This window comes from Pecten maximus, chromosome 1, assembly GCF_902652985.1.
Source record: "Pecten maximus chromosome 1, xPecMax1.1, whole genome shotgun sequence".
Taxonomy (NCBI): domain Eukaryota; kingdom Metazoa; phylum Mollusca; class Bivalvia; order Pectinida; family Pectinidae; genus Pecten; species Pecten maximus.
The window spans coordinates 17,828,197-17,889,144 of NC_047015.1; the positions used below are offsets into that span (position 1 = coordinate 17,828,197).

The window sequence follows — 60,948 nt, forward strand, 5'->3', positions numbered from 1 at the left end:
TTTTGAATTATAAAGAATAAAAACCCCAAAAAATTGGACATTAAAAAAAAATCTGGATATTTAAAATAAAAGGAATTTTTGCTACTTTTAAAATATACTAAAAAACCCCCAAATTGGGGCTAAAATTAAAAACGGTTTTTGAAACCCCCCTTTAAAAACCCTTTATATACCCTTAAATGAAAAATTTTCTTTTTAAAAAAAAATTTTTAAAATTTGGTTTTTTTAAACTCCACTTTAAATTTTACAGCCAAATTTTTTCCATTGTACAAAACACATTTTAAAAAACCTTCTTTGAATCACTTTAAAACTTTATGGTCCCCTTATTTTTAACCTGGTAATTGATTAATAAAATTTTGTTATATTGTAACTAATTTATTTTAAAATCACTATTGAATCAAAAAAACCATTGTCTAACTTTTTAAATTGGTATAAACCAATTAATTCACAGGACTAAATCAAATTAAAAATTAATTTATTTTGAAATTAAGATAAATTTATATTTTAAATCCCCAAGAAACCCGGTACTTTGTAACCCCTATAAATTTTTTACGTAAAAAAATTTATAATTTCCCTTTTTAATCACATAAAAAATTTATTTTAAACAATAAAATTAGCAATTTTAATAATATAAAAACCATTAATCCCCTATAAATTATTTTTAACCCCTTATTTTAAACCCGGGGTAAAAAAGAAAACAAAAATTTTTTAAATAGACAAGAAACCCAAAATTTTTAAAAATTATTAAATTGGACAGTTCAAAAATAAAAACTTAATATTTAAATCCAAAATTTTTCACAGAAACTAAATTATTAAATTTTAAAAGGTAATCAATATAAATTATAACTAAAAGTAATAAACCATTAAAATTTAAATTATTCCCAGTAATCACAAAATTAAATTTATATTTAAACCAGAAAAATTCCAGTAATAATTTATAAATCTTCCCTTTTTAATCACAAAAAACTTTATTTTTAATCAATTTAATTAAAAAATCGGGTACTAAATTAATTTTTATATAAACCTTCCCAGTAACATTTTTAATTAAATTTATATGTAAAAAATAAGGGCCCAGAAAATCAGGGGAAAAATTTTAAATTTTTAAAAAATTATTTTTAACCAGTAATCCCCTTAATTAAATTTTTAAAAACCATTAACCCTTATAAAATTTTTAATTTTAAAAATACAATTAATGGGGGTACAAATTTTTTAATATAAATATTATTTTACCCCCAATTTAATCGGGTATTTTTTTAAATAATAAAAATAAAATTTTTAACCGTAAATCGGGTACAAATTAATATTTTAAACCCCTTTTAACTTTTGGTCCTAAATTATTTTATTTTTAAAACCAAATCAGGGGTACAAAATTTAATAATATAATCCGGTAATAGGGTAACTAAATTATAAAATTATCCCCAGAAAACCATTTTTAAAAATTAAAATTTTGTAAATCCAAAATTAATTAAATTATTTTAAATCCAAATTAAATTTAATTAACCAAGAAAAACACAGAAACAAATTATATAAAAAGGTACAGAAACTAAATTATAAAAATTTTGGGCCCAGTAAAAACAAAAAAATTTCTATTTTTCTAATTAAAAAATTTTAACAAAACTAATTATTTTTAAATTTTAAAACAAGGAAAACCACATTATTAAATTGGAAATTTTTAAATTCCAAAAAGAAAAATCACAGAAACTAAATTTTTAAAATCCGGAAATTTTTGGTAAAAAAATTTTAAAAATTTTGGGTCCCATTAATCACATATAATTATATTTTTAATAAAAATTAAAAAGGGGTTAACTAAATTAATAAAATTTTAAAACCTTTTTAATCCCCAGATAAATTATATATTTAAATCACATAAAAAATTTAATTTTAATACAAATTAAACGTAAAAATTTATCTTATTTTAAACAATTTTTAACCCATAGAAATTATATATTTAACCCAATTAAAATTTACAGAAACTAATTTTTTGATTTTTAAAATAAAAGAAAAAACAAAGAAACTCAATTAAATCTTTTTAACCAAAATTAATCCCCATTTTTTAAATATAAATTTACAAGAATCACAAAAATTTTAAATTTTAATAATTAATTAAACCAGAAACATTTTTACACAATTTTAAAAATTTTTCCCCTTTTTAAATCACAGTAAAAATATATTTAAAAACCCTACATATAAAAAAATTTAAAATAAAAATCTTTACAATTTTTAACAAAAATTAAAAAATTTGGTATATTAATCCATAAAAAAGGTATTTTAAAATTAATATACAATTAAATCATTAACTAAATTATAAAAAATTTTTACAAGAAATCACATTAAAAATTTATATTTAACAATTAAAAAAGGTATTTTAAATTAATTTTAATAAAAACAAGTAACCACAAAAGAAATTTTAATATTAAAAAACTAAAAAATTTTTAAATTTTTTAAACCACAGTTTAAAATTGGGTTTATATTTTAAAAAACCAAAAAACCTGTACATTTTTTCAATATAAACTAATAGTAAAAATTTAAATTATACTTTTAATCCTTTTTGGTTAATAACCCCTTTTAAAAATTTTGGGCTTTGGAAAAACCCTATAAATTTTTTTTAATAATTTATATTAAATTTATATATTTAAAAAATTATATAATCAATTTTAACCCTTTATTTTTAAAATTTTGGGGGTCCCTTTTAACCAATTTTTTAAAAATATTCTTTTAAATTTTAAAAACCAGTGTAACCAATTTTAAAAATTTTTTTAAATTTTTAAAACCCCCAAACCATTTAAATTTTGTTTGAAAACCAAAATTATTTTAGATTTTTAAAAATATAAAACCAAGAAACCCAAATTTTAAATTTTTTATTTTAAAATTCCATTTAATTTTTCCCAAGTAACCAATTTTTAAAGATTTACCTTAACCAATTTTTAAAATTTTTTGGATATTAAATACATAAAAATTTTAAAATTTTGAAAAATTAAAAACCAGAAACCCAAATTTTAAAATTTATTTTGTAATCCTTTAAATTTTAAATTTTATGTTTTAATAAAAATTTTTCCCAGAAACCCAAATTTTAAAAAATTTTTGGGGTTTCCCTAGTAACCAAAAAAAAATTTTTTAAAATAATATACCAAGTAACCAAAAAATTATTTTTAAAATTTTAATGTTAGATATATACCAGTAACCATATTATTATATTTTGATATATACCAGTAACCATATTATTATATTTTAATATATACCAGTAACCGTAGTACTAATGTTTATATATAACTATAGTATTAAATCTGGTACTATTGTAACTCACATATAAATCTGGTACTATTGTAACTCACATTATATTAAATCTGGTACTATTGTAACTCACATTATATTAAATCTGGTACTATTGTAACTCACATTATATTAAATCTGGTACTATTGTAACTCACATTATATTAAATCTGGTACTATTGTAACTCACATTATATTAATCTGGTACTATTGTAACTCACATATAAATCTGGTACTATTGTAACTCACATTATATTAAATCTGGTACTATTGTAACTCACATTATATTAATCTGGTACTATTGTAACTCACATTATATTAAATCTGGTACTATTGTAACTCACATTATATTAAATCTGGTACTATTGTAACTCACATATTAATCTGGTACTATTGTAACTCACATTATATTAAATCTGGTACTGTTGTAACTCACATGATATTAAATCTGGTACTATTGTAACTCACATATTAATCTGGTACTATTGTAACTCACATTATATTAAATCTGGTACTATTGTAACTCACATATTAATCTGGTACTATTGTAACTCACATTATATTAAATCTGGTACTATTGTAACTCACATATTAATCTGGTACTATTGTAACTCACATTATATTAAATCTGGTACTATTGTAACTCACATATTAATCTGGTACTATTGTAACTCACATATAAATCTGGTACTATTATAACTCACATTATATTAAATCTGGTACTATTGTAACTCACATTATATTAAATCTGGTACTATTGTAACTCACATTATATTAAATCTGGTACTATTGTAACTCACATTATATTAAATCTGGTACTATTGTAACTCACATATTAATCTGGTACTATTGTAACTCACATTATATTAAATCTGGTACTATTGTAACTCACAATATATTAAATCTGGTACTATTGTAACTCACATTATATTAAATCTAGTACTATTGTAACTCACATTATATTAAATCTGGTACTATTGTAACTCACATTATATTAATCTGGTACTAGTGTAACTCACATTTTATTAATCTGGTACTATTGTAACTCACATTTTATTAATCTGGTACTATTGTAACTCACATATAAATCTGGTACTATTGTAACTCACATTATATTAAATCTGGTTCTATTGTAACTCACATTTTATTAATCTGGTTCTATTGTAACTCACATATAAATCTGGTACTATTGTAACTCACATATAAATCTAGTTACTATTGTAACTCACATATAAATCTGGTACTATTGTAACTCACATTATATTAAATCTTGTACTATTGTAACTCACATTATATAAATCTGGTACTATTGTAACTCACATATAAATCTGGTACTATTGTAACTCACATTATATAAATCTGGTACTATTGTAACTCACATATTAATCTGGTACTATTGTAACTCACATTATATTAAATCTGGTACTATTGTAACTCACATATAAATCTGGTACTATTGTAACTCACATATTAATCTGGTACTATTGTAACTCACATTATATTAATTCTGGTACTATTGTAACTCACATATTAATCTGGTACTATTGTAACTCACATTATTAAATCTGGTACTATTGTAACTCACATATAAATCTGGTACTAATGTAACTCACATTATATTAAATCTGGTACTATTGTAACTCACATATAAATCTGGTACTATTGTAACTCACATTATATTAAATCTGGTACTATTGTAACTCACATATTAATCTGGTACTATTGTAACTCACATATAAATCTGGTACTATTGTAACTCACATTATATTAATCTGGTACTATTGTAACTCACATATAAATCTGGTACTATTGTAACTCACATTATATAAATCTAGTACTATTGTAACTCACATATAAATCTGGTACTATTGTAACACACATTATATAAATCTGGTACTATTGTAACTCACATTATATTAAATCTAGTACTATTGTAACACACATTATATTAAATCTGGTACTATTGTAACTCACATATAAATCTGGTACTATTGTAACACACATTATATAAATCTAGTACTATTGTAACTCACATATAAATCTGGTACTATTGTAACTCACATTATATAAATCTAGTACTATTGTAACTCACATTATATAAATCTGGTACTATTGTAACTCACATTATATAAATCTGGTACTATTGTAACACACATTATATAAATCTGGTACTATTGTAACTCACATATAAATCTGGTACTATTGTAACTCACATATAAATCTGGTACTATTGTAACACACATATAAATCTGGTACTATTGTAACTCACATTATATTAAATCTAGTACTATTGTAACACACATTATATAAATCTGGTACTATTGTAACTCACATTATATTAAATCTAGTACTATTGTAACACACATTATATTAAATCTGGTACTATTGTAACTCACATTATATAAATCTGGTACTATTGTAACACACATTATATAAATGTAGTACTATTGTAACTCACATTATGTTAAATCTGGTACTATTGTAACTCACATTATATAAATCTGGTACTATTGTAACTCACATTATATTAAATCTGGTACTATTGTAACTCACATATAAATCTGGTACTATTGTAACTCACATTATATTAAATCTGGTACTATTGTAACTCACATATAAATCTGGTACTATTGTAACTCACATATAAATCTGGTACTATTGTAACTCACATATAAATCTGGTACTATTGTAACTCACATATAAATCTGGTACTATTGTAACTCACATTATATTAAATCTGGTACTATTGTAACTCACATATTAATCTGGTACTATTGTAACTCACATTATATTAAATCTGGTACTATTGTAACTCACATTATATTAGAATTCAGTTATATATTTACTGGTACATTGTATATATCAAATCATATATATAATTTAGTACAATGATTATACTTAAACTTAAACTGATATGACTATAATCAAAATTAATCACGTGTCTTTATTTAAAAGATACTACTGTGGTTTTATATTTTGAATGCTACTCTAGGTATAATTTTTAAAGATAGCGTTGTAGTTTATTTAAAATTTGGTATTACGACTTTTTTTGTGTGGTCTTTGGTGCTAAGATTTTAATTCCAGCTGATAAAGTTGTAATGACAAGACAAGAGGACAAATAACAATCATTTCAACTTGAAAATGATGACAATTTACGTGATTTATTAGACTACTTTGTTTTGTCTCGTCCTCTGTTATGTAATTAAAATCATTTCTTTGAAAGCATGAAATGTTGCTTCGGTTATACTTAAATTATGAAAAATATTCATGCAGGTCAAGATTAAAATGATGAAATAAATTGTTTATCAAATCTTGCCTGGCTATATTTACCGAGTTGAATTGTCCATAAAATCTTGTCGGGTTATATTTACCGAGTTGAATTGTTCATCAAATCTTTTTCTATTTGACAAATGTATGTATTCTATACGGCGAATGTATGTATTCTTTACGGCGAATGTATGTATTCACTGCGGCGAATGTATGTATTCTATGTGGCGAATGTATGTATTCTATGTGGCGAATGTATGTATTCTATACGGCAATTGTATGTAATCTTTGCGGCGAATGTATGTATTTCATAGGGCGAATGTATGTATTCTTTGCGGCGAATGTATGTATTCTATGTGGCGAATGTGTATATTCTGTATGGCGAATGTATGTATTCTATACGGCGAATGTGTATATTCTATGTTGCGAATGTATGTATTCTATACGGCGAATGTATGTATTTTATAGGGCGAATGTATGTATTCTTGTGGCGAATGTATGTATTTTATAGGGCGAATGTATGTATTCTTTGTGGCGAATGTATGTATTCTATGTGGCGAATGTGTATATTCTGCATGGCGAATGTATGTATTCTATACGGTAAATGTATGTATTCTATGTGAGGAATGTATGTATTCTTTGCGACGAATGTGTATATTCTATGTTGCGAATGTATGTATTCTATATGGCGAATGTATGTATTTTATAGGGCGAATGTATGTATTCTATATGGCGATTGTATGTATTCTATACGGTAAATGCATGTATTCTATGTAAGGAATGTATGTATTCTTGGCGACGAATGTGTATATTCTATGTTGCGAATGTATGTATTCTATATGGCGAATGTATGTATTTTATAGGGCGAATGTATGTATTCTATATGGCGATTGTATGTATTCTATACGGTAAATGTATGTATTCTATACGGTAAATGTATGTATTCTTTGTGAGGAATGTATGTATTCTATACGGCGAATGTATGTATTCTATGTGGCGAATGCATGTATTCTATACGGCGAATGTATGTATTCTATGTGGCGAATGTATTGTGAATACAAAGCAGGATAAAATGATAGTGCCCTTGGTGATAATGTCGCATATATATTTAAATATTATGCCATTGGGGTTTGTGTATTTGATATGCTTTAAAATAACGGGGTTCGGCTCCTTAAAATTCAAAGAATGGACATAGGCCCTTATATAACATATCTAAGCCGCTACTTACCTTTGTCAGCGGTCTCCAGTCTGCCTAGAACGGCCTGTATTCCGTACAATGACAAAAGCCGATAATTTGCGAAAGACGAGATTTTCATATTTACAAGTCATTCCATTGATACATAGGTTAATTTCATTTCTTAAAATCGGCGTAGCCAATATAAGCAGTGTTGCTTGGTGAAGGTTGTGTATTACTAATGGACGAACGGGACAAACAGGGATCCCTTAATTTTATTGGGTTCTTTGGGCAATGTGTGGTGCACACTTGAACCACAGATGCACTGTGTTTGAGGAACAATTGAACATTATATGGATATCAGGAATCGCCGAGCATCTGTAGTCCTCACCCGGCTGGTACACTCACCATCTGTAGCTTTCCCGTACACCAATATTCGACACACCAAAGTCACATACAGGCACAATTTTATAAGGATTCCATTAATTTAACATTAAGCAAAAAAATTAAAATGCAAAACTAGAGTTTGACGTAATTCGTACGCATGTAAGTGGATTTGGGGAAAGTTTATTGGTGTAAGATAAGGAACAGGGCGTAATAAATAAACTATTCTAGGCGACGGCTTGCTGTATACCGACCCTGACGGCCATGTCGTCAATAACGGTAGCAAACGGTAGCCAAACTTGAAGGTCATGTCCTCACTGACGGTAACAAACCCTGACGTCATGTCCTCAGTAACGGTAACAAATCCTGGCGGTCATGTCCTCAGTAACGGTAACAAACCCTGACGGTCATGTCCTCAGTAACGGTAACAAACCCTGGCGGTCATGTCCTCAGTAACGGTAACAAACCCTGGCGGTCATGTCCTCAGTAACGGTAACAAACCCTGACGGTCATGTCCTCAGTAACGGTAACACACCCTGGCGGTCATGTCCTCACTGACGGTAACAAACCCTGGCGGTCATGTCCTCAGTAACGGTAACAAACCCTGACGGTCATGTCCTCAGTAACGGTAACAAACCCTGACGGTCATGTCCTCAGTAACGGTAACAAACCCTGACGGTCATGTCCTCAGTAAAGGTAACAAATCCTGACGGTCATGTCCTCAGTAACGGTAACAAACCCTGACGGTCATATCCTCAGTAACGGTAACAAACCCTGACGGTCATGTCCTCAGTAACGGTAGCAAACCCTGGCGGTCATGTCCTCAGTAACGGTAACAAATCCTGACGGTCATGTCCTCAGTAACGGTAACAAACCCTGACGGTCATGTCCTCAGTAACGGTAACAAACCCTGACGGTCATGTCCTCACTGACGGTAACAAACTCTGAAGGTCATGTCCTCAGTAACGGTAACAAACCCTGACGGTCATGTCCTCACTGCCGGTAACAAACCCTGACGGTCATGTCCTCAGTAACGGTAACAAATCCTGACGGTCATGTCCTCAGTAACGTTAACAAACCCTGGCGGTCATGTCCTCACTGACGGTAACAAACCCTGACGGTCATGTCCTCACTGACGGTAACAAACCCTGGCGGTCATGTCCTCAGTAACGGTAACAAACCCTGGCGGTCATGTCCTCAGTAACGGTAACAAACCCTGACGGTCATGTCCTCACTGACGGTAACAAACCCTGACGGTCATGTCCTCAGTAACGGTAACAAATCCTGACGGTCATGTCCTCACTGACGGTAACAAACCCTGACGGTCATGTCCTCAGTAACGGTAGCAAACCCTGGCGGTCATGTCCTCAGTAACGGTAACAAACCCTGGCGGTCATGTTCTCAGTAACGGTAACAAACTCTGGCGGTCATGTCCTCAGTAACGGTAACAAACCCTGGCGGCCATGTCCTCAGTAACGGTAACAAATCCTGGCGGTCATGTCCTCAGTAACGGTAACAAACCCTGACGGTCATGTCCTCAGTAACGGTAACAAACCCTGACGGTCATGTCCTCACTGCCGGTAACAAACCCTGACGGTCATGTCCTCAGTAACGGTAACAAACCCTGACGGTCATGTCCTCACTGACGGTAACAAACTCTGAAGGTCATGTCCTCAGTAACGGTAACAAACCCTGACGGTCATGTCCTCACTGACGGTAACAAACCCTGACGGTCATGTCCTCACTGACGGTAACAAACCCTGCCGGTAATGTCCTCAGTAACGGTAGCAAACCCTGGCGGTCATGTCCTCAGTAACGGTAGCAAACCCTGGCGGTCATGTCCTCAGTAACGATAACAAACCCTGACGGTCATGTCCTCACTGACGGTAGCAAACAATGGCGGTCATGTCCTCACTGACGGTAACAAATCCCGACGGTCATGTCCTCACTGACGGTAACAAACCTAGACGTCTGTGTCCTCAGTAACGGTAACAAATCCTGGCAATCTAATTACAATGCAGATCATCAGTGTACATGACGTTATGGAAAAGCTCGTCTCTATCTTCTTGATGTTTTAATTGTGTGAGCCTTGAACGTTTAAATTCGTTTCATGAAAATCTCCTGTGAAATGAATACCCATTTGACATGGCGTCAAATTATTGTCTCGTCGGAGAAAAGGGTCCGTTCGAGTTGATAGTCAAAGTTCTCGGAAGAGGTCGTATATATTCTAATGAATATTTGTGTCCGATTTATAAATAGAAATGCTCGTGTACGTGTTATGCTGAATTGATTATAACGAGTTCAATAATTTGATGTGTTTCGAACACCTGTTGGTAGCGAAGTCCGACGACACGATCATATCCCATCATTGTTTATAATCAAGTACGACGCGGACGTCATGTGACAGTATCAATTCAATGCAATTCAGTTTATTTCCGAATGTAGCACAACATATAGGAATTACATGATACATAAACGTACATTACAATACATTAGAACAAGATGGCGGAGAACACAACCGATATAATTATAATTCATTACACCCTCACACACCTATATATAACACTCTACAAAGCAAACAAAATAAAGAAACTTATAAACTTCATTCGCTGTGACAAGTTTGGTTCTGTAGGGCATTACGGCTCGCAACAGCTTATGTCATTTGAAGACTGTGTCTTTGAAAGAGTGATTGACTGAGGTTGGGGAGGAGGACGGGGGGGGGGGGGGGGGGGGGCGTTTTTATAGTGCTACCTCACTGAAATAGCGTACATGAAGGAAATATCACAACTAGTCCCATTATACAGACCAACGCGCGAATCAGCAATTACAATGTACATCCCAATACATTACAACTAGACATCAGAAGATCACTCGCGTACACCGGCTTGTGTGAGAATATAAGAGTACAAGTGCACGTGACAATTGCTGTTGAGACTGGTTGGACGATTTATTCAATGAGAGGTGACATCTTGTTTACGTATGACGTCAAAACAGAGCACGTTTAGACCGATAATCCGCGCGTGCTGTCTGTGATGGTCGGCGCGCCTGTCGTCGTTGATATATCTCGGAATCACTGCTCTGTTGAAAGTTAATGGCATTTGTTGACTATCCACTTTTTGGTTTGATTTACTACTCGTTCGAAATATCGCCTCCACAAAGGGTTATCATGAAAAAATGTATCTAGTTTTTAAAGGAAATAATGTCACTTTTCTCGTCAGTGATCCGTGCGACGTCGATAAAAGCATCAGCCATTAAGCTATATTATTAAGATAACCAATTACATTTTTTGTAGATACTTTTATCACCTTACTATCAATTTCACAGGCTGTAAACTATGGTTAGGGGTCACGTGATTTGTAGTTGAAGGGGAGCTCGGATTTTGAAAATGGCGGTGTCAATTCTCTGTAGCGAAAACTAAGTGATTTAAGGTTAACGTTCCTTATATGTGACTTTGAGCTTTCTAGTCAAAACATGTAATGAGATAAGCCGCGATTGATCAGACAGAAATGATTCCACACTACATCAGGTCACATTGTGTATGTTCTCGATTTAGTAAATTGACCAATTATTTGTCCTTCCCGGTGAGTTTGAGCACCATCATACACACCAGATATCCCACATGTTTACTCCGTGTGTCATATCATTACTGATCTAGCTTGGTCTAAAACTCTGGACGATCTAGCTTGGTCTAAAACTCTGGACGATCTAGCTTGGTCTAAAACTCTGGACGATGGTCTGCCATCGACTTGTCGTGTTTCGTACAGTATGTTTGGGATCTTATAACCGATTATTCAGCCATTGTTTTAACTTTCCAATATGTCGCAGTATATGTTTAATATGGCGGAGAGGTCGGTACAGGTACAGACATATTCCACCACAGAACCTGCTGTACGGGTACTACATTGTCATTATGTCGACATGTGTACTCTATGATAAGAAGGGGTAAACCACGGTATATCGTCGTTACTCGACCTATCGCCATGGAAACCATCTTAATGTATATTAAATTATTAATAGTATACTGATATTAAGAAACTTATAACGCCGAACCCATTCGAGTTCGTCGGGACACAGATAAGCACGTATTATAAGAAGTGTGCCGATAAGTGACCGTGAGAGACAAGAACGTGTGTGAGACTGGTCACAGATTTTATTTATAGACCTATTGAAAGAAGATAGGCTAAACCATGATTTCATCAATGACATTAGAGCTGCTGTGAGATTGGTGTAATAGAGTCAAGTCTCCAAAGCGTTTTCTTATCGTGAGAAACTAGTGACTTTGTCAAGCGTCTGAATGAGACCTACTCCCAAACGATCCAAAGGTTACGACATAGTTCTCAGCCGCATGCGTCACGTTCGCGACTCACCACGTGGTCTGCTTGCATACTTCTGCAGATCACGGCGGGGTTATTTTTAGACAGATTGTAAACAAAAATAATATTTATTCAACAGAAAAAAAAGAGTTATAAATCTCGAGTTAATTTGATTGCAAGCCGGGTGTCGGGTGATGCGAGGGGCTCTCACGGGAAGTTTACGGGAAGTGGGGCCAATATTCAGGGTTAAAACACGCAGTTTGTTAATTTACTTTATCTATCATTCATAAAAAGTGGAACGTGATAATCTATAATTCCAATATTGAACTGTGCTAAAACGGGGCATGATTTCCCACGTGCTGTACAGGCGATATGCGCCGTATCCGTCTATCACAGAGCGTGCAGTGCGCGTGTGAAGTTTTACAGAACCGTGCAGACATTCGGGGACGTACAAACTGGAGTTTGTGATGACTTTTACATTTTCTCTAGTCACGATCTGCTATCCAGGCCGAGAAAGCGCGCGGCGCCATTAGTGTTTATTAAAAGGGAGAGGCGTGTACCTAGAATTGTTAATTCGACATTTCGTCTTCATCAGATAGAGGTTGTGAACGAACACTATACGGCCTGGAATAATCACGCGTTTGTCTTTTCATCAGATACAATCCATTTTATTCTAACATTTATTTCCGGTAGAAATTTTCATAATCTTGTGATATCAAAATTGAGTTATTCTTGGAGTCTTGATTTATTTCTTATGCTTATCTTGTAGACGGGAGCAATGTGGTCAAATGATTAAACCATTTAATACGATTTAATTAAATCAACACATGATGATGACTTCCGTCTGAGATTTTAACAGTAATGGTGTCCTACCAGATCACCACCGGGGTACATATCTCACAGTAATGGTGTCCTACCCCGTCACCACCGGGGTACATATCTCACAGTAATGGTGTCCTACCACGTCACCACCGAGGTACATACCTCACAGTAATGGTGTCCTACCACGTCACCACCGGGGTACATATATCACAGTAATGGTGTCCTACCACGTCACCACCGAGATACATACCTCACAGTAATGGTGTCCTACCACGTCACCACAGGGGTACATATCTCACAGTAATGGTGTCCTACCACGTCACCACCGGGGTACATATCTCACAGTAATGGTGTCCTACCCCGTCACCACCGGGGTACATATCTCACAGTAATGGTGTCCTACCACGTCACCACCGGGGTACATATCTCACAGTAATGGTGTCCTACCCCGTCACCACCGGGGTACATATCTCACAGTAATGGTGTCCTACCCCGTCACCACCGGGGTACATATCTCACAGTAATGGTGTCCTACCACGTCACCACCGGGGTACATATCTCACAGTAATGGTGTCCTACCACGTCACCACCGAGGTGCATATCTCACAGTAATGGTGTCCTACCCTGTCACCACCGGGGTACATATCTCACAGTAATGGTGTCCTACCACGTCACCACCGGGGTACATATCTCACAGCAATGGTGTCCTACCCCGTCACCACCGGGGTACATATCTCACAGTAAAGGTGTCCTACCCCGTCACCACCGGGGTACATATCTCACAGTAATGTTGTCCTACCCCGTCTTCGTAATATCGGGTATATATAACAGTATCGGTACTCACAACACCTCAGTTTCAGTCCGATACCTGACATTGTGTCGGTACTCACAACACCTGACATATTGTCGGTACTCACAACACCTGACATATTGTCGGTACTCACAACACTTCAGTTTCAGTCCGATATTTGACATTGTGTCGGTACTCACAACACCTTAGTTTCAGTCCGATATCTGACATTGTGTCGGTACTCACAACACCTGACATTGTGTCGGTACTCACAACACCTCAGTTTCAGTCCGATACCTGTCAAAGTGTCGGTACTCACAACACCTGACATTGTGTCGGTACTCACAACACCTGGCATTGTGTCGGTACTCACAACACCTGACATATTGTCGGTACTCACAACACTTCAGTTTCAGTCCGATACCTGACATTGTGTCGGTACTCACAACACCTGACATTGTGTCGGTACTCACAACACCTTAGTTTCAGTCCGATACCTGTCAAAGTGTCGGTACTCACAACACCTGACATTGTGTCGGTACTCACAACACCTGACATATTGTCGGTACTCACAACACCTCAGTTTCAGTCCGATACCTGTCAAAGTGTCGGTACTCACAACACCTGACATTGTGTCGGTACTCACAACACCTTAGTTTCAGTCCGATATCTGACATTGTGACGGTACTCAAAACACCTTAGTTTCAGTCCGATATCTGACATTGTGTCGGTACTCAAAACACCTTAGTTTCAGTCCGATACCTGACATTGTGTCGGTACTCACAACACCTTAGTTTCAGTCCGATATCTAACATTGTGTCGGTACTCAAAACACCTTAGTTTCAGTCCGATATCTGACATTGTGTCGGTACTCAAAACACCTTAGTTTCAGTCCGATACCTGACATTGTGTCGGTACTCACAACACCTTAGTTTCAGTCCGATACCTGACATTGTGTCGGTACTCACAACACCTTAGTTTCAGTCCGATACCTGACATTGTGTCGGTACTCACAACACCTTAGTTTCAGTCCGATACCTGACATTGTGTCGGTACTCAAAACACCTTAGTTTCAGTCCGATACCTGACATTGTGTCGGTACTCACAACACCTTAGTTTCAGTCCGATACCTGACATTGTGTCGGTACTCACAACACCTTAGTTTCAGTCCGATATCTGACACTATGTCGGTACTCACAACACCTTAGTTTCAGTCCGATATCTGACATTGTGTCGGTACTCAAAACACCTTAGTTTCAGTCCGATACCTGACATTGTGTCGGTACTCACAACACCTTAGTTTCAGTCCGATACCTGACATTGTGTCGGTACTCACAACACCTTAGTTTCAGTCCGATACCTGACATTGTGTCGGTACTCACAACACCTGACATATTGTCGGTACTCACAACACCTCAGTTTCAGTCCGATACCTGACAAAGTGTCGGTACTCACAACACCTGACATTGTGTCGGTACTCACAACACCTTAGTTTCAGTCCGATACATGACATTGTGTCGGTACTCACAACACCTTAGTTTCAGTCCGATACCTGACATTGTGTCGGTACTCACAACACCTTAGTTTCAGTCCGATATCTGACATTGTGTCGGTACTCACAACACCTCAGTTTCAGTCCGATACCTGACATTGTGTCGATACAACCCCACTTCGCGTGTTTGTACTAAATATATCCGTTTGACGGCTCAAACTGGTGAGTTTTTTTCGTGTGTCTTAAGTTGCAGCAATCGGGGTGTACCATTTCCCGAAATAGCGGTAACCTTTCCCTGGGTCATGAGAGCACTGTATTTACCTGCACTCTTTATTGAAATTTATTGCTTTTTCGTTGGCTTGTGTGTCGTGCCTCGTCAGCCGCCGACTCTCCACTTGCGACCTACATAAAATTAATAGAAATAGATATATTCCTTTTTGCAGAGAGTTAAGTTTCCTGAATAGAGGTAGTAATTTTATGACCATGGCTCGTACACCCCATTGACTCTATACCAACTGTATCTCAACTGTAAACTGATCATTATAATTAACTAAATTGGGGTCGTGAAGCCGGTCTGTGTGACGTCCTAACGCTCATCGTGTACCGTACAAACAAGGGTACTGTACAGGCTAGTCCTACAACGTGTACCGTACAGGTCAGTCCTACACCACGTACCGTACAGGTCAGTCCTACACCACGTACCGTACAGGTCAGTCCTACACCACGTACATGTACCGTACAGGTCAGTCCTACACCACGTACTGTACAGGTCAGTCCTACACCACGTACTGTACAAGTCAGTCCTACACCACGTACCGTACAGGTCAGTCCTACACCACGTACCGTACAGGTCAGTCCTACACCACGTACTGTACAGGTCAGTCCTACACCACGTACCGTACAGGTCAGTCCTACACCACGTACCGTACAGGTCAGTCCTACACCACGTAATGTACAAGTCAGTCCTACACCACGTACTGTACAGGTCAGTCTACACCACGTCCGTACAGGTCAGTCCTACACCACGTACCGTACAGGTCAGTCCTACACCACGTACCGTACAGGTCAGTCCTACACCACATACCGTACAGGTCAGTCCTACCACGTACTGTACAGGTCAGTCCTACACCACGTACTGTACAGGTCAGTCCTACACCACGTACCGTACAGGTCAGTCCTACACCACGTACCGTACAGGTCAGTCCTACACCACGTACCGTACAGGTCAGTCCTACACCACGTACCGTACAGGTCAGTCCTACACCACGTACTGTACAGGTCAGTCCTACACCACGTACCGTACAGGTCAGTCCTACACCACGTACCGTACAGGTCAGTCCTACACCACGTACTGTACAGGTCAGTCCTACACCACGTACCGTACAGGTCAGTCCTACACCACGTACCGTACAGGTCAGTCCTACACCACATACCGTACAGGTCAGTCCTACACCACGTACCGTACAGGTCAGTCCTACACCACGTACCGTACAGGTCAGTCCTACACCACGTACCGTACAGGTCAGTCCTACAATGTATATATCGTACTGGCTACCCCCGCATCGGTACTGTATAAAATGTGCACCTTTCCGTTGACGTCAAACTCTCCCGGTGTCGTTTGTCGTCGCAACTGATTCTGTCTTTTCGTCCAGTTGATGTAGTTAGTTACAGGTGTCTTTCGTCCATTCGTCTGTCCCATTTACGTAGACTATAAAAGGCTTTTCATGTCAAAACGAGATAAATTCAACGCATTAGCATTTTACGCATTAAATGGTATGATTGTGGTTGGCGGCGATTAATTTTCGCGCTTCGGGTCGAAGTGACATTTTCAAAAAATTGTATTGTTAAGGACTTTGGGTTAGCTTCGGACTTTAAGTGTTGTATTACGGTAAAGACTGTATTGTTAAGAACTTTGGGTTAGCTTCGGACTTTAAGTGTTGTATTACGGTAAAGACTGTATTGTTAAGGACTTTGGGTTAGCTTCGGACTTTAAGTGTTGTATTACGGTAAAGACTGTATTGTTAAGGACTTTGGGTTAGCTTCGGACTTTAAGTGTTGTATTACGGTAAAGACTGTATTGTTAAGGACTTTGGGTTAGCTTCGGACTTTAAGTGTTGTATTACGGTAAAGACTGTATTGTTAAGGACTTTGGGTTAGCTTCGGACTTTAAGTGTTGTATTACGGTAAAGACTGTATTGTTAAGGACTTTGGGTTAGCTTCGGACTTTAAGTGTTGTATTACGGTAAAGACTGTATTGTTAAGGACTTTGGGTTAGCTTCGGACTTTAAGTGGTGTATTACGGTAAAGACTGTATTGTTAAGGACTTTGGGTTAGCTTCGGACTTTAAGTGTTGTATTACGGTAAAGACTGTATTGTTAAGGACTTTGGGTTAGCTTCGGACTTTAAGTGTTGTATTACGGTAAAGACTGTATTGTTAAGAACTTTGGGTTAGCTTCGGACTTTAAGTGTTGTATTACGGTAAAGACTGTATTGTTAAGAACTTTGGGTTAGCTTCGGACTTTAAGTGTTGTATTACGGTAAAGACTGTATTGTTAAGGACTTTGGGTTAGCTTCGGACTTTAAGTGTTGTATTACGGTAAAGACTGTATTGTTAAGGACTTTGGGTTAGCTTCGGACTTTAAGTGTTGTATTACGGTAAAGACTGTATTGTTAAGGACTTTGGGTTAGCTTCGGACTTTAAGTGTTGTATTACGGTAAAGACTGTATTGTTAAGGACTTTGGGTTAGCTTCGGACTTTAAGTGTTGTATTACGGTAAAGACTGTATTGTTAAGGACTTTGGGTTAGCTTCGGACTTTAAGTGTTGTATTACGGTAAAGTCTATAACTTTTACTAGCTGAGAAAATTACAAGATTCACGTTTACTTTTGTTTTATAGCATAAACTCATTTCAATGACGGAATTCCCCTTTCAATGCTAACACGTTATTTATCTTGTTTTTGACATGAACGGCCTTTCATAGTAGACTGCCCCGATGTCGTGGGTTACGTAAACCTAGCATTCCAGGGCAGAAGATATGGTCAAACATGACGTTTTGTTTGTGTACAATTCGTCTACCCTTTAGTAGCGGAAGTGTGACTGACGTCAACAATGTAGCACAGATCCATTTTCAAGGGTCCCGTGGTTTGGTGTAAATTTTACTCCGGTACTTACATATGTAATCAAAGAAAGTAGATCTAGTCTATGTTTATTAGAAAGTAGTTCCGGTGCCAATCAGAGCTCTTAAAATTCATGAATGATACTGAAGAGTCCAATCACGCGCAGAAGATCGCCGTACCACCAGGGTCCAGCGCCTGGAGAGTCATCACACAGGAATTCCATGTTACTAATTATAACCCACTCCTAAGGGAAGTATTGAATGCTTGTTAATTACTTACTTACTTCTCACGATGTAAACAGTAAACCACAGATCTGAGTAGGACGACAGACATTTCTGAACAAGTACAGTAAGGTCAAGGTTATGTGACTCAGACGAACAGTTCTCCTCGCCAGGAGGCCATACGGTCACTGTAATATTGAGCATGGTAGCTATAGTAAATTAGTATTAAGTATGTAATAATTAAGCAGTGTAGGTCAAGGAGCTAAATAAAAAGCGGAATAATATAGCTTTCTTGTATCTGTATTTCACTCCACTGTCCCCGTGTTTTGACTTGTGATGCTTCCTTTATAAGAGTAAAAAGTAACTACCTAAGATTGATCGTTTTTGCTCAGATTGAATGAAAAGCAGCCTAAGTTTATCTTTATTGTCAGAAAGACTCCCTGGTGATATCCGCGTTTAAAAAATATGATGTTTACACTCACAGTCCTATAATATTTACAAAAACAAAAACAATTGTGTTTACGTTATGAATAGGTCTCCTAATGTTTACATCATGTTCAGTCGAAAATGTTACAGATGGTTCAAAAAGAGGTGCATTTTGGTTACAAATTGGTTCCAAATAATATGACTGCAATGAAAATTGCTAATTTGTCAGAATTTAGTGGACACTTGAAATTGACAAAATTTCATAAATCATACTGTACGATGTGCGTTGTGCACACGATGTCTGCATTATGTACGATACTAGCCCGAGATTACTCTGACCTGGCTATGGTGTCAGGGCCAGAGGAAACTCGGACTAGCACGACACATATACAAGTATCTACGATCGTATCGAAGAGCAAGTGTACGTCATGTCGCACAGTATCGCCCTACATGACGATTTTTTGCGTTTTTGCTCCAAGTGACCGAGTACTGTGCCATTTTGTTTATATGGTGACCATTGCCAGTCTGTCGTCAAACTTTTGTCAATCTAAATATAGCACTTCCGATTAAGTTCGTTATGAAAACAAAATTTTAATGATATGACTATCTTTAGAGAAATGGTACCCGATAATTTAATACTTTATTTAAAATAATCTCAGTTATTGATTTAAACGTACATTTGCAAATAACCAGGGGAAATATAATTTGATCAGTATATAATTAATACTGAATACAAATCCACCAAGTATAACAGTGTTTATCTGCGGACAACCCGTCACTTTCGTCGCCTGTTTACATGTTTGAAGCAGAAATGGCGGTAAATTGGCACTTCACAATTTTATAATGTTTTTGTTTTTAAATATTATTTTAAGCATGGAATTGGGCTTAACCTTATCTTAGGATGTTCTTTGTCTACAAAATGTTTCAAACATGTTCTTACAGACAAAATTAAGGAAGTTAGATGGGTGTGCGAAATTAACAACAGCTCCCATGCACAAATCAGGTTACAGACTTTTATGTAACGAAGCATTTGTACACCTAACAATTCTTTCCTGATTTGAGATCAATATGCAACATATCTAAATACATACCGAAAGTGTTCTATACGTACAATAATATCTAAATACATACCGAAAGTGTTCTATACGTACAATAATATCTAAATACATACCGAAAGTGTTCTATACGTACAATAATATCTAAATACATACCGAAAGTGTTCTATACGTACAATAATATCTAAATACATACCGAAAGTGTTCTATACGTACAATAATATCTAAATACCGAAAGTGTTCTATACGTACAATAATATCTAAATACATACCGAAAGTGTTCTATACGTACAATAATATCTAAATACATACCGAAAGTGTTCTATACGTACAATAATATCTAAATACATACCGAAAGTGTTCTATACGTACAATAATATCTAAATACATACCGAAAGTGTTCTATACGAACAATAATATCTAATACATACCGAAAGTGTTCTATACGTACAATAATATCTAAATACATACCGAAAGTGTTCTATACGTACAATAATATCTAAATACCGAAAGTGTTCTATACGTACAATAATATCTAAATACATACCGAAAGTGTTCTATACGTACAATAATATCTAAATACCGAAAGTGTTCTATACGTACAATAATATCTAAATACATACCGAAAGTGTTCTATACGTACAATAATATCTAAATACCGAAAGTGTTCTATACGTACAATAATATCTAAATACATACCGAAAGTGTTCTATACGTACAATAATATCTAAATACATACCGAAAGTGTTCTATACGTACAATAATATCTAAATACATACCGAAAGTGTTCTATACGTACAATAATATCTAAATACATACCGAAAGTGTTCTATACGTACAATAATATCTAAATACCGAAAGTGTTCTATACGTACAATAATATCTAAATACATACTGAAAGTGTTCTATACGTTCAATAATATCTAAATACATACCGAAAGTGTTCTATACGTACAATAATATCTAAATACATACCAAAAGTGTTCTATACGTACAATAATATCTAAATACATACCGAAAGTGTTCTATACGTACAATAATATCTAAATACATACCGAAAGTGTTCTATACGTACAATAATATCTAAATACATACTGAAAGTGTTCTATACGTAAAAGCGAACGGGAGAGCCTATAATTACACTGAACTAATATATATTTGACATTTTGTCATTTCTAAATATTATTCTGAACAGAGAAGCACTTTCCATTTCAGTCTTTATTTTGGACCAATCAGTAACAAAAATGCATCACCAATCCGTGACATTTTTGGCTGAATATGCTGCAACTATTGGGAAACAAATCCGTGACATTTTTGGCTGAGCTTGCTGCAAATATTGGGAAACCAAAAAGAATCGTGACGTAAACGAAAGTGTTTTTCTTTGTTTTTGTAAATATTATAGGGCTGTGGGAGTAAACATCATATTGCTTAAAAGCGCATGTCATCAGATAGTCTTTCTGGCAATAAAGATAAACATTAGGATGTTTTGATAATTCAAGATGAGCAAAAACTCACGGTAACTCACGCCTCGAAGCCGAGTTTTACAGTTCGTCTAAAATTGCGAATGATTCACAATTGTTCATGAAATAAACAGCATTCGATGAATAGTGAAATATAAAATTTGACTATTTCCTAGTTCGACTTTTTACATGTCTCAGTCAGATTGTTCTTATAAATAAGTGATTTTGTAGCTAAAGTGCACTCCTGTCTTTTGTGATCACGATGACCCGCAATCTTGAAAAAAACATCCCCTAAATAACGGGTACACGACGAGTATACTTCTTAAGAATTTTAATGAATAGGTCCATATCGCACAATAGGAAAATAGTCACGATTCTTTAGGTTATCAACAAATATTTTATTTCTTTGCATAGTTTTAGAAAAAAAAATCACTTCCATATTTTTTATGTCGGAGTCGTTCTCGCAGTGAAAGATAAAATGTCGTCGTCTTCTTAAGTGTTTAAATGGTATAAAGACGAGCTTGGGGTTGTCGGGTATGAGAACTTTCTTGCTCTATCAGTTTCAGCCTCATTAATATGCAGGGTTCCTATTATCATTTACGCTGTGCTCAAAATTCTGTAACGATAAATACTATTACTCACCACAGTGCTAGACGGAAGATTGCAGTCTCTAAAACAACCAGTTGACTGTTATATATTTTATCTCGTTTAATGGATACTGTACATAAACGTGAGAAATGCATCTGTGCCTGATATGGAGTGAGTGGAGTGTAGAGTTCAGTGGTATAGCTGTAAGAGATCGACTGGGATTCGATTCCCAATTCTCCTGTCCAACATGTGTGTATCCTACGGGTACTGCAGTTTCCATATATATTAAAGGTCCCGAACAAACAAGGCTAACACAGATTGATAAAACTCAATTTGTAAAATACACATAGATATAACCACAGTATATACGTCTCTGATATAACATACCTCACATATTATGATATATAACGAGTCGCTCGTGTATAGTGCCCGTGTCGTGGCTCAGGGGGAACAACTCAATTAGTATCCACTCCTTTGCAGATCTATTTTGGCGTAAGGGAGACAACCCGGATTTTAGCTATCGAGTTCATTTATCATCAGTCTTCAGAATCATTCCTCGAGACTGGTACATCTTTTCATCAGCAATCAGCTTGTAATCTGATAACGCTACTGTCCCTTTACATCCGTACCTACACAGAAAACGTTTCACAACAAATGTGTTGATGCCGAGTGTCATGTACAAAATAAACATGCAGTTGTGTTTTTACCTATTTCATTCAGATACCTGTAATTTAAATACATGTATTTCCATTTCTGATACCTTCAGATCTGCATTTGATCTAACGTCAGTGTACCCAAAATATATATTTATATAGACTCTATATAGTTATATCTTAAATTAGATATCATCTATATTTTAAAATACATATCTCAATTTTCTATAAATATATATCACTGGTTGTAGTGATTAAGAGAATAGATAGAGCTAATAAGTTATGTTGTGAACTTATGGTAAGGTATTTTAACAGTATACGATGTGTGTGTATGTATATATATATATATATGTATGTGTGTGTACGGGATTATACGGGACAAGGGGACCATTCGTACAGGACAGAAATTGTCAGCGATAGACAGGAAATTGATAATGTCCACGCGCAGAGTACCAGCAAAACTTAGAGGTCGGGGTGATTGCTAATGATAGTGTCTTTAGTACCGTATAGGTATAGTAGTTGAGTAGTGATAGAGAATTACAGTTGTTATATAAGTTTGCTTGTAGCTTAGAATTTTGTTTCGGGTCTAGTTTTAAGATGTACACAGATTCAGATAGTTCCCCTTAGAATTTTGTTTCGTGTATAGTTTTAGGATGTACAAAGATTCAGACAGTTCCTCTTAAGAGTTTTGTTTCGTGTATAGTTTTAGGATGTACAAAGATTCAGACAGTTCCTCTTAGAGTTTTGTTTCGGGTCTAGTTTTAGGATGTACAAAGATTCAGACAGTTCCTCTTAGAGTTTTGTTTCGGGTCTAGTTTTAGGATGTACAAAGATTCAGGCAGTTCCTCTTAGAGTTTTGTTTCGGGTCTAGTTTTAGGATGTACAAAGATTCAGACAGTTCCTCTTAGAGTTTTGTTTCGGGTCTAGTTTTAGGATGTTCAAAGATTCAGACAGTTCCTCTTAAGAGTTTTGTTTCGGGTCTATAGTTTTAAGAACGACAGTGGTGACTTGTGGAGTGAAAGACCTTGTACTTTATACACGTTGTGGAGAGGGCGTTACATATCTGTATATGTATTGAAATTAGGGATATATGTTTTAATAATAGAAATAAATTGATATATACGATCATTAATTAAACGGATAGAAACTTAAAAGCTTGCAATATTTCAAATAGATATTTATAGTTCAAATACAGATGCGTGTATCTGAATTGATCATGTAATATGACTGCTTTAGTAGTTAGATACATCTTTCTCCCCTAACCAGTATAAAGAGAAAACTGGTAAAAACAAAAATTGATGGTATTAGAGTCGAGATCAATTTGATCTCGACTCTATTTTCGATTATTATCATCATTCATTAACCTACAAACTCCTGATGATGACGCGCGAGGTGGAGTCATTTTCTAAAGAGGAATATATAAACAAAACGTACATGTTCTGTACTAATTAATACGTGTTGTAAACTTGTGAATTAAATCTAAACTTGAAATCATGCATGATAAAAGTGTTACTGATAATGTATGCAAAAAGGGGTAGGAATGGTTGGAAGGTATGAGTGTTGCCCTATAACGTGTGTCTTTCCGCATTTTCGTTTCGTAGTTTAGTAACGACACAAACATTTAGGTGACCCAGAGTATCCACGCATGCATCGAGTAGGGTCTGTCAGCCTACATCCCCGCCTGTACAGGTCTCTGTCTGTACCGGAAGGACCTAACTGTACCGGGGTGCATTCGATACAACATGTACTGTGACGTCTATACAGGCTTTTGTTACACGTTAAGTGTTATTTAAAGACGAATGGCAATACCACAACTGTTCCTCTCAACATTACATCATTATTATTATTATTATCATAAATACAGGTACTGATCTTGACCGGTACGGTCAGGGATGTAAATTAAAGTTGTAGTATATCATGAATACAGGTACTGATGTTGACCGGTACGGTCAGAGATGTAAATTAAAGTAGTAGTATATAATAAATACAGGTACTAATACTGACCGGTACGGCCGGGGATGTAAATTAAAGCTGTAATATATCTTTAATACAGGTACTAATGGTTACCGGTACGGTCAGGGATGTAAATTAAAGCTTTATTATATCATAAATACAGGTACTAATGGTGACCGGTACAGTCAGGGATGTAAATTAAAGCTGTATATTATCATAAATACAGGTACCAATGTTGACCGATACAGTCAGGGATGTAAATAAAAGCTGTAATATATCTTTAATACATGTACTAATGCTGACCGGTACAGTCAGGGATGTAAATTAAAGTTGTAGTATATCATAAATACAGGTACTAATATTGACCGGTACAGTCAGGGATGTAAATTAAAGCTGTATATTATCATAAATACAGGTACCAATGTTGACCGATACAGTCAGGGATGTAAATACAAGCTGTAATATATCTTTAATACATGTACTAATGCTGACCGGTACAGTCAGGGATGGAAATTAAAGTTGTATTATATCATTAATACAGGTACTAATATTGACCGGTACAGTCAGGGATGTAAATTAAAGTTGTAGTATATCATAAATACAGGTACTAATATTGACCGGTACAGTCAGGGATGTAAATACAAGCTGTAATATATCTTTAATACATGTACTAAGGAACAACCAACCAATTGAAAAAAACTATTTTTGAAACAGCCCCTGTTTATAGAACGTTGAGCCAAGGATAAAATGTCTGGCAGCCACTGATTGGCCAGTATGTTATGAAGTGAGAAAATAGATATGTAGCCTGATAGGTAACTATCAATAAGAAATGTTGATATAAATTTCTTAAGTCCGATTGGTTTTTTTCCCAAAAGTTCACGTAATAATAGTAAACAGGTAAACATTTAAGATTTTTGAGAATTTTTACTGCGAAATTCACCTATTTTCAAAATGGCTACCCTGGAGAAAATTTGAGCTGAAGGACCCAACTTTTTTTTTTGATTAGGTGTTATATCAGGCCCTAAACTTTTGTTATAAACCATATTGTCATATTGAATTCAAGAATTTGAATGAAATACTCCAAAACGTTAACACTAAAGTCTATGGGAAAACAATTGGTTGGTTGGTCTCTATAAAGAAAAGTTTGAGAAACAACGAGGATCGCTGAGAATCGGGCGACGATCTATGGGATTATAGTGCGTATATTAAATGTGCATAAAACATTTTTTAATGATTTCATTGTTTTCACTTACGATATTATGAACACGAAACATCCAATATGTTCTATCACGGACATATATTTGAAGTTTGTATTCAAATAATCTTTTAACATTAATATATCAATTTCAAGAAACAAACTAATATATCAATAGTATTACAACAAGTATGATAATTCAAATGTAACACCGCTGACAACGTATTCAGTACTGGTCACAAAAATGCATCAAATGTATCTCAGTGCCGTACGGTAAAGAAATATATGTTATCAATAGCAGCAAATGGAATAACTGAATAAATAAATATCAGCGTCAAAAAATAATCGCATATACATTTGTATTACAGAATTTCGGGTAAAATGTGGAGACTCTGCGCAACGGAATTTCATCTGAATGCAATCAATTATCTATTCGCATCTTAAATTTAAAAGATATAAAGATAAAGTTTAGCGTTAAGTACAGGTGTTCAAGATATTTAAAGTGTTGCATAAAAACATGAAACAGTCTCTTCTTGTTTTCTAATCATTCATATTTACCTGTATTGGGAGATAAAACATTTTTAAAAAAAATTATGACCTTTTATAACTGTAAGCCGATGGCTGACTTATATACCCCGCTCCCCCTCCATGCTATTTGCAAAGTACAGTTTTGTAGTATTTTGAATACTTACAAATTCATATTTCATTTTGGATAAATATGAAATCGGCCAAACGACTGAGGGGTATAGCTCTTTATAATGACCTATTACCATAGTAACCATAATTCTACACACGACCCTTTATATTTGTGTGAAGTTTCATTGGAATCGGATCACCAGTTAAGAAGCTGTCCGGACAAGGAAAACCTGTTGAAAATGACCGGCCACCTTGCCAACCGAAATTTTGTAATTTTAACAGCTGCATGCAAATCTACATTCGATCCTTTATATGCGTGTGAGGTTTCATTGGAATCGGCCCATCGGTTTAGGATGAGTTGTCCGGACACGATTATGGGACGACAGACAGACCGACAGGGCGATTCCAGTATACCTCCGGGGTACAATAAACTCAATCTTCTGAGACTGTTTTGTGTTAGACTTGGAGGTAAGCGTTGACGTGCGCCTAGCTAAGATGTTTACGATGAAACTGATTAGTAACATGCACGATACTTTCATCATACCTTCACATGAAAAATGACACACGCAAATAGGCTTGAAATAAGTTGTGCCCCCCTTAATCCGGAGAGGTGATGACTTAACCTTATCGGACATATACTAAAGGTTAGCAAGCCAGGTGTCCTGACAGGTAAAACAATCTCCCTGCACTGGCTAATAAGACAGTTTAGAATTGAAAGATAACTTAATTAAATTTCCACTCGAATTTCGGGTCATTAGTTTACTCTTAGCACTTAACATATCGAACAACTAATATTTACTAACGACCAGAAAAGACACACACACACGCACATTCGATGATGCGATAAATATGCAGATACTCTTTTCAGCAACTTTACAATTTTATATATACATCTATACATGAATGCAGAGATAACTTTCTAGGGTAACTTGTGTCCAGTCCTTTTGCATTTATCTGGAAATAAAACTTGTTTTAACTAAAGAGTGTTATCTTGACGGCAGGACAGCCATAGTGTCAATGACTATAATTAACTGTTTGATAAATGAGTATTATCGCCTTGAGTCGACCAGCTGTTTCCACAAACTGATCCGCGTTTGTATACATTTGCTTCGGGAATAGAATTGTGAACAGTAATCTATGATAGACAGTAATGGTCAAGGGATTCGGGAACAAATTTACTGTGCCCTGAGGATTAGATCTACGTTTTGAAGTGTGGTACACCACTATGTGAAGATGTGATTACAGTTTGATAGCTGCATTCTTTGTGATTTGTGTGTTATTGCCATTGAAGTTATTTTTCACATTCTTATACTTCGCATAACAAATGATTTTAATTGGCATGCAAAAATATTTCATAAAGTGTCATCTGGATATTCGGCGGGGGATTTTGAATATCACATTCTACTTTGAGAAAATACTAGCTTTACTTGCACATGTAGTTGGTGCATTATGGACGTTAGCTATAAAGCATGAAAAAGAAATGATTTGGTCCAGAGGAAATGTTTCCCTCATACACAAAGAGATCTATATGCTTTATCAGTATATCAGTATTACTAATACAGAAACAAAGTACATTTTTTCTCGAGTGCGAAGCAAGAGTCATACGAGTGAAACAGATATTACCATTATTTTGCTTGCACTTTTAAAGGAGAAACAATACGACACCTTTTTGAATTGGCCACTTCACGTAGTAATTTACCATTGTATGATGTTAGCTGGTAATAATCGCTAACACAAATTGTAATATATCAAATATTACAGAGAACCCAATATGGACACGCAAAAGATTTTGATGGGAAACCAACTACTTCAACCTTCACTTCGTTCGGGTCCTGACACTAAAATCGGCGAATCTTAAAAGTTATATCATTACAGGGTTTTTCGGCATTGTCGTTTGAGATTGATCATCAATACATACGTATTAAGATCAAATTGTCAACAGTATTTGTTACACAATTATTTATTAACTAATATGGGATACATATTCGTAAACTTAAAAGTCTTTCACAATTAACAGGACGAATGTTACGTCCAAAAATTACCCAATAAATCAACAGTAAATTGACGTGACATCAATCTTAAATATCTAATGGTTGTATATGCCAAATTAGAGGGGTCTAGGATGAATACTTGTGGACACAATATCTTTTTAAATACTTACCTGCATAAGGTGTGTAGACGCTGACGCGGAAAAGAGCATTACCCCTTAGTAAGTAGTGACCAATTATCTAAAAACGGACCCTGCTTATATCATTATAACTCTTTACTTAAGGAATGGACTTTGTTCGCTACTTACCATTTCTACCTTCTATGCGTGTTTTTCAATGCACTTCCAAATGTGCACGTAATTTTGATGCTGCTCTGGGTTTATATTTTGAAACTGGACATAGAGGGCAGTGGATGGATAAATAATCTCCGCTACAGCATTCATTACATCTGGACAATTTTGACTGCAGAGTTCTTAAGGAATCGAATACGTATTGATTCATGCTTTCCCACAGACTTTTGTCAGCAACTGAAATAAACACGTTCTGTAGTTAGTATGTTTGTATTATCAATCATAGGATTAACAGAAAACCATTGAATATTAATAGTATGTATGTAAGATACTGCCATTTTTACTTGCGTATACAGTGATGTAATTTTTCTATCTTTAACCACTTTATGTAAAATATTATGTATGACTACGTATACCAATTCAAACTTTCGACACTGATATCCACTCCATGTACCCGTTTAAAGATGAAACTTATTTTCTCCGATATAACTACAAATCGCAGCCGATAGGTGTACAGGTTTTCCATATAGTGCTGAGATTTCCCCGCAATTCTACAATATGGTACATTAAAAGGCGAACGGCTAGCGCATGGCAACAGATTGAGGTAACCAAACTTTTAGATACTTTGTGAAACTTGCACCACGGGAAACTGACAAAAAGTTGCACTCTCCTCAGAAACAAGACAGATGCAAATATTGATTTACATCCCTGACCATACCGGTCAACATTAGTACCTGTGTCAAAGATATATTACAGCTTTAATTTACATCCCTGACTGTACCGGTCAACATTAGTACCTGTGTCAAAGATATATTACAGCTTTAATTTACATCCCTGACTGTACCGGTCAACATTAGTACCTGTGTCAAAGATATATTACAGCTTTAATTTACATCCCTGACTGTACCGGTCAATATTAGTACCTGTGTCAAAGATATATTACAGCTTTAATTTACATCCCTGACTGTACCGGTCAATATTAGTACCTGTATTAATGATAATATACAACTTTAATTTACATCCCTGACTGTACCGGTCAACATTAGTACCTGTGTCAAAGATATATTACAGCTTTAATTTACATCCCTGACTGTACCGGTCAATATTAGTACCTGTATTAATGATAATATACAACTTTAATTTACATCCCTGACTGTACCGGTCAACATCAGTACCCGTATTAAAGATATATGACAGCTTTAATTTACATCCTTGACCGTACCGGTCTGCATAAGTACATGTATTAAAGATATATTACAGCTTGAATTTACATCCCTGACCGTACATGTCAACATAAGTACCTGTATTCATGATAAAATACAACTTTAATCTACATCCCTGACTGTACCGGTCAACATCAGTACCTGTATTAATGATAAAATACAACTTTAATCTACATCCCTGACTGTACCGGTCAACATCAGTACCTGTATCAATGATAATATACAACTTTAATATACATCCCTGACTGTACCGGTCAACATCAGTACCTGTATTAATGATAATATACAACTTTAATTTACATCCCTGACTGTACCGGTCAACATCAGTACCTGTATTAATGATATAATACAACTTTAATTTGCATCCCTGACTGTGTCGGTCAGCATTAGTACCTGTATTAAAGATATAATACAACTTTGATTAACATCCCTGACCGTACCGGTCAGCATTAGTACCTTTATTAAAGATATATTACAGCTTTAATTTACATCCCTGACCGTACCGGTCAATATTAGTACCTGTATTTATGATATACTACAACTCTGATTTACATCCCTGACTGTACCGGTCAACATAAGTACCTGTATTAATGATAATATACATCTTTAATTTACATCCCTGACCGTACCGGTCGACATACGTAACTGTATTTATGATATAATAAAACTTTAATCTACATCCCTGACTGTACCGGTCAACTTTAGTACCTGTATTTATGATAATATACAACTTTAATATACATCCCTGACTGTACCGGTCAACATAAGTACCTGTATTAATGATAATATACAACTTTAATTTGCATCCCTGACCGTACCGGTCAGCATTAGTACCTGTATTCATGATATACTACAACTTTGATTTACATCCCTGACTGTACCGGTCAACATCAGTACATGTATTAAAGATATATTACAGCTTTTATTTACATCCCTGACTGTACCGGTCAACACTAGTACCTGTATTAATGATAATATATAACTTTAATTTACATCCCTCACTGTACCGGTCAACATCAGTACCTGTATTAAAGATATATTACAGCTTTTATTTACATCCCTGACTGTACCGGTCAACACTAGTACCTGTATTAATGATAATATATAACTTTAATTTACATCCCTGACTGTACCGGTCAATATTAGTACCTGTATTTATGATATACTACAACTTTGATTTACATCCCTGACTGTACCGGTCAACATTAGTACCTGTATTTATGAAATACTATAACTTTGATTGACATCCCTGACCATACTTGTCAACATAAGTACCTGTTATAATAATATCATACAACTTAAATTTACATCCCTGACCGTACCGGTCAACATTAGTACATGTACATGTATTAAAGATATATATTACAGCTTTAATTGACATCCCCGACCGTACCGGTCAATCTTAGTACCTGTATTTATGATATACTACAACTTTAATTTACATCCCTGACTGTAAAGGTCAACATCAGTACTTGTATTGTTGATATAATATAACTTTTATTTACATCCCTGACCGTACCGGTTATGTTTTTCGTAGTGGACATTATACAACGATCGATATCATAACAGGTATGTTATCATTCATTATTTGTACAATTATAGTGCTTGATTACACAAGTCAATCATGATTAGATATTGTCAATGGTTATTCTGAAACTTCCATAACCATTTCTTTATTGAAATCTTGATATTCAAAGTGTTCTTGATGATAGACAGTTTGAACCCTACAGTATCTTTACAAGCATTACAACAGCAACGAACGCGCCGCAGTACAGTTGGGGACTTCCTGTACAGACAGAGACCTGTACAGACGCGGATGTATGCTGACAGGTCCTGATGCATGCATCCTTCCGCTTCCAACAAGGCAGAAGTGGAGCACAAATAAAAACTATTCGTTATAAAATGGATGCAACGGAGGATGTTACTCTTAACTTTGGCGAAGAAGACGAAATTGACAGAAGACGGCACCTGAAGTGTGTTATAGTATTTTATTCACTAATGAGTTGGCACAACATAATATTGTCATGTAATTTTCAATAACCGTTGCCTAGTAGTCTACTGCCACTGTCAATTTTGTTGGTAAGTTTTATAAGGAAAGTTAAAAAGAAAAAAATTGTTAGTTGGCTACAGAGTATTTTTTTCTTGCAGACACCCTGTTGCCGTGTTCTTTCATGTGATGTTCCGGACCGCAGCTGTTCTGGCTTACTTATTCTGCGGCTGGTTCAGCAATAGCTTCATCACCAATTTTGTCCTCATTGTCATTCTGCTATCCATGGACTTCTGGACCGTCAAAAACATCACAGGTGGGCTTACTTTAGACCTGATATTTCTAAATACTTTGTTGTCTAGCTCTCTATTGATAATATCTATTTTTCTCAGAAAATGATTACAATATATTTAAACAATTGCATGTGTATTTCCCATTTTACAGGAAGATTACTGGTTGGCCTAAGATGGTGGAATTATGTTGATGATGACGGTGTTAGCCATTGGGTATATGAATCCCGGAAAGTAGGTTTCTTAAACAAGTTCCACTATAGTATAAAACATTCACTCACAATGTTTGCAATGTAATAACTTGGGGGGGGGGGGGGGGGGGGGGGGGGGAACTCTCACACAATTGTATAGAAAAACAACTTTATAAACTTGTATCAAGCATGGGCAATATGTAACAATTAAACCTGAGAATGCAATGTTTGAATTTGTAGTGAAGTAACTTCCATTGTATTTAAAGTCGGACTAGAATGTAGTCATTATGTTGCACAAGTGAATAGCTCAATCTAAAATGACAAATTTCGTGTTCCAGGGTGTCCACCAGAAGAAGATAACAGCTGCGGAGTCCAGGATATTTTGGCTTTCACTGGTGGCATGTCAAGTCATTTGGATAGTTTTCTTCTTTGGAACATTATTTACTCTTAATTTTAAATGGTTTGTAAGTATTTTTTAATTTAAAATGATTTGTATGTATTCTTTAATTTTAAATGGTTTGTAAACATTCTAAGGCTTGTATGCAGTGTTTTTGAGGTATCCATATGATAATACATTAATAACATTTCAAAATCGATTTTGTAATATGCCAAAATTGTTAAACACTTGGAATATTACAAAATAGTAATGTTACTGATATTTGATCTGTAGTATTTTTTGATGAAGGCCTACCAAGTTTGTTCATTATACTAGTGTGTGTATAAACTCCTGTGACATGTTTACTTGTAGATGGTTGTGTTAGTGGGGACAATAATGAATGGAGCCAATGTGTATGGTTACATTCGATGTAAATATGGATCAAAGAAGAAGCTGACATCTGTTGCCACAGGATTCCTTGGACGCCAGTTATGGAAGTCGGTCAGTACACTAATCGGCTTTTGTCTTTCATAGTCATCTTATTGTCTTCATTGTTCAGTTGTAAGGAGATTTAATATAAAAAAAATACCCTGAAGTTATTATATTAAAGCTTTAAACAAAAATATATCTGAAAAAAATAAGCTCCTGTAATCTCCCACTTGTTATTAAATAGCTTCCTTCATATTTAACTCCTTCAATATCACTAATTTCTCCCTATCACTTATTTCTCCTTAATCACATAAATTTTATGTAGTCTCCTGCATACCACTCTTGAAATCTTAAACTTACTAAATATGCCAATTTTTGACCTGCAGATGACAACACCAGAGTCTGAGGAGCAGAGTAGCCAAAAATAATTAAGAGACAACCTTTATGTGTAAAGTGACTTAATCTACAAATGGATCCATAAGTAGCCTAGCTTCATCATATGTACCAGGGTGTGTATGGTCAACAGGTTAACCACCATGATGTAGATCGATCAGACATGGCAGAGCTGTTTATCCTGGCACCAGAGTACCAATACTTTGGGCTATTCCAGTTAATATGTACCCCATCCCAGGACTCCAGTTTTTGTTTAGGGGTACCACCTATAGAACTTCTTTGGATACTTTCCTTTATTTGTAATAGAAATAATAGGTAGGAAACCCAACCATGGACAGAAACATTCCATTCTGGAGTCCAAGGGTCAGGTAGATGTTTTAATGGAATAGCCCTTAATGGGTTGGTGGAAAGATCTGACATTTGCGGGAACTTTTTATTTATTTGACTATATTATTGAATTCAAATATTAGTGGATACATGTTATAAGTAAATGTATGTTTTAATGTTGATTTTAAGACAGAAATGAAATCATTATTATCTAAGCCAAACATTTATAGAATATAGCAATATTTCTTTAAGCTGTGTGAACATTGGTTGTGAAAGAGTATTTTAGATGTCTGATACATGTGTAATTTGGTGAAGATATTCTTTCTAACTTTACTCCAATGTAGGGACATGTCTTTGTACTAAGTAAACAATTAACTTATTCTTTATTAATTGTATATACATAATGTATGCATATAATATTTCAAGGTGATGCATTATGACTAGTATAACTACTTGTGTAATAGAATGAACCTGAAATTTTATTTTGAACTTGTGTCATTCCATATATTTACCCTAATTTGTGTGTTGAATTGATTGTATGTAACAGATATAATTAATTAAATTTAAATCACTGCTTCTGCTAGTGATCAAACGTTGGACCTCTGGCTTAGTAGTCTTAACCTCAGACCAATCAAGCTAAAGACAAGATCTTTCTAGCAGAGCAGTATATTGCGGCTAGTATTTACCAGGGTTACATATATACTCCCCCTCCAGGAAAGAACTCCTCCTGGAGTTTTGAGGGGTTACAGCAATGCTTTTGCAAAAGTATAATTCCTGTGTGCCTACATGGGCGCCAATGTAACAAGAGTGCGTGATTATTTAAATTTAAATCACTGCCTCCACTAGGAATCAAACCTGGGCCTTCTGATTTACTAGTTTTATGCTCCACAGATTGAGCTAATGAGAAGATCTCTTTGTCCGAGTGGTATATTTCAGCTAGTATTTTACCAGGGTTATATGTATATTAAGACTTACAGTAGTGATTACCTGAATGAAGTTTGTGGAAGTATGTGTGTTGATCTTTGTTTTATACATGTATGTGTGTAATTAGCCTCTCACTTTCTTGGTGAATACCCTTCCAGTATGCTTTAAAAGGGAAATCCCCACCAGCTGAAGCTAGTAAGACACGTTACTCTCAACTTTTAACTGTGTGTGTTAGGCCTTCATGCATGAAATTGTAGTACATGTATATGTGTTACCCAAATGAGATTTGTGGTAGCTGTATGTTACATAAATGAGATTTGTGGTAGGTGTATGTTTGAAACATGAAGGATATTGTTGTAGGTGTATGTGTGTGCTACATGATAAAAGATTTGTGGTAGGTGTATGCATGTATTATCCAATTGAGATTTGTGGTAGGTGTGTGTATTTCCTGAGGTTTGTGGTATGTGTGTGTATTACCCGACTGAGATTTTGTATGTGTATGTGTGTGTATTACCAGACTGAGATTTTCTAGGTGTATGTGTGTTATTCTTTGGTGACTGTTTTGAGAAGGAAATATAATACCAATACAGAATGTACTACAAAACTCACAGTGTTGTGTTTTAATTTCATATAAATATACATGTATTGTTACAAACAAAATTGTATTTCTTTTAATTCAAAGAGACATTTGTCTTCTGACATATCCTGTTAGAGGAAGGTCATAAAGGAATTTTAGAATGGGTTTCCTTCAATGATTACATGTAGGTATAAAACGTGGTTATCATATGAAAAAGCTTTCAACAGACACATTTGTTTAAAAAGTTTAAATTTTGCAGAGTAAAAGTAAACATGTTGTGTTTCCTTTATTGTGATTTAAATAGCCCACCATCTGACTAAACTTTAGGAGAAATGCAGATTGATCATTATACAACTGTATACAAGGTTCACAACACAACCTCGATACTCCAGGGGTTAGTTCACTTTCACTACACCCCTGGAATATTTCTATCCTTGATACTCCAGGGGCTAGTTCACTCTCTACACCCCTGGAATATGTCATGACAAAGTAAATGAAAGGCACACAACCTACTATTTGATTGGTGCTAGGGAAAAAAACTGACGAATCGCTAGGCTGATGCATTTCTTTTGAAGATTAAAGAGGCGCATCAACCAACTTGCATTTCAAAGAAAGTCAATTTAATGGTATGGTGACCTCAAGATTCGTGTGATGCATATTATAAGTATAAAACTAGTCTTTGTTTTATCTACAAAAGGGCAATGACAGAGCCTTAGATTTTACAGCAACATATCCCAGGGATGCAGTCAGTGAAAGTGAACACAACCCCGAGAGTATTGAGGATAGGCCTGAATAAGGACGGAATATTTCCACACTGTAGGGGTTAGAGGATTGACAGGAATATTGTACAGTACACGTATTATCACAGCAGTGATACGGAGCCTGACAGCAGACTACTGCGGGAAGTTCAGTGTATAGGTATTAGGTAACTCTGGGAGGCTGACTGGAGTATTCCAGGTGTGCAGAGAGTGAAAGTAACCAAAGGATTATTAGGATACACAATACCTAAACACTGACTTTAATGCCTGGGGTCAAACTAGAGTAAACAAACATAATACATAAATAAACTAGTGAAATCAGTTGTAAACCAGTTCAATAACAATACCACTTGTCCTTTGTTGTTTTTCACTGTCCAGACACTGGCCTGTCCTTCCTGAATTATGCTGTTGTTGACATAAGCCCATTACTGCTTGTTAAAGTTTTCTTCTTACGGTAGTTTTCCAACTGATGGGGTTTCTTGGCCATTTTAGTTTTAAGCAGCCACTCTTTATAAAACTCATTGAAATCATCCAAGTCTTCTTCCAAAGCTTTTGATTTGTTTGTTCTATTTTTGCGCTGAAATAGATATAATTTACAGGTACTACTAAGATATGAGCAGTGGAAATGAAATAGCATTAAGTTAATGTATGGCAACCACAGTATTTTAGAAAAAAATAAGTATTCACCAAAACATTGTACCTGTCTAATTTTAATGACACTTTAAAAAAAAAATTGAAGTGTGAAACAAATATACAGTATAGGCCATAAGTAAGAAGTTTATAGAAAGTAGTATTCTTTTATCAGGTTAAAAGTCACTTATAACCTGAAAAAATACAACAATGATAATATAATCTGTTATACTGTATGTAAGATCATTTTATATGCAGTGCTTATATATTAACATGCCGAAGATTGTTTATCAAACAACTACCCTCATCATCTTAAGTCCAGGGGTTATGTTCACTCTGAGAACAAAATCTTGACTCACCTTTTCTACTAATATCTGAGTCCTTATATTTTGTAGGTGTCGTTCAATTGTTCCTAAGAAATGCATATCTGGTTTTATATTCAGATTTTCCATTTTTCGAAGCAGTCTCTTTTTATATTGAAAAGCCCCAGGTGCTTTTCCAATCAGTAAACCAAATGTTTTGATGTCTGGAACCAGACCTGCATTCTGTAAACAAACAAAATACAAATATGACACTGAACTGGTAATCAAACTATAACAAGGTATCACTAAGCTAACTAGAACTGTCGCCAGGATGGCTGACTAATACCCCCGCAATCTGCATGAGTCAATGGTGAATTGGAACTGTTAATTAGAGGCTAACTAAGATAACCCATGCATGCCAATATTTGTGAAATTCAGAATGTCTGAAATATGTGTTGTTCACAATAAAGAGAATTCCGTGACCAGTTGCCATAGCAACCATAATTTTGAGAAAAAGAAAGTGGCATGCACATCTACACATGGTCCTCTATATTTGTGTGAAGTTTCATTGAAATCGGCCCTTCGGTTTAGGAGAAGTTGTCCAGACAAACTTAAAGTTATGGCTCTTATCGGAAAACCTGTTTATAGTGACAAGTTGCCATAGCAACCATAATTTTGAGGAAAAGAAAGTGGCATGCACATCTACACTTGATCTATAATATTTGTGTGAAGTTTCATTGGAATCGGTCCATCGGTTTAGGAGGAGTTGTCGGGACAAAATGTGTCTACAGACGGACGGACAGACCACCTGATTCCAGTATACCCCCCCTAACTTCATTGCGGGAGTATAATTACCCTCCACAGTATTATAACAAGGTATCACTGAACTGATTACCCTCCACAGTATTATAACAAGTTATTACTGAACTGATTACCCTCCACTGTATTATAACAAGGTATCACTGAACTGATTACCCTCCACAGTATTATAACAAGGTATCACTGAACTGATTACCCTCCACAGTATTATAACAAGGTATCACTGAACTGATTACCCTCCACAGTATTATAACAAGGTATCACTGAACTGATTACCTTCCACAGTATTATAACAAGGTATCACAGAACTGATTACCCTCCACAGTATTATAACAAGGTATCGCTGAACTGATTACCCTCCACAGTATTATAACAAGGTATCGCTGAACTGATTACCCTCCACAGTATTATAACAAGGTATCGCTGAACTGATTACCCTCCACAGTATTATAACAAGGTATCGCTGAACTGATTACCCTCCACAGTATTATAACAAGGTATCACTGAACTGATTACCATCCACAGTATTATAACAAGGTATCACAGAACTGATTACCCTCCACAGTATTATAACAAGGTATCGCTGAACTGATTACCCTCCACAGTATTATAACAAGGTATCGCTGAACTGATTACCGTCCATAGTATTATAACAAGGTATCACAGAACTGATTACCCTCCATAGTATTATAACAAGGTATCACTGAACTGATTACCCTCCACAGTATTATAACAAGGTATTACTGAACTGATTACTTTCCACAGTATTATAACAAGGTATCAATGAACTGATTACCTTCCACAGTATTATAACAAGGTATCACCAAACTGATTACCCTCCACAGTATTATAACAAGGTATTGCTGAACTGATTACCCTCCACAGTATTATAACAAGGTATCACTGAACTGATTACCATCCACAGTATTATAACAAGGTATTACTGAACTGATTACCCTCCACAGTATTATAACAAGGTATCACTGAACTGATTACCCTCCACAGTATTATAACAAGGTATCACTGAACTGATTACCCTCCACAGTATTATAACAAGGTATCACTGAACTGATTACCCTCCACAGTATTATAACAAGGTATCGCTGAACTGATTACCCTCCACAGTATTATAACAAGGTATCACTGAACTGATTACCCTCCACAGTATTATAACAAGGTATTGCTGAACTGATTACCCTCCACAGTATTATAACAAGGTATCACTGAACTGATTACCCTCCACAGTATTATAACAAGGTATCACTGAACTGATTACCCTCCACAGTATTATAACAAGGTATCACTGAACTGATTACCCTCCACAGTATTATAACAAGGTATCACTAAACTGATTACCTTCCACAGTATTATAACAAGGTATCGCTGAACTGATTACCTTCCACAGTATCATAACAAGGTATCACAGAACTGATTACCCCCCACAGTATTATAACAAGGTATTACTGAACTGATTACCCTCCACAGTATTATAACAAGGTATCACAGAACTGATTACCCTCCACAGTATTATAACAATGTATCACCGAGCTGATTACCCTCCACAGTATTATAACAAGGTATCACTGAACTGATTACCCTCAACAGTATTAAAACAAGGTATTACTGAACTGATTACCCTCCACAGTATTATAACAAGGTATCACTGAACTGATTACCCTCCACAGTATTATAACAAGGTATCACAGAACTGATTACCCTCCACAGTATTATAACAAGGTATCACTGAACTGATTACCCTCCACAGTATTATAACAAGGTATCACAGAACTGATTACCCTCAACAGTATTATAACAAGGTATCGCAGAACTGATTACCCTCCACAGTATTATAACAAGGTATCGCTGAACTGATTACCCTCCACAGTATTATAACAAGGTATCACTGAACTGATTACCCTCCACAGTATTATAACAAGGTATCGCTGAACTGATTACCCTCCACAGTATTATAACAAGGTATCGCTGAACTGATTACGCTCCACAGTATTATAACAAGGTATCACTGAACTGATTACCATCCACAGTATTATAACAAGGTATCACAGAACTGATTACCCTCCACAGTATTATAACAAGGTATCGCTGAACTGATTACCCTCCACAGTATTATAACAAGGTATCGCTGAACTGATTACCCTCCATAGTATTATAACAAGGTATCACAGAACTGATTACCCTCCATAGTATTATAACAAGGTATCACTGAACTGATTACCCTCCACAGTATTATAACAAGGTATTACTGAACTGATTACCTTCCACAGTATTATAACAAGGTATCAATGAACTGATTACCTTCCACAGTATTTTAACAAGGTATCGCTGAACTGATTACCCTCCACAGTATTATAACAAGGTATCACAGAACTGATTACCCTCCACAGTATTATAACAAGGTATTACTGAACTGATTACCCTCCACAGTATTATAACAAGGTATCACAGAACTGATTACCCCCCACAGTATTATAACAAGGTATCACTGAACTGATTACCCTCTACAGTATTATAACAAGGTATTACTGAACTGATTACCCTCCACAGTATTATAACAAGGTATCACTGAACTGATTACCTTCCACAGTATTATAACAAGGTATCGCTGAACTGATTACCTTCCACAGTATTATAACAAGGTATTACCGAACTGATTACCCTCCACAGTATTATAACAAGGTATTACCGAACTGATTACCCTCCACAGTATTATAACAAGGTATTACTGAACTGATTACCCTTCCACAGTATTATAACAAGGTATCACTGAACTGAATAGTAGAAGTACTACCCATAAAGGGTTATCTGTTGATGAAAATGGATAGATCACCAAATTGGCCATGATCGTCTTAAGATGTGACCCAAAAATATTTTTGTTAACATTGTCCTTTCCTGGTATCAGCTAAACCCTTGTGGTGGAATTTGTGAGGAGGCTTAAAATGTAAGTTACTGACAGAAAACTTAATTATTTAAAACATTTCAAAATGTCTGCAATAGCCCCATGTGGAATTTTAAATCAACCAAAGAATGGCAAACCAATTGAAATTGAGAAGATTTTTAAAATGTCAAAAGTGCTTTGACATCTAGACTTTTAACACAGAACAGACAGGCAGATAAAATAATAAGAATAAATACCTCCATGGATTCAAGGATCTCTTTGGCATCCTTTGGATCCCTTGTACAGAATATTAGACTTCCATATGTCTGCTTGTTGGGCACAACATCGTATTTGGAAAACAGCTGTAAAACAGCCTGAAAAGACATTAAAATGTATTCTCCATAAGTTCTACTAACAAATAACCTTGTTCATTTCCATACAATTGTGGATCCTGTGGTTGGGGGTTGGGGTTGTGGGGTGTTGGGATTGGGGGGGGGGGGGGGGGGGGGCACTCTTCACTTTTGTATACACTTACATTTTGTAAAAGCAACTTTCTTTCAAGTGAGATTTACTTTTGTGAATAAAAACAAATTTGTGAAAGTTAATTGCTGTGAACCATATTTTTTTGTATAATATATAGATATATATATAGTAATAATAATAAAAAACACAAACCAGAAATTGGGGGGGGGGGGGGGGGGGGGGGGAGGGCACTCTTCACTTTTGTATACACTTAAAAGCAACTTTCTTTCAAGTGAGATTTACTTTTGTGAATAAAAAAAATTGTGAAAGTTAATTGCTGTGAACCATATTTTTTTGTATAATATATAGATATATATATAGTAATAATAATAAAAAACACAAACCAGAAATTGGGGGGGGGGGGGGGAGGGCACTCTTCACTTTTGTATACACTTAAAAGCAACTTTCTTTCAAGTGAGATTTACTATTGTGAATAAAAAAAATTGTGAAAGTTAATTGCTGTGAACCATATTTTTTTGTATAATATAGATATATATATAGTAATAATAATAAAAAACACAAACCAGAAATTCACACTAGCGCTTTCACATGCTTTGAGAGCAAGCTCTTCAGGTGTGTTATATATATATATATCTCTTGTTTTCATTATCAGTACTTGTTTCCCTAGCCATTGTAGGACTGACATGACTATCTAATGACAACACATACTGATCGTAGACAATACATGTATAGACAATACAGTCTGGTTCTATTGTTTATTTTTCTATTCATTTGTGTTTAAGATATTACCACATTTATAGGTGTTTACCTGTACAACTACGTACATTTATATTGTCATACATGAAACTGTAGTGTAAAGTGAAAATACAACTATACTGGTATTCTGTCTCACAAGTTAATCGCCACAACCTTAAAAACAGAAATCGTAAAAATTTGGTAGCATCTACAGAAAATTGGTTAACAATATCATTTATGACTTTTTACACTAGTTGTAGCCAAGTTGTAAATGAATCCAATTTGTCCTGGATAAACGCCTTATCATAAATGCCCTTTATTATCCTACACATGTACAGGTTCATAAATGCAGAGGGGGAACCCTTAAAGGAATTTAGGACCCAACTTCAATGCTTAAGCACAAACAAAGAAATGAAGACATTGAGTACATATACCTTTGCATCACTGTAAGTCTCCCGATGAGATTTACTTCGTATAAGTGCGTTGAGAAATGTGGAGTCTGCCTTTATGTTTCCTTCTGCAAGTGCTGACAGAATGATCTCTTCATCTTCCTTTCCTCGTATCATTTCTACCAACCATGTCAACACGGTGATGTCTGGACTAACCTTGTCAGCCTTCATCCTATGTAGAAATCCCCTAACACCACCCATTAACATAAGTCTATCTCTACTTTCTGACATGTTACCAAGAGAAACTACTTCAGAGAAAGTCTCCTTTGGATTCAATAAATCTGGAAATGTTGCTACTGTACAAGGCTTTTCATGAGACTGGACCATTGCCACAGAAGGCTGAGGTGCGTGGGACAAAGAAGTATCATCAGAACATTGTCCAGTATGTAGTTCTAATTGTGATTCTCTTCCTTGTTTGTTTCTGAAAAACACAGCAGATTTCACATATATGATTACATATACATTCAAGATTCTAAATTACTCTCCAGGTACACATATATATCTATAGGCAGCCAAGTCTCCCGGTACACATATATATCTATAGGCAGCGAAGTCTCCAGGTACACATATATATCTATAGACAGCCAAGTCTCCCGGTACACATATATATCTATAGGCAGCCAAGTCTCCAGGTACACATATATATCTATAGGCAGCCAAGTCTCCAGGTACACATATATATCTATAGGCAGCCAAGTCTCCAGGTACACATATATATCTATAGACAGCCAAGTCTCCAGGTACACATATATATCTATAGGCAGCCAAGTCTCCCGGTACACATATATATCTATAGGCAGCCAAGTCTCCAGGTACACATATATATCTATAGGCAGCCAAGTCTCCAGGTACACATATATATCTATAGGCAGCGAAGTCTCCAAGTACACATATATATCTATAGGCAGCCAAGTCTCCAGGTACACATATATATCTATAGGCAGCCAAGTCTCCAGGTACACATATATATCTATAGGCAGCCAAGTCTCCAAGTACACATATATATCTATAGGCAGCCAAGTCTCCAGGTACACATGTATATCTATAGGCAGCCAAGTCTCCCGGTACACATATATATCTATAGGCAGCCAAGTCTCCAGGTACACATATATATCTATAGGCAGCCAAGTCTCCAGGTACACATATATATCTATAGGCAGCCAAGTCTCCAGGTACACATATATATCTATAGGCAGCCAAGTCTCCCGGTACACATATATATCTATAGGCAGCCAAATCTCCAGGTACACATATATATCTATAGGCAGCCAAGTCTCCCGGTACACATATATATCTATAGGCAGCCAAGTCTCCAGGTACACATATATATCTATAGGCAGCCAAGTCTCCAAGTACACATATATATCTATAGGCAGCCAAGTCTCCAGGTACACATGTATATCTATAGGCAGCCAAGTCTCCCGGTACACATATATATCTATAGGCAGCGAAGTCTCCAGGTACACATATATATCTATAGGCAGCGAAGTCTCCAGGTACACATATATATCTATAGGCAGCCAAGTCTCCAGGTACACATATATATCTATAGGCAGCCAAGTCTCCAGGTACACATATATATCTATAGGCAGCGGAGTCTCCAAGTACACATATATATCTATAGGCAGCCAAGTCTCCCGGTACACATATATATCTATAGGCAGCGAAGTCTCCAGGTACACATATATATCTATAGGCAGCCAAGTCTCCAGGTACACATATATATCTATAGGCAGCCAAGTCTCCCGGTACACATATATATCTATAGGCAGCGAAGTCTCCAGGTACACATATATATCTATAGGCAGCCAAGTCTCCAGGTACACATATATATCTATAGGCAGCCAAGTCTCCAGGTACACATATATATCTATAGGCAGCCAAGTCTCCCGGTACACATATATATCTATAGGCAGCGAAGTCTCCAGGTACACATATATCTATAGGCAGCGAAGTCTCCAGGTACACATATATATCTATAGGCAGCCAAGTCTCCAAGTACACATATATATCTATAGGCAGCGAAGTCTCCAGGTACACATATATATCTATAGGCAGCCAAGTCTCCAAGTACACATATACATCATGTATATCTATAGGCAGCCAAGTCGCCCGGTACACATATATATCTATAGGCAGCCAAGTCTCCAGGTACACATATATATCTATAGGCAGCCAAGTCTCCAGGTACACATATATATCTATAGGCAGCCAAGTCTCCAGGTACACATATATATCTATAGGCAGCGAAGTCTCCAGGTACACATATATATCTATAGGCAGCCAAGTCTCCCGGTACACATATATATCTATAGGCAGCCAAGTCTCCCGGTACACATTTATATCTATAGGCAGCCAAGTCTCCCGGTACACATATATATCTATAGGCAGCGACGTCTCCAGGTACACATATATATCTATAGGCAGCCAAGTCTCCAGGTACACATATATATCTATAGGCAGCGGAGTCTCCCGGTACACATATATATCTATAGGCAGCCAAGTCTCCAAGTACACATATATATCTATAGGCAGCCAAGTCTCCAGGTACACATATATATCTATAGGCAGCGAAGTCTCCAGGTACACATATATATCTATAGGCAGTGAAGTCTCCCGGTACACATATATATCTATAGGCAGCCAAGTCTCCAAGTACACATATATATCTATAGGCAGCCAAGTCTCCAAGTACACATATATATCTATAGGCAGCCAAGTCTCCAGGTACACATATATATCTATAGGCAGTGAAGTCTCCCGGTACACATATATATCTATAGGCAGTGAAGTCTCCCGGTACACATATATATCTATAGGCAGCGGAGTCTCCAAGTACACATATATATCTATAGGCAGCCAAGTCTCCAGGTACACATATATATCTATAGGCAGCCAAGTCTCCAGGTACACATATATATCTATAGGCAGCGAAGTCTCCCGGTACACATATATATCTATAGGCAGCGAAGTCTCCAGGTACACATATATATCTATAGACAGCCAAGTCTCCAAGTACACATATATATCTATAGGCAGCCAAGTCTCCAGGTACACATAAAGTCTCCAGGTACACATACATATCTATAGGCAGCCAAGTCTCCAGGTACACATATATATCTATAGGCAGCCAAGTCTCCAGGTACACATATATATCTATAGGCAGCCAAGTCTCCAGGTACACATACATATCTATAGGCAGCCAAGTCTCCAGGTACACATATATATCTATAGGCAGCCAAGTCTCCAGGTACACATATATATCTATAGGCAGCGAAGTCTCCAGGTACACATATATATCTATAGGCAGCCAAGTCTCCAGGTACACATATATATCTATAGGCAGCCAAGTCTCCAGGTACACATATATATCTATAGGCAGCGGAGTCTCCAAGTACACATATATATCTATAGGCAGCCAAGTCTCCCGGTACACATATATATCTATAGGCAGCGAAGTCTCCAGGTACACATATATATCTATAGGCAGCAAAGTCTCCAGGTACACATATATATCTATAGGCAGCCAAGTCTCCCGGTACACATATATATCTATAGGCAGCGAAGTCTCCAGGTACACATATATATCTATAGGCAGCCAAGTCTCCAGGTACACATATATATCTATAGGCAGCCAAGTCTCCAGGTACACATATATATCTATAGGCAGCCAAGTCTCCCGGTACACATATATATCTATAGGCAGCGAAGTCTCCAGGTACACATATATATCTATAGGCAGCGAAGTCTCCAGGTACACATATATATCTATAGGCAGCCAAGTCTCCAAGTACACATATATATCTATAGGCAGCGAAGTCTCCAGGTACACATATATATCTATAGGCAGCCAAGTCTCCAAGTACACATATACATCATGTATATCTATAGGCAGCCAAGTCTCCCGGTACACATATATATCTATAGGCAGCCAAGTCTCCAGGTACACATATATATCTATAGGCAGCCAAGTCTCCAGGTACACATATATATCTATAGGCAGCCAAGTCTCCAGGTACACATTTATATCTATAGGCAGCCAAGTCTCCAGGTACACATATATATCCATAGACAGCGAAGTCTCCAAGTACACATATATATCTATAGGCAGCCAAGTCTCCCGGTACACATTTATATCTATAGGCAGCCAAGTCTCCCGGTACACATATATATCTATAGGCAGCGACGTCTCCAGGTACACATATATATCTATAGGCAGCCAAGTCTCCAGGTACACATATATATCTATAGGCAGCGGAGTCTCCCGGTACACATATATATCTATAGGCAGCCAAGTCTCCAAGTACACATATATATCTATAGGCAGCCAAGTCTCCAGGTACACATATATATCTATAGGCAGCGAAGTCTCCAGGTACACATATATATCTATAGGCAGTGAAGTCTCCCGGTACACATATATATCTTTAGGCAGCCAAGTCTCCAAGTACACATATATATCTATAGGCAGCCAAGTCTCCAAGTACACATATATATCTATAGGCAGCCAAGTCTCCAGGTACACATATATATCTATAGGCAGTGAAGTCTCCCGGTACACATATATATCTATAGGCAGTGAAGTCTCCCGGTACACATATATATCTATAGGCAGCGGAGTCTCCAAGTACACATATATATCTATAGGCAGCCAAGTCTCCAGGTACACATATATATCTATAGGCAGCCAAGTCTCCAGGTACACATATATATCTATAGGCAGCGAAGTCTCCCGGTACACATATATATCTATAGGCAGCGAAGTCTCCAGGTACACATATATATCTATAGACAGCCAAGTCTCCAAGTACACATATATATCTATAGGCAGCCAAGTCTCCAGGTACACATAAAGTCTCCAGGTACACATACATATCTATAGGCAGCGAAGTCTCCAGGTACACATATATATCTATAGGCAGCCAAGTCTCCAGGTACACATAAAGTCTCCAGGTACACATACATATCTATAGGCAGCCAAGTCTCCAGGTACACATATATATCTATAGGCAGCCAAGTCTCCAGGTACACATATATATCTATAGGCAGCGAAGTCTCCAAGTACACATATATATCTATAGGCAGCGGAGTCTCCCGGTACACATATATATCTATAGGCAGCGGAGTCTCCCGGTACACATATATATCTATAGGCAGCCAAGTGTCCAGGTACACATATATATCTATAGGCAGCGAAGTCTCCAGGTACACATATATATCTATAGGCAGCGGAGTCTCCCGGTACACATATATATCTATAGGCAGCCAAGTGTCCAGGTACACATATATATCTATAGGCAGCCAAGTCTCCAGGTACACATATATATCTATAGGCAGCAAAGTCTCCAGGTACACATATATATCTATAGGCAGCCAAGTCTCCCGGTACACATATATATCTATAGGCAGCCAAGTCTCCAGGTACACATATATATCTATAGGCAGCCAAGTCTCCAGGTACACATATATATCTATAGGCAGCCAAGTCTCCAGGTACACATATATATCTATAGGCAGCCAAGTCTCCCGGTACACATATATCTATAGGCAGCGAAGTCTCCAGGTACACATATATATCTATAGGCAGCCAAGTCTCCAGGTACACATATATATCTATAGGCAGCCAAGTCTCCAGGTACACATATATATCTATAGGCAGCGGAGTCTCCCGGTACACATATATATCTATAGGCAGCCAAGTCTCCAAGTACACATATATATCTATAGGCAGCCAAGTCTCCAGGTACACATATATATCTATAGGCAGCGAAGTCTCCAGGTACACATATATATCTATAGGCAGTGAAGTCTCCCGGTACACATATATATCTATAGGCAGCCAAGTCTCCAAGTACACATATATATCTATAGGCAGCCAAGTCTCCAGGTACACATATATCTATAGGCAGCGAAGTCTCCAGGTACACATATATATCTATAGGCAGTGAAGTCTCCCGGTACACAATATAATCATAGGCAGCCAAGTCTCCAAGTACACATATATCTATAGGCAGCCAAGTGTCCAGGTACACATATATATCTATAGGCAGCGAAGTCTCCAGGTACACATATATATCTATAGGCAGCGGAGTCTCCCGGTACACATATATATCTATAGGCAGCCAAGTGTCCAGGTACACATATATATCTATAGGCAGCGAAGTCTCCAGGTACACATATATATCTATAGGCAGCAAAGTCTCCAGGTACACATATATATCTATAGGCAGCCAAGTCTCCAAGTACACATATATATCTATAGGCAGCCAAGTCTCCCGGTACACATATATATCTATAGGCAGCCAAGTCTCCAGGTACACATATATATCTATAGGCAGCGGAGTCTCCAAGTACACATATATATCTATAGGCAGCCAAGTCTCCCGGTACACATATATATCTATAGGCAGCCAAGTCTCCAGGTACACATATATATCTATAGGCAGCCAAGTCTCCAGGTACACATATATATCTATAGGCAGCCAAGTCTCCCGGTACACATATATATCTATAGGCAGCGGAGTCTCCCGGTACACATGTATATCTATAGGCAGCCAAGTCTCCCGGTACACATGTATATCTATAGGCAGCCAAGTCTCCAGGTACACATATATATCTATAGGCAGTGAAGTCTCCAGGTACACATATATATCTATAGGCAGTGAAGTCTCCAGGTACACATATATATCTATAGGCAGCCAAGTCTCCCGGTACACATATATATCTATAGGCAGCGAAGTCTCCCGGTACACATATATCTATAGGCAGCGGAGTCTCCCGGTACACATATATATCTATAGGCAGCCAAGTCTCCCGGTACACATGTATATCTATAGGCAGCGAAGTCTCCCGGTACACATATATATCTATAGGCAGCCAAGTCTCCAGGTACACATATATATCTATAGGCAGCCAAGTCTCCAGGTACACATATATATCTATAGGCAGCCAAGTCTCCAGGTACACATATATATCTATAGGCAGCCAAGTCTCCAGGTACACATATATATCTATAGGCAGCGGAGTCTCCCGGTACACATATATATCTATAGGCAGCCAAGTCTCCAAGTACACATATATATCTATAGGCAGCCAAGTCTCCAGGTACACATATATATCTATAGGCAGCGAAGTCTCCAGGTACACATATATATCTATAGGCAGTGAAGTCTCCCGGTACACATATATATCTATAGGCAGCCAAGTCTCCAAGTACACATATATATCTATAGGCAGCCAAGTCTCCAAGTACACATATATATCTATAGGCAGCCAAGTCTCCAGGTACACATATATATCTATAGGCAGCGAAGTCTCCCGGTACACATATATATCTATAGGCAGTGAAGTCTCCCGGTACACATATATATCTATAGGCAGCGGAGTCTCCAAGTACACATATATATCTATAGGCAGCCAAGTCTCCAAGTACACATATATATCTATAGGCAGCCAAGTCTCCAGGTACACATATATATCTATAGGCAGCGAAGTCTCCCGGTACACATATATATCTATAGGCAGCGAAGTCTCCAGGTACACATATATATCTATAGACAGCCAAGTCTCCAAGTACACATATATATCTATAGGCAGCCAAGTCTCCAGGTACACATAAAGTCTCCAGGTACACATACATATCTATAGGCAGCGAAGTCTCCAGGTACACATATATATCTATAGGCAGCCAAGTCTCCAGGTACACATAAAGTCTCCAGGTACACATACATATCTATAGGCAGCCAAGTCTCCAGGTACACATATATATCTATAGGCAGCCAAGTCTCCAGGTACACATATATATCTATAGGCAGCGAAGTCTCCAAGTACACATATATATCTATAGGCAGCGGAGTCTCCCGGTACACATATATATCTATAGGCAGCGGAGTCTCCCGGTACACATATATATCTATAGGCAGCCAAGTGTCCAGGTACACATATATATCTATAGGCAGCGAAGTCTCCAGGTACACATATATATCTATAGGCAGCGGAGTCTCCCGGTACACATATATATCTATAGGCAGCCAAGTGTCCAGGTACACATATATATCTATAGGCAGCGAAGTCTCCAGGTACACATATATATCTATAGGCAGCAAAGTCTCCAGGTACACATATATATCTATAGGCAGCCAAGTCTCCAAGTACACATATATATCTATAGGCAGCCAAGTCTCCCGGTACACATATATATCTATAGGCAGCCAAGTCTCCAGGTACACATATATATCTATAGGCAGCGGAGTCTCCAAGTACACATATATATCTATAGGCAGCCAAGTCTCCCGGTACACATATATATCTATAGGCAGCCAAGTCTCCAGGTACACATATATATCTATAGGCAGCCAAGTCTCCAGGTACACATATATATCTATAGGCAGCCAAGTCTCCCGGTACACATATATATCTATAGGCAGCGGAGTCTCCCGGTACACATGTATATCTATAGGCAGCCAAGTCTCCCGGTACACATGTATATCTATAGGCAGCCAAGTCTCCAGGTACACATATATATCTATAGGCAGTGAAGTCTCCAGGTACACATATATATCTATAGGCAGTGAAGTCTCCAGGTACACATATATATCTATAGGCAGCCAAGTCTCCCGGTACACATATATATCTATAGGCAGCGAAGTCTCCCGGTACACATATATCTATAGGCAGCCAAGTCTCCCGGTACACATATATATCTATAGGCAGCCAAGTCTCCCGGTACACATGTATATCTATAGGCAGCGAAGTCTCCCGGTACACATATATATCTATAGGCAGCCAAGTCTCCAGGTACACATATATATCTATAGGCAGCCAAGTCTCCAGGTACACATATATATCTATAGGCAGCCAAGTCTCCAGGTACACATATATATCTATAGGCAGCCAAGTCTCCAGGTACACATATATATCTATAGGCAGCCAAGTCTCCCGGTACACATATATATCTATAGGCAGCGGAGTCTCCCGGTACACATGTATATCTATAGGCAGCCAAGTCTCCCGGTACACATGTATATCTATAGGCAGCCAAGTCTCCAGGTACACATATATATCTATAGGCAGCCAAGTCTCCCGGTACACATATATATCTATAGGCAGCCAAGTCTCCCGGTACACATGTATATCTATAGGCAGCCAAGTCTCCAGGTACACATATATATCTATAGACAGCCAAGTCTCCAGGTACACATATATATCTATAGGCAGCGAAGTCTCCAGGTACACATATATATCTATAGGCAGCCAAGTCTCCAGGTACACATATATATCTATAGGCAGCCAAGTCTCCAGGTACACATATATATCTATAGGCAGCCAAGTCTCCCGGTACACATATATATCTATAGGCAGCCAAGTCTCCAGGTACACATATATATCTATAGGCAGCGGAGTCTCCCGGTACACATATATATCTATAGGCAGCCAAGTCTCCAGGTACACATATATATCTATAGGCAGCCAAGTCTCCAGGTACACATATATATCTATAGGCAGCGAAGTCTCCCGGTACACATATATATCTATAGGCAGCCAAGTCTCCAGGTACACATATATATCTATAGGCAGCCAAGTCTCCAGGTACACATATATATCTATAGGCAGCCAAGTCTCCAGGTACACATATATATCTATAGGCAGCCAAGTCTCCCGGTACACATATATATCTATAGGCAGCCAAGTCTCCAGGTACACATATATATCTATAGGCAGCCAAGTCTCCAGGTACACATATATATCTATAGGCAGTGAAGTCTCCCGGTACACATATATATCTATAGGCAGCGGAGTCTCCAGGTACACATTTATATCTATAGGCAGCGGAGTCTCCAGGTACACATATATATCTATAGGCAGCGAAGTCTCCAAGTACACATATTTATCTATAGGCAGCGGAGTCTCCAGGTACACATTTATATCTATAGGCAGCGGAGTCTCCAGGTACACATATATATCTATAGACAGCCAAGTCTCCAAGTACACATATATATCTATAGGCAGCCAAGTCTCCAGGTACACATAAAGTCTCCAGGTACACATACATATCTATAGGCAGCCAAGTCTCCAGGTACACATATATATCTATAGGCAGCCAAGTCTCCAGGTACACATATATATCTATAGGCAGCCAAGTCTCCCGGTACACATATATATCTATAGGCAGCCAAGTCTCCAGGTACACATATATATCTATAGGCAGCCAAGTCTCCAGGTACACATATATATCTATAGGCAGCGAAGTCTCCCGGTACACATATATATCTATAGGCAGCCAAGTCTCCAGGTACACATATATATCTATAGGCAGCGAAGTCTCCAAGTACACATATATATCTATAGGCAGCGGAGTCTCCAGGTACACATTTATATCTATAGGCAGCGGAGTCTCCAGGTACACATATATATCTATAGGCAGCGAAGTCTCCAAGTACACATATTTATCTATAGGCAGCGGAGTCTCCAGGTACACATTTATATCTATAGGCAGCGGAGTCTCCAGGTACACATATATATCTATAGGCAGCGGAGTCTCCAGGTACACATATATATGTATAGACAGCGAAGTCTCCAAGTACACATATTTATCTATAGGCAGCGGAGTCTCCAGGTACACATATATATCTATAGGCAGCGAAGTCTCCAAGTACACATATTTATCTATAGGCAGCGGAGTCTCCAGGTACACATATATATCTATAGGCAGCCAAGTCTCCAGGTACACATATATATCTATAGGCAGCCAAGTCTCCAGGTACACATATATATATATATAGGCAGCCAAGTCTCCAGGTACACATATATATCTATAGGCAGCCAAGTCTCCAGGTACACATATATATCTATAGGCAGCCAAGTCTCCAGGTACACATATATATCTATAGGCAGCGGAGTCTCCCGGTACACATATATATCTATAGGCAGCGAAGTCTCCCGGTACACATATATATCTCTAGGCAGCGAAGCAATGACGACAGTGCAAGTTAAAAGGTAAAATTTTAGACAATACACCACTCTGTAAATTCAAATACATGTACATGTATTGTGACAATACAATTTACCTGGTTACTTTACATAAAATCAGAAAATCAGAAAAAAATAGTTTACCTGTTCATCCCTTTCCAAAACAGAAAACTTAAACTAGTATTATAAAATAATAAAGAATATTTATCTCAATATAAGTGTCCTTTACTGTTACCTTAGAGAAGTATCATACCTCTGTATAAAGAACCCCTTACTTTTGTTTGTGTGACATACCTCTATATAAAGAACCTCTTGCTTACCTCTTTTGTTGTGTGACATACCTCTGTATAAAGAGCCCCTTACTTTTGTTTGTTACAAACCTTTGTATAAAGAACCCCTTACTTTTGTTTGAGTGACATACCTCTGTATAAAGAACCCCTTACTTTTGTTTGTGTGACATACCTCTGTATAAAGAACCCCTTACTTTTGTTTGTGTGACATACCTCTGTATAAAGAACCCTTTACTTTTGTTTGAGTGACATACCTCTGTATAAAGAACCCCTTACTTTTGTTTGAGTGACATACCTCTGTATAAAGAACCACTTACTTTTGTTTGAGTGACATACCTCTGTATTAGGAACCCCTTACTTTTGTTTGAGTGACATACCTCTGTATAAAGAACCCCTTACTTTTGTTTGAGTGACATACCTCTGTATAAAGAACCCCTTACTTTTGTTTGTGTGACATACCTCTGTATAAAGAACCCCTTACTTTTGTTTGAGTGACATACCTCTGTATTAGGAACCCCTTACTTTTGTTTGAATGACATACCTCTGTATAAAGAACCCCTTACTTTTGTTTGAGTGACATACCTCTGTATTAGGAACCCCTTACTTTTGTTTGAGTGACATATCTCTGTATAAAGAACCCCATTACTTTTGTTTGAGTGACATACCTCTGTATAAAGAACCCCTTACTTTTGTTTGTGTGACATACCTCTGTATAAAGAACCCCATTACTTTTGTTTGAGTGACATACCTCTGTATAAAGAACCCCATTACTTTTGTTTGAGTGACATACCTCTGTATAAAGAACCCCTTACTTTTGTTTGAGTGGCCTGTGAGACTTCTGAGGCTGTATCTGTTCCAGATCACCGTAATATCTCTTTGGTGGACATTCATGTTGTAAACTTGTCTGTTGATGTGTTGTCATTTCAGATGTTTTAATTCTGTATAATGATAATTTTTATGTACCATGTTTAGCGAGATATTTTCAGATATTCATCTGAAACTATACTTAATTGTGTTTACACAATTTATATAAGTTATATAAAAATATCATTCACATTAGTCCAGATAGAAACATTACACGCATGAGGTCTAATGTGGGAGGAAACCAGAGAAAAATTCACAAGGTCAGAAAGGTCAGCTGTATCTGTTCATATCCAATCAGGAAATACATCCTGATCACATCAGTAAAAAGGCAAGTATATAATCTCAGCCATCTCCCAAAAAACATAACACTGAGCTGTTAGGGAAAAAATTGAGACCAGAGGGGTCTTGGTGTTAATCATCGTAAACATTTGAAAAGTTCTTTGTATCTTTTCTTTCTTTTTCTCTTCATTATCTGTGGTATTGACAGTTGAATCAACAGTAACATTTTGTCAAAACACACTTGTCTGATGTCTTGTTTGCCAACCTTTCCTCCTTGTCATTCTCAAATTAAATATAACAATAAAGAATCAAGGAGTACCTACAAATTAAATTTGAGAAAGTTTCAGTCTGCACTGTCTGAAAAAATTGTAGTTAATAATGTTTCACTATCAAAAACCATGATGGTGATACATTCAACTGTCAGCTAGAGTAAGGTCATGTATCCAACTGTCAGCTAGAGTAAAGTTATGTATTCAACTGTCAGCTAGAGCAGTGTTATGTATTCAACTGTCAGCTAGAGTAGTGTTATGTATTCAACTGTCAGCTAGAGTAAAGTTATGTATTCAACTGTCAGCTAGAGTAAGGTCATGTATTCAACTGTCAGCTAGAGTAAGGTCATGTATTCAACTGTCAGCAAAAGTAAGGTCATGTATTCAACTGTCAGCTAGAGCAGTGTTATGTATTCAACTGTCAGCTAGAGCAGTGTTATGTATTCAACTGTCAGCTAGAGTAAAGTTATGTATTCAACTGTCAGCTAGAGTAAGGTCATGTATTCAACTGTCAGCTAGAGTAGTGTTATGTATTCAACTGTCAGCTAGAGCAGTGTTATGTATTCAACTGTCAGCTAGAGTAAGGTCATGTATTCAACTGTCAGTTAGAGTAAGGTCATGTATTCAACTGTCAGCCAAAGTAAGGTTATGTATTCAACTGTCAGCCAAAGTAAGGTTATGTATTCAACTGTCAGCCAAAGTAAGGTTATGTATTCAACTGTCAGCTAGAGTAAAGTTATGTATTCAACTGTCAGCCAAAGTAAGGTCATGTATTCAACTGTCAGCCAAAATAAGGTTATGTATTCAACTGTCAGCCAAAGTAAGGTCATATATTCAACTGTCAGCCAAAGTAAGGTTATGTATTCAACTGTCAGCTAGAGTAGTGTTATGTATTCAACTGTCAGCTAGAGCAGTGTTATGTATTCAACTGTCAGCTAGAGTAGTGTTATGTATTCAACTGTCAGCTAGAGTAAGGTCATGTATTCAACTGTCAGCTAGAGCAGTGTTATGTATTCAACTGTCAGCTAGAGTAGTGTTATGTATTCAACTGTCAGCTAGAGTAGTGTTATGTATTCAACTGTCAGCTAGAGTAAAGTTATGTATTCAACTGTCAGCTAGAGTAAGGTCATGTATTCAACTGTCAGCTAGAGTAGTGTTATGTATTCAAATGTCAGTTGGATTAAAGTTTTGAGTTTAACTATCAGTGCAACAGTGATCAGAGATTTTATATTGAATCATACCGGTAGTGACTATTAGTCTTATCTTTTGAGACATTTGGGATGGGGCCCGGGTCTCAATTTGGTTATATACATGTATAGAGAAGAACACTGCTACTCACTTCATTTGCTTTGCAATTTCAGATTTCTGAGGCTGCACTTCCTCTCTGTCTGTATCACAACTATGTTTATTTATGGGATGTTCTGTACTATTATACTGTGTTGCTACTTCTGTCATGGCTGCAGTTCTGTATAAATGAAATATTAATTGGGTCATGTATTCAACTATCAGAGTAACCAGCTATAGGTGACAGTAGAACAGTCTGTTTGGAAACTTCAAGACATTCCACTCTTTTTTTATTTATCAAAGTAAACTGTTAAAAAATTCACATCAAAATGTGAAATAGCACTAACAAACTTCATATCTCAAAATCCAAGATGGCTGCATATCTGCCATCTTGGATTCCAATCAGTCACAAAATGTAGCATGCATAACTAGACACTATGATGAACATACCTGTGAAATTTCAGAAAGAAACCTGTTTGACCTTCATTTCTTTGTACAATGTATCTAATGTTTGACTTTGAGCAGTTTGGTAGACAAACAGTTGTGTCATTCTTTTCCTACTTACTGCTTCTGTTTAGCCTGGAGTTTTTTGTGAGACACATAAGGCTGTAGGAGAATTTGTTGCTGCTCCTCACTCCCCAGTTTACAATCTTTTATAGTATGTAACATTAACCTATAGTGGAATACATCTGGTTGAACTCTCATAACCATCATCTTTCGCCATATCTGTAACAATAATGACAGGTATCATACTATGCTATATGAATACTACCCACATAAAATCTGGTATAATTCTACAGGATCACAATATGTCTTCAATAAGTATCAACTACAAATATAGAGAAAAAAATCATGAACAGACACTCACCTCAATGGCAAAGAGAAGGCCCTCCTCCTTGTCACTAATGGCTGCTGACAACAGACTCCCGAAGAAGAAGGCATCTGCTGCCCGCCTATTTGACATGGCTTCGTCCGCTATGAGGAAGGCATTAGGTAGATCTCCTAATCTCCCATACATTTTGATGATAGCATTATAGGTGACTATATTCGGTATTATCTCTGATCGCTGCATGTAATTTCTGAGAGAATTTCCTTTCTTTAGAGCAGTTTTTTTATCAGGACAATTGGAACAAGCATTAAACAGAGCTGTAAATGTTGCATCGTTTGGCCTTAGACCATAATCTCTCATCTGAAAAAAAATTACAGAATACATGTACGTTGGGTATACGTTTTTACGACAAACAAATAAAATATGATATTTGGAAAAACAGATGTTACGTAATGAAACATTGACTGCAACTGATTGAAGACCTAGAGCAGTGACCTCTACATACATAGTGAAACAAACAATTAGCACAGACGTTTCCCCTAATGTGTAACACTCTGAGATATTATATCTTCTTTGAACTCTGATCAATATATCTTACCATCCCTGTAGTCTCACTGACCTTTTTGAAGTACTTGAAAGCCAGACTTGCATTTCCAGTTCGCCCAATGATACCTATGACTGCTGTGAATATATCTTCATTAGGCATAACTCGGTCTCTAACCAACATCCAATCGTCTAGCACAGAAATGGCCTTCAGAACCTAAACACAGACGAAAAATATATATTATATCTTTAGTATACTAATATGAATGACTTCATCAATTAATAAGTATACCCGATGAATATTGAAGTATGCTGACTTGTCAACTCTCCCAATTTGGAAAGGAGACTCTCACTTTTAGACAATGTATAGATATGAACCATCTACATCCAAGGAAAATGTTTAAATAACTTTTTTAAATTCCATAAGTGTAACAGAAAGAACAGCTTGGTCAAGAAGAGATCAATATAGACCTTAGATCCTGTACTTTTCTAAAGTTTAAAATTTCTGAACATGAGCAAATCTTCCCATGAAACTTCCAAGAAGCTGGCATAAAGATATTTAGAAAACTGTAGGTCTACACGATTGCATCTAGAGTCGTCCTTTTTATCTGATCTACCAAGTCATCATGTACCTTTCCTTCTTTTCCCATCGCTACAATCTGGTCAAAGTACCATTCCTGTGGATGTCGCCGATCCTCCACAGAAAGGCGCCGGTGAGGCTTTTCAAATTCAAGAGGTTTATCAAAGCTGTAAATGAATGAAAAGAAAACAACTTTAAATCTGTAATTCATAGTCTAAAACACTTAAGGTTTCCTGGAAAAAAAAAAAAAAAGGAAATTTGTAATTATTGCCAAATAGCAAGCACACTCATGCATATGTCTATTGCAATTCAGCAAAAATGCTACCAAATGCTACTAGTATATCACTGTCCTGTCTACACCCTATACTAATTTGAAGGTTTATAAGTCGCACCTTGTGTTTATTACTGAAGAAATAAAGTACATGTATACACTTGTATGCAACTGACAGACTTGCAAGAGGATGAAATACTAGCCAACAGGAAGTTTCATTTTGTGCATATGCTGTATGTTAAGTAATCTGGTTTTGACCTGAACAGTTTTTTCTATTGATTCCAGTTCAGATCATTTACCTACTGGGTTTGGTGAAGGAAAATCAGCACAAGATGCTCTTATAGAACATATCAACAGTTCTAGGAGAAGGTTTCTCAGGGAATAAAAGAATATGTATATATAAATGATATGGGTGAAGTCTGAGGAAACATTTTATCTTTACATCAGGTGGCAAAATAGCTGCAATAATCAGTAGCTCTGGACAACGGACGGGTGGATGATCCCCGACAGATGGGGAGTAGTATTGGCAGGGCATGACTACTTGTTCTAGTGACAGAACAGTGCATAACTTTAATGAATATTTCCCTGTAAAGTGTTACAGCCCTTGTTCACCATCAAGCAATGACTACGAGCCTACAACACCAGTACTGGTCACTAACTTCCGTGTACTGCAGGCTGCTAACTTAAGTATGCAGAAATAGCGAAATCAATTGCGATCAATTATTGTGGTAGTGACATGAGTCACAAAGTAATTATGACTACTGTTAATTACTGGTACTTACTTTCCATCCTGTAGCCAATTGGGATCCATGTTGAGGTCCCTCGACAGGTTGCCAAAAGTATCCCCCCATTCATCACCTTGAAGTGAGGATTTGGAAACATCATCATCTTGAAGAGAAGACTTTGAAATTTCTTCCTGGTCGTTTTTAGTATTGTGAGCACCATATAGATGATATGGATCACTCTTTTCTCTCCACGGGCTAGTGTCATCATCAACTTTATCCTCATTATGTTTATAGGAAACGTCAGTTTTTCTATGGAGTGATTTTCTGTCATAATCTGGTTCATCATTTTGACCAGTGACGTATGTGCTACTAATTTTCAAGAATGACATTTGTTTATCGCTTCTTCTGTCTGATCTGGCCCTATATCCGCCAGATGACAGAGCATAACTTGTTCTACACTGAAACATATTATCTGCCCCACTTGTAGGAAGACATCTGTCAAAATTATTGCACTTAATTGAAAAGGAGATACCTCGCATGAGGTGAGATCGGAGCACAAGTCTCTGCATCGTTTTCATTTACTGTTCAAAATTATACTATGATTGAATACAGGTGACCTTGTCATTCATTTGCCATCCTTCTAGTTATGTCATTTACAATGTTCTATGACATTTCTACAAGAAGTGTGTACAAGTCTAGTGTGGAGCGATTGTTGTTAATTGAGCCACACGTTCCCTCTCTTGCATGCTTGAGCGTCTGAACGAGACAGAAGGCGATACTAATTTTAGATCCGACTTCCCCGTCCGGATTAGATATGGGCCTGTTCGTTTATGCGGACAAACCGGTTCGTCAGTTTTTAAATGTGATATTTCAAACATATATCTTGACGGACCTGCAAATGTTAATAAAGGCCATGGAAGTCTTTGTCAAGGCTCGTCTGAAAACGATATAAAATCACCAGGTCCGTCTTGAAGTGGTCTAACCGTTTGGACCTTAAAAACGAAAACGGCCCAAATTCGTTTTATTATATATAGACTCTACGCATAATAAGATTAATATATGATTGATATCTTCAATAGATATCAATATTCTTTATAACTTTCAAAATTAATTTATTTGCTTTAAAATAGAGTAAAAATTTAATATTAATATTCATGTTGCGCACAA

At 36.7% G+C, this 60,948-nt stretch overlaps 2 protein-coding genes across 2 annotated transcripts; one reads left to right on the forward strand and one right to left on the reverse strand.

Moving 5' to 3' along the window:
- Positions 1-32,157: 32,157 nt before the first annotated feature.
- On the forward strand, positions 32,158-35,834 carry LOC117326705 (Golgi apparatus membrane protein TVP23 homolog B-like). The gene is made up of 6 exons (XM_033883429.1): positions 32,158-32,286; positions 32,462-32,616; positions 32,745-32,824; positions 33,120-33,245; positions 33,530-33,658; positions 33,973-35,834. Exons 1-6 carry the CDS (start codon positions 32,216-32,218, stop codon positions 34,012-34,014), a joined length of 603 nt encoding a protein of 200 aa, XP_033739320.1. The 5' UTR covers positions 32,158-32,215; the 3' UTR covers positions 34,015-35,834.
- Positions 35,825-60,530, reverse strand: LOC117326696 (pentatricopeptide repeat-containing protein 1, mitochondrial-like). The gene is made up of 11 exons (XM_033883421.1): positions 59,839-60,530; positions 58,838-58,952; positions 58,282-58,422; positions 57,702-58,022; positions 57,399-57,559; positions 56,889-57,014; positions 54,950-55,075; positions 42,865-43,300; positions 41,470-41,586; positions 37,555-37,740; positions 35,825-37,142 (listed from the first exon to the last, which is right to left on the reverse strand). Exons 1-11 carry the CDS (start codon positions 60,357-60,359, stop codon positions 36,966-36,968), a joined length of 2,427 nt encoding a protein of 808 aa, XP_033739312.1. The 5' UTR covers positions 60,360-60,530; the 3' UTR covers positions 35,825-36,965.
- Between the last annotated feature and the right edge of the window lie 418 nt (positions 60,531-60,948).

Bases quoted from the DNA above. Each gene is read 5' to 3' on its own strand.
- LOC117326705 (XM_033883429.1), top strand. From the start codon at position 32,216: ATGGATGCAACGGAGGATGTTACTCTTAACTTTGGCGAAGAAGACGAA. The intron at 32,287-32,461 runs GTGTGTTATAGT...TTTTTCTTGCAG, and splicing joins GACAGAAGACGGCACCTGAA to ACACCCTGTTGCCGTGTTCT. The intron at 33,659-33,972 runs GTCAGTACACTA...TTTGACCTGCAG, and splicing joins GACGCCAGTTATGGAAGTCG to ATGACAACACCAGAGTCTGA.
- LOC117326696 (XM_033883421.1), bottom strand. From the start codon at position 60,359: ATGAAAACGATGCAGAGACTTGTGCTCCGATCTCACCTCATGCGAGGT. The intron at 41,587-42,864 runs GTATATGTACTC...ATGTCTTTTCAG, and splicing joins AGACTTACAGTGATGCAAAG to GCTGTTTTACAGCTGTTTTC. The intron at 37,143-37,554 runs GTGAGTCAAGAT...TATCTATTTCAG, and splicing joins CTCAGATATTAGTAGAAAAG to CGCAAAAATAGAACAAACAA.